The 60,948-nt window shown below is 37.9% G+C and overlaps 2 protein-coding genes and 4 pseudogenes across 4 annotated transcripts in view; 4 read left to right on the plus strand and 2 right to left on the minus strand.

The window, feature by feature from the left end:
* The window catches only part of LOC124839573 (histidinol-phosphate aminotransferase, chloroplastic-like), an 18,998-nt gene extending 15,743 nt beyond the window's left edge, over window positions 1-3,255 (plus strand). For both annotated transcript variants that reach the window (XM_088101805.1, XM_088101806.1), the window contains exons 8-10: window positions 1,640-1,782; window positions 2,000-2,140; window positions 3,009-3,255. In XM_088101805.1, the coding sequence (XP_087957931.1) occupies window positions 1,640-1,782; window positions 2,000-2,140; window positions 3,009-3,140 (416 nt within the window). In that variant the 3' untranslated portion in view covers window positions 3,141-3,255. The remainder of the gene's footprint in view (window positions 1-1,639; window positions 1,783-1,999; window positions 2,141-3,008) is intronic.
* Window positions 3,256-28,945: 25,690 nt separating this feature from the next.
* Window positions 28,946-32,020, plus strand: LOC124829098 (uncharacterized). Its single transcript, XM_088102292.1, has 3 exons — window positions 28,946-29,628; window positions 29,724-31,418; window positions 31,530-32,020. The coding sequence occupies exons 1-3, from the start codon at window positions 29,154-29,156 to the stop codon at window positions 31,910-31,912; spliced, it is 2,553 nt and encodes an 850-aa protein (XP_087958418.1). The 5' UTR covers window positions 28,946-29,153; the 3' UTR covers window positions 31,913-32,020.
* Window positions 32,021-34,568: 2,548 nt separating this feature from the next.
* On the plus strand, window positions 34,569-35,860 carry LOC124829099 (uncharacterized; annotated as a pseudogene).
* Window positions 35,861-41,608: 5,748 nt separating this feature from the next.
* Window positions 41,609-41,927, minus strand: LOC148191088 (nuclear transcription factor Y subunit C-1-like; annotated as a pseudogene).
* Window positions 41,928-45,460: 3,533 nt separating this feature from the next.
* On the plus strand, window positions 45,461-46,201 carry LOC148191089 (acid beta-fructofuranosidase 1, vacuolar pseudogene; annotated as a pseudogene).
* A 9,335-nt stretch (window positions 46,202-55,536) lies between these two features.
* On the minus strand, window positions 55,537-58,803 carry LOC148191090 (uncharacterized; annotated as a pseudogene). The gene is made up of 7 exons (XR_015782947.1): window positions 57,864-58,803; window positions 57,043-57,122; window positions 56,894-56,964; window positions 56,448-56,615; window positions 56,329-56,367; window positions 55,642-55,725; window positions 55,537-55,554 (listed from the first exon to the last, which is right to left on the minus strand). The product of XR_015782947.1 is annotated as an uncharacterized LOC148191090 (transcript).
* Between the last annotated feature and the right edge of the window lie 2,145 nt (window positions 58,804-60,948).

Consider the following 60,948-nt stretch of genomic DNA (forward strand, 5'->3'; position numbering starts at 1 on the left):
AGGGCTAGGGTTGATTCCTCCAAAATCCCACACTGCACGATTGGAACCAAAGAGGGTAAGGTCGACAAGGAGAGAGAATAAAAGGTACCAAACTGTGGCAAAAAAACATGACAAATGGGTCACAAGCCAGAAATTGACAAACCATGTGTAGATTTGGGACAGGAAGGCTGCACAAATCTGGCAATGGAGAGATCAGCTGAAGCATAGCCATGGTATACTGCTGCACATGGCAAATACTGCTGCTGAGTATTGTTTATGTGTGAACTCTGCTTTGGCTGGCCTGATAGGACCAGCCTAGACCTGACAGGGGATGGTTGGAAATGTAGCCGAAAATAGTGACTAGCGAACAGTGGCAAGAGATGTTGAAAAAGGTCACAGATGGCAAAATAAATGTTTGAACTTTGTCAGATTGATGAGATGGTAGTCAGCGATTGGTAACAGTGTTCACAAACTACTTGGAACACATTGGATTGAATCACAGATGGAAATTATCTTAAAACATGTTTTTTGTTGAAGATCTTGAAATCAAAGAAGATTGGATAGAAGCTCTTTATGACACTGGTTGGAGTGAAGAAGGGCCAAAGTAGTTGTATTTAGTCTATGTAGTAGGATATATGATTGGAACGGGAAGCAGAATGTTTATGATGGACCTGGATGACTTTCAGTTAGTAAATGTTTTGTAGACCTCAATTCTTAGGAGCAAAGCTGAATAACCAACAGCACCTGTTAGGGGTTAGAAGGTATATGAAAGGAAAAGGTATAGGAGAGGAGGAGAAGACCGAACGGTGGGGGAGAAAGACCAAGCCGAACGGTGGAAAGGGGGGAGAGGACAGACCGAACGGGGACAGGAGGAAGACCTGATCGAACTGGGGCAGGAGGAAGACCTGATCGAACTGGGGCAGGAGTAAGACCAGACCGAACGGGGAAAGGAGGAAGACCAGAGCCGATCAGTTGAAGGGCGACTACCCTAACTGGGACAGCAGTTAGGGTAGGCGGGAAATATTTAGTAATTATAGTAAATAAAGTTATATCCTAGGGAAATATTGTTAATTACGGTAATTAGAGCAATATCCTAGGGAAATATTGTTAATTACGGTAACTAGAGCAATATCCCAGGAAAATATTAATTATAGTAACTAAAGCAGTATCCTAGAGAAATATTCAATATAAGCTTATTACAGTAATTAGAAATATATCCTAGGAAAATAATAGTATAAATAAAGCACTGATGCTATGGGTTAGGGCATGCTTTTGATTATTGAGTTTTGTAAAGGAGGTTATGCTCCCTAGTGACTGAAGGAGGTTATGCTCTCAGTTATTGTTTGCTTTCTCTGATTGAATTATTTCTATCAATAAAGGAGATTTATTCATCCATTATCTATTGTCCATTGTTCTTTGCGTGTGAGGGTGTGTAAGGTGTGTTCTGGTTATGATTCCCACTTGGATACGTAACAGCACCACTCTACAAATCAAATTTTCTTTCTAAATTTTCAGTTTATGGATTCGATACTGAGTTTTTATATGTTTGTTGAATTAATATGTGCAAAATCCTGTTACTGATGGTTAGTTACTTTTTAACTTGGGGTCCTGGTACTAATGATGTAAACCTTTAAAATTCTTAATTTTCAAATTGTCTCAGGTTTAGCTGGACTTCGAGTAGGATACGGAGCTTTTCCTTTGAGTATAATTGAGTATCTTTGGAGAGCAAAGCAGCCATATAATGTATCTGTTGCTGCTGAAATTTCTGCCTGTGCAGCACTGCAAAATCCTACCTATCTAGAGGTTTTTCTTTTGTACCTATCCACTAGTTCATTTGGGCTATTTAAAGTTGTTATAGGAGTTTAATAGTCCTTAACACAATTGTGTCCAGCACTATCCCATGTATAAGCATACTGGGTGCAATTCCACGATATGCAAAATACTATAGTACCTGCATCTTTTATTACATGTTATTATCCTCAAGACAAATGAAAGCTAACGTGTCAGTCTTAACATACAGAACGTAAAAAATGCTTTGCTAATAGAAAGAGGGAGGCTTTATGACCTTTTGAAGGAAGTTCCATTCCTTCGGCCATTTCCAAGCCATTCTAATTTCATTCTTTGTGAGGTTACATCTGGAAAGGACGCAAAAAAGCTAAAGGTAATCTTCCTTTCCTTATCTCTGTACATATAAACTTTTCCTTTGTTTATTTATTTTTTTTCTTGTAAATGTTTGGTACAATTTTTGTTTGGTGCATATTTTGATACTTCATGTCAGTTTTGTATTTTGATTTGAAAGAATAGTTATTTTACTTATGATTTTTGCTACCTGTGGTTTTCTGATGTTGATGAAATAACCCTTCTTCCTGTGTAATTGGCATGCTTTTTATTGTGTTTATTCGTTCTATCATGAGAAGTGGCATCCAAAAGACAATTTTAGAAATACGCTCCATGCAGTGAAGCAGATGTCACTAAGAATGTAATAATCCTGAAAAATCTACATTTTAGCAGACGAATCAGAAATCTGTTTACTGAGATCAAAAGCTAGTTGAAACAACTTCTCGTAAAATCAACTATTTCTTTTAAGAATGTTTTTGTGATTGTAAACAAACAGTGAATAAACTTCTCTGCTTTTTTTAAGAAGAAACTAGCCCCTAAATTTATCTTATACTAAAATGACTATTTTAATCTTAAACAAACATCTAGGACCTGTTTGGACCCATGTTTGCATAACCACTTTTAGGAAGAAAGTTTAGAAAAAAACTAAATGTCTCAAGAAACTAAAGTTAACTCATGCACAAGTTAAAAACAAAATTTAGCTTCAAATGATGTTAAGATTTTCTTGTTATTCTTTTCTTGTAGTGTTGATAGAGAATCTTGTCTAAACATAAAGAGACTAGGTTGAGACTGTAGTTATTTAACAAGAATTTCAACCCATATTGAAGAATGTAAAAACCTTTTGTTTCAACTTTTTCCAAACACCAATTGCAAATTTGTTGCCAACTGAGACATTATTTTTATGTACATAGGAGGACCTCGCACAAATGGGTGTGATGATTCGTCACTACGACAAGAAAGAGCTGAAAGGGTACGTTCGTGTAACTGTTGGTAAGCCTGAACAAACAAATGCACTTATGAAATGTCTCCAGAAATTGTCGTAGGAGCAAAGTTTTAATGAAATAAACACTGTAACATTTTAGAATCACCATTAATGTTCTAAACACAGGGTGGATTACTTATTTTGTTAATTTATAGCAACTTTATATTATTTCAGAACTCAATTTTCAAAATATGTGCAAGTTACATTCTGGATTTGGCAACGCAAAGCATCAATTCATATTTGTAAGTCGAAAATTATGGTGGTGTTGAATGTTTTAATATGAAATATTAATACAGGAAAATTAAATGGCAATCTATTTTCATGATACAACTTTTCATAATTGTTTAGCGAAACTTGAATTGTAATGAGTGAAGAACAAAATATCAAGAGAGAAAAGAGAGAAAAAAAAAGATAACAAATATTCTAACTCAATTTATATGCCAACTGATTTATAAAAGTCCTTTTATAAGTTTTTTTAATTTAAAATTTGCTAATTTTATCTTATGAAGAAGTCAAATTTATTTATTTTTCCTAATTTACTTTTCTAGGACTCAACATTCTGAATTAATTGTTTAGAAAAAAAGTTACCCTGTGGATTCCAAAAATGATCAAAACGCTTCCCAAAACATAATTCAATGTTCAAAATGTAAAAAGTAAAATGTTAAAAATAAGGACTAAACAATTAGTAGGATGAAAAAACAATGTCAGAAAACTTTGTTATTAATTTCATAATTATGTAATACTCTTATGTCTAATATAGATGCCGTATTGACTAGGTTTATAAAATTAATTTAAAATGTATCTAATCTTTTAAATTTTTTAATAAAATAATTTATCTTTTTTAATACAAAATTTAGTAATATTAATTATTTTAAGTGTTTCTTTTACCAATGTTAATGCATTAAATGTTAAAAACTAAATTGATTAAGGTATGTAATCCTGAAAAATTAATTAGGTCTAAAATATTTTTTCACTTCCTCTTAAATATACAAAATTCATTTTTAGACCTCAAATTTTGAAATGTAGTACATCTAATTCTTTAAATTGAAAGAGACAAAAGTATTAAATAATGCTAAAAGGACCAAAAATACTGTATTTTTTTTAAATTAGAGAGACAAAAATTAAAGTTTACATGTCAGACTGAGAACAATATGATTAGTTAATTAATTAATTGAGATTCATGAAAAGAATTATTGGAAGGATGTACTAGTATTAAATGAGTGAGTGATGGAAGCATTGTTGCCAACATGAGATTCTATCATGATATTAATATTACAATAATTTTTTCTATCTAATTTTAGGTTTTGTCTTCAAAATAGATAAATATAGTTCCACCAATAAATTAAATCCCTAAATGAATGAAATTTGGATTTTATTGCAATATTCCAAAATATAGTAAAATATTATATAATAGTCATACCATGTTATAGTAAAATATAATATAATTATGATAGATGAGTTATTAACTATAAAAGTGAAGGAAAATGATACTTAGACAACAAATTTTGACAACATTTGGACACAGCACACGTGTCAGCGTTTGAGAGGGCCACGTTTTGAGGGAAAAAAGCTGCTGCGTTCTGAGCATTTCTGATGAAGCCTGCTTCAAATTTGACGTGGCGAGGACGGGCACGGGCAGTGTTGGGTGTGCGTTTCAGAAATTAAAATGAAAATGAAATATCACTTGGAAAGGGAGCGGTCAGGGGTATTTGTTTGGCGTTTGAAATTTGAATTTCATTTTTGAACAATTTTAGAGAGAAGTGAAGGTTGAGAGAGAGAGTCTAACCTAGAGAGAGCCCGAGAGAGTTGGAGAAAGGGAGTTCGAGAGAGAGAGGTCCGACGGAGTGCTTGCCGGAATGCCGCCGGACAACGTTGAAGGCCGTGTCGGAGCTATTCAACCCCTCCAGCCGGTTCCGATTCACGGTCGCCGCAGCTCCGACGTTGGCCAACGAAACGAAGGCGGCATCGTCTTCCCTCCAACCCAGCGAACTAGGGGCGCGTTCTGAGTCTCGATTCGTCCCACCTGCTTCCCTCCCTGTGCCAGACCTTTGCATTCACCGCCGGAGCATCGCTGGAGTGTCGACTGTTCGGTGGACGAAAAAGAGGGGTTTAGGTTTAGGTTTCTTTCCCATTTGGGGAGGTTTAGGGTTTGGTTTCTTTCCCATTTTCATGTATTGAACTGAGTCTCTTTGAAATTTTCTAGTTGAATCTGTTTCTCCACTCAAGTTTCTTATTCATTTTACGCTTTAACTGTTCATTGTGCTGTAAGTTTTACTGTTCATCATCTCTTTCACGCTGCCATGGTAGGATTTTATTGTTCATGCTTGCTTTCAGTCGCTGGTTCCATTCAAGTTTGTGTTTCTGGGTTTGCGTTTTATGCTTAAGTTTAATTTGTGCATGAACGTAAGGTCATACTACGCGTTTTATGGTTCCATTCAAATTTTGATGTTTCAGCCTAAGCGTTTGGTTTTGGTGTTTTAGACTGAGCGTTCGGTTTTGATGTTTTAGACTGAGCGTTCGCTACCGAAAACGAACGACCGTTCACATTACACGACCGAACGCGGTTAGTGTTAGACACCACTACTTTTTGGACGCTCGGGCAATACGGAAAACGCTACGAAAACGAACGACCGTTCACATTACACGACCGAACGCTCTAACACTCACTAACACACAGACCGAACGTTCAAAAGGTACACTCCGATCCAGGTCGAACGCAAACAATCACTAATACATGCCAAGATCGAACGCTAACGCTCGTTACCTGAGAACACAAAACCGGACCCTTAAAATTCAAACGCTCACAAGCATTAAAACAGAACCAAGATCGAAAGTTAAAGCTCTGACATAACTAGGACGAACGTTTAGAGTCTTGGTCGAACACATAGCGTTCTTCACGATCGTCTAGAATCATGGTCGAATGGTCAAAACTTAACACATGACCGACCAAGTATTTTGATGATTTTATTTTGGTTTATGCAGTTGAGTGTTCGTCACTCTTTTTCGACAAAGTATATATGTACTTTGAACGAACGCTTGACAGACGAGCATCGGTCATTGATTGCGTGCCTTAGAGGAACAAGAATTTCTAATTGAAGAACTTAAAAGGAGGGTTGGAAGTTTGGAGGCACAATTGGCTGAAGAGAAGGCAAGAAGGCAAAATAAAGATGACGTTCGACAAAGTGTGCCTCGTACAGAACCACCTGTGAACACTGGTTTTGTATCCCCTACTGACATTGACGGAAATGAACAACCTTTGAAGACGTATGTTAGGGTTCGATCACGAAGGCGTTACAAGGGAAGAGCACTTAGGACTCCATACACCGGAACCGTAGTGCTTAGAATAAAAAATGAGTGATTTGTGTATTTAGTTGATGGAAAATGTTATTTGGAAAGTAATGATAATTGTAATCATTGTAAATAGATTAAGAAAACAATGTTTAATGTATCCGATTTAGTTCAATGAAATAAAATTTGAGTTTTGGTTTTGAATTGGTCTCATATTTTATTTATTCAATACCATTGTTATTATGAGTTGTGGGTTTGTGGATTTCAGAATGTGGTCATTTTTTGTGTCTCCTAAGTTGCAGGGTTGTTTGTAAGATGTTCGTGTTTGAGTGGTCTTTCTGGGTAACATGGGTGACGAATGTCAAAACCAGTTTAATTGAAGGACAATTTGAGTGGGGGTGATGTGATGTGAGGCCAAGGAGTGTGGGGTGACCCCTCATCAGTTGGAGGAGCAAGGTATGCAAGGGATGAGTGAGGATGTTGAAAAAAGGGTCTGGTAATCGTTTACAGCATCCCTGTAAACGATTACCCGAGAGGAAATTGGATTTTGTACAAAAAGTCCAACACAGGTACTCAGTCAGGTGAACAAGGGTCACCATTAAAAAAAAGGTGACTTTTATGCAATTCTGCACCTGTCTGAGGCTGGTCCAGGTGTTTCAGTGGTGGGAGAGGGTGGTTGGTGATGTGATGTGAGGCCAAGGAGTGTGGGGTGACCCATCATCAGTTGGAGGAGCAAGGTGTGCAAGGGATGAATGAGGGTGTTCAAAAAAGGGTCTGGTAATCGTTTACAGCATCCCTGTAAACGATTACCCGAGAGGAAATTGGATTTTGTACAGAAAGTCCAACACAGGTACTCAGTCAGGTGAACAGGGGTCACCATTGGAAAAAAGGTGACTTTTAGGCACTTCTGCACCTATCTGAGGCTGGTCCAGGTGTTTGAGTGCTGGGATAGGGTGGTTGGTGATGTGATGTGAGGCCAAGGAGTGTGGGGTGACCCCTCATCAGTTGGAGGAGCAAGGTGTGCAAGGGATGAGTGAGGGTGTTGAAAAAAGGGTCTGGTAATCGTTTACACCATTCCTGTAAACGATTACCCGAGAGAAAATTGGAATTTGTACAGAAAGTCCAACACAGGTACTCAGTCAGGTGAACAAGGGTCACCATTGGAAAAAGAAGTGACTTTTAGGCACTTTTGCACTTGTCTTAGGCTATTCCATGTGTTTCAGTGGTGGGAGAGGGAGGTTAGTGATGTGATTATGTCCCAATGATGGAGGAAAGTGATGTTTTGGCACCCCATGATGGAGGGAAAAAACAATGTTTATGAGATGAGCAACTTGGGTGAGATGACATGCTGTCAACTTTGACCTTTGTTGGCTATTTTACTGATAACTTTTCCCACCGACCTCCAAATGATGTGATTCTTTTTTTATTAGAAACTAGACTCAAAACTCTTTCCAATGACTACTAATTTGTAATTTTTGGACATCTGAGTTGGTACAGTTTATTGTTTCAAGTTAGCGTTTCATATATTTTTGCCAACTCTGACCTTTGCTTGTTCTTTTGCTCATAGCTTTCTCCACCGAACTCCAAATGAGTTGATTCTTGTTTTGTTGGAATCTATACTCAAAGACCTTTCAAATTATGCCTTAGAAATCAAGTTTACACCTTCTTTGACACTGTAATCGATTACAAGGACACTGTAAACGATTACCCGAGAGAAAATTGGATTTTGTACAGAAAGTCCAACAGAGGTAGTCAGTCAGGTTAACATGGGTGACCATTGTCAAAATAAGTGAGTTTTAAGCACTTTTGATCTTGTCTTAGGCTGGTCCTGGTGTTTTAGTGGTGGGAAGTGATGTTTTGGCACCCCATGATGGAGGAAAAAAACAATGTTTATGAGGTGAGCAACTTGGGTGAGATAACATGCTCTCAATGTTATTACAGCTCGGTTTTTACTTCTGTGCAATTTATACTTCAACCTTTCGTTCTGTGCTTTGGACCGTTCGGTCTTTTGTCAATTGTTTTTAACTTTCAACTTTTAATTAATTTATTTTTCCTTGCAAAACAATCCAAAAAAAACCCCCCCTTTTTTTCGTGTGTCATCTATGACTGAACCGCAATACTTCCTACTCTATACTGCATTAATTCAAATCATCAATAACTCGTTAAATGGATTTAGAATCTTAAACAAAAGATGAACATTGGGGCACCTATTGCTGCACCAAATTCAATAAACTAGCCGTAAAAGGTTATCATATGACGCTACAAAAGCGTACATTAACATAATTACAATTTGCTTCTTAGGAGGACCACGAAAGTCACTATTGACTCGGTGTTCAAGAATCCATATAACAATTCCAATCACAAAAAATGAGACAGTCGTAGCACACCACATATCTGCTGTAAATGGTTGATAGGACGAGCGTCCTCTGCGCGCTGGACGAGCCTCCTCTCTGCGCGCTGGACGAGCGTCCCCTCTGGGCGACAAGCGTCTGGACGAGCGTCCTCGGCCAGGTCGGCCAGCGTTCTCCGCTAGCTGGGCGAGCGATCTCCGCTCTCTGGACGAGCGTCCACTTGCTGGACGAGCGTCCACTTGCTGGACGAGCGTCCACTTGCTGGACGAGCCTCCTCTGCGCGCTTGACGAGCGTCCGCTGCGCGCTGGATGAGCGTCCCCTCTGGACGACAAGCGTCTGTGCGAGATTTTAGATACCGTACGGTTAAGTGAGATTTTAGATACCGTTCGATCAAGCTTTGATTTATGCGGTTAAGTGTTGATGCAGTATTGGTCGGTCATGTGTTAAGTTTTGACCATTCGACCATGATTCTAGACGATCGTGAAGAACGCTATGTGTTCGACCAAGACTCTAAAAGTTCGTCCTAGTTGTGTCAGAGCTTTAACTTTCGATCTTGGTTCTGTTTTAATGCTTGTGAGCGTTTGAATTTTAAGGGTCCGGTTTTGTGTTCTCAGGTAACGAGCGTTAGCGTTCGATCTTGGCATGTATTAGTGATTGTTTGCGTTCGACCTGGATCGGAGTGTACCTTTTGAACGTTCGGTCTGTGTGTTAGTGAGTGTTAGAGCGTTCGGTCGTGTAATGTGAACGGTCGTTCGTTTTCGTAGCGTTTTCCGTATAGCCCGAGCGTCCAAAAAGTAGTGGTGTCTAACACTAACCGCGTTCGGTCGTGTAATGTGAACGGTCGTTCGTTTTCGGTAGCGAACGCTCAGTCTAAAACATCAAAACCGAACGCTCAGTCTAAAACACCAAAACCAAACGCTTAGGCTGAAACATCAAAATTTGAATGGAACCATAAAACGCGTAGTATGACCTTACGTTCATGCACAAATTAAACTTAAGCATAAAACGCAAACCCAGAAACACAAACTTGAATGGAACCAGCGACTGAAAGCAAGCATGAACAATAAAATCCTACCATGGCAGCGTGAAAGAGATGATGAACAGTAAAACTTACAGCACAATGAACAGTTAAAGCGTAAAATGAATAAGAAACTTGAGTGGAGAAACAGATTCAACTAGAAAATTTCAAAGAGACTCAGTTCAATACATGAAAATGGGAAAGAAACCAAACCCTAAACCTCCCCAAATGGGAAAGAAACCTAAACCTAAACCCCTCTTTTTCGTCCACCGAACAGTCGACACTCCGGCGATGCTCCGGCGGTGAATGCAAAGGTCCGGCACAGGGAGGGAAGCAGGTGGGACGAATCGAGACTCAGAACGCGCCCCTAGTTCGCTGGGTTGGAGGGAAGACGATGCCGCCTTCGTTTCGTTGGCCAACGTCGGAGCTGCGGCGACCGTGAATCGGAACCGGCTGGAGGGGTTGAATAGCTCCGACACGGCCTTCAACGTTGTCCGGCGACATTCCGGCAAGCACTCCGTCGGACCTCTCTCTCTCGAACTCCCTTTCTCCAACTCTCTCGGGCTCTCTCTAGGTTAGACTCTCTCTCTCAACCTTCACTTCTCTCTAAAATTGTTCAAAAATGAAATTCAAATTTCAAACGCCAAACAAATACCCCTGACCGCTCCCTTTCCAAGTGATATTTCATTTTCATTTTAATTTCTGAAACGCACACCCAACACTGCCCGTGCCCGTCCTCGCCACGTCAAATTTGAAGCAGGCTTGATCAGAAATGCTCAGAACGCAGCAGCTTTTTTCCCTCAAAACGTGGCCCTCTCAAACGCTGACACGTGTGCTGTGTCCAAATGTTGTCAAAATTTGTTGTCTAAGTATCATTTTCCAAAAGTGAAACATACATTTATTTAAAAATAACTATAGATTTTAACTTTATATACAAGCGCTGGATAAGCAAAACTATCTACAAAGCTAACATAAAACAAATATACTCAACATCATTTTCGCCATCAAGAGTTTGCTCCACTATAACCTCTTCACCCTCTACTCACACCCACATGATGATCATAGCCAAACAAAAAACATAACCACATACAAACACAAATGCAAATAAAAGGGTAAGTTAGATATAAAAGAATCATATATTGATATAATATACAAAACACCCTTAATCATGCACACAGAAAAACTAACTTCAAACATCCTAAACATGTTATGACTTAGACTTGACTGTCTGGACTTACAATGATTGTCGAGTTATGGTGGCCTCTATTGCTTTGCAAAGCCATTGCCAACGGGTTTCACCCTACCACACTCACAAGGTAAGTTTGTTTCACGTCTTGGAGTATACTAGAAGCCCCCAAGACTAAGACCTCTTGCTACTCTTCACTACAAGTGTCAGTCCTCTCTACTTGAGAATGAAAGATCATTAGAGTTCATGATAACCCCCAAGATTGAGCTCCTTGCATTCATTCTAAAGATACTTGAACCTCACCAAGAGATTTCACTTTGAAACCTACTTACATAACTTTGAAACCATACTTTCACTTTGAATCTCAACTCATGAATTTGATTCACATATAAACACATACATAATCATAACTCATTCCCAGATGAATCAAAACATCACACGAATCAATTTAAGAACAAAGAAGACAAGTATAGCATAAGACTTGGACTAGTTGCTCAACGACCACTCTCGCTGGGCGACCACAGAGTTCTCTCGCTCAACGACCTAGCTCGCTGTACGAATACACAGACAATGCGACCCCAAACCTCAAGCTTAGCAACTCAGATCGTTGTGCGAATAAAACAACATTAATCCCAGACCCCAACCTCTTGCTCAACGACCCAAGTCGCTAGGCGATTACAAAGACAATGGTCTAGACCCTCAGCCCTTTCTCTCAACGGCCCTACTCGCTACGCGAGAACAGAAACAGTGGTCCATACCCTTCAACCATTCACCCAGCGACCCCACTCGCTAGGCGAATCCAGAGACAGTGTGCCAAACCCTATAATCACTCGCTGAGCGACCTCACTCGCTCAACGAGTCTGCATAATTTTACAACACAAAATTGTAGAATTATGCAACCTACACCAAAATGACCGAATTGAAATATTTTTTCCAACTTCTAATCCTCCTAGATCGTGTTATATACTTAATTGAACTTGAACAATTGTATCTAAACCATCCTAACCTCATTCTAAAGTGTGTAATAACCAAATTAAACTTCAAAATCTAATAAACCTCAACCTATAGACCCAATTTGCATTCTAACACTTTTGGCAGAATTTTAAGAAACTTAGGAACTCTAACAAGTCCTAAATGACTTACCTAGTCTATCCCAATGGTCCAATTGAACACCTAACTCCTAATTCAAATTTTCACTACTCCACTTCCTCCAAACTAGCTCTAAACAAAGACAATTTGCATATACTCATAACCAACCAATGTTATCACAAATTTCTAACATTTTATACATCCAAATACAGCCCAAACATCATTCCATACAGTCAATAGTGACAGTTCATCAATTCACACTAAAAAATAATCCAATTGCATATAATACAACTACCCTAAAACAACAATTTAGTTCAACCAGTTCAAGGCTCTTATACTCACCAAACATACACAAGTAACTACTAATTAAGGAAATTCTAGCTTCCCTAACCTCAAAGAAATCTGCATAGCTCAAATAAAACCCCGACTGTTGCTTATACCGCAAGGAAACTCTAGAAAAACTTACAAATCACCGATTGATGATAGGAAACCAACCTTAGAACCTAAATGGAGCTAAGAATAAAAAAGAGAGACTCTACTCACATGCAAAGGCAGATTCTTTGCATGATCACAAATTAAGGGAAAACTAAGAAAAGGGAACGAAACTTACTTGCTCAACTCAACAAATTGATCGGTCAGATAGGTAGCTCTCGTCGTAAGGATCACCTAAACACCTTCTTATCGTCGAACAGATGATCCTAGAGTGAGAAAGTTTAGAGAGATAATAAAGAGGTTAAAAGAATAGTGTTTTAGAGAGATAGACAATATTTTAGATAATGAAACGAATTTAGAAAATTTTATTCATATTATAAAATTATTTTATAATAAAATACTCGGTTTCATTATTTTTAATCCACCTATTTATTCTAATACTCAATTTTATAAGTTCTTACAGTTACACTCAAAGAGTGATTTTTAAAAGTTCAAAAGTAATGAGGTTTACTTTTAAGCTTTGATAAGAGGAAAGAAAGTAATTTATTCAACTATGTATTTAACTTCACTTGTTTAAAGAAAAAAAGCAAAGACATTAGTTACTTATTAGGTATTTTATAAGCAAGTTTTCGCAACACAAAAGCAATTTATAAGATGAATTGTGTACATATATGTTGTGAAGCTTTTTATAATTTAATAATATTAATTATTTATTTATAATTTAATAATATTAATTATTTAAAGTGTTGAACTTAGTGATATATTATAATTTATTATTATTGTTTATCTTCTCTTTTGTTGTCTATCTGTTTATGTTTAAACTTCTTTTTTATTGAACTTTTTCATTGTATTTCTTTGTAATTTGTTATTTTGTATTTCCTCTTGATGAATTATACGCGACGAATATTACTAATTAGATTCGATTCGTCCAATTAAATCTACAATTTGAATTACAAAACAATTCACTAAACCATATGTACGATGGAGAAAGTCTTTTGAAACAAAATCATGATTTAATTAAATCATCTGATTTTTACAATTCTAATTACACAGCTTAAAATAAATCATTTTAGACGTTTCAAGGCACATATTATTTAATGGGTTAAATATGTTTTTAGTCCCTGAACTATCAAGCGATTTTGGTTTTAGTCCCTACTCAGAACTTTGATGGTTTTTAGTCCTTATTGTTTTAAAACTCTGAGTAATAGTCCTTAAAATTGGACGGTGTTAAGTTTCAGTGGATGTGGCAAACGGCGTTGCCACGTGATCACTGATTTGCTCTATTCTCTGTCTGCCACGTTGGATGTTTAAGTATTTGAACTGAGATTAAGTTGATTAATTAAGTTGTTCTAGGGTTCATAATTTGTGAAATTAAATTTTTGAATTGGGGGATTTAATTGTGCCAAACCTCGACAAGCTGGACATGCTGGACCGCCATTTTCGTCGTTTACATGTGTCTTCTATGGTACGCCAGCACTCACCACCCCGATCCCCACCTACCGGCCAAGCACGTCTCCGACGCCGGCCTCTCCCCCTCGCAGCTCCAAAAGCTTCCCTCCATCACCGGAAAAGACCTTCTCATGGGCTCCGAATGCGCCGTCTGCCTCGGCCACCGACCAACCCGCTCGACTCGTTCCCGGTTGCAACCACGCCTTCCATGTGGAATGCGCTGACCCCGCCGTCCCAAACTCCGCTGCTGGCAGAGCGTTTTACTCTGACCCCATCAGATTCCGGCAACAAGGGTCCCCTTCTCTGGCGAGCTTCTCCACTTTCTTCTCCTTTTCTGTCACTAACCTCAATCCATCCTTCGTCGGCGGTGGCCTCACCTTCGTCGTCTCGCTGGACTCCACCGCTGTCGGTGATTCCACCGTTGTGTGGGTCTCGTACTCGATTGTGAGGCCGAAAGATCCGATTTTGAAGGTGGATCTCGATGTCGGTATGTATCTTAATGATTTCATGTATGTGGGGTTTTCTTGGAACGGTACTGTGGGGGCTGTTGCTGGGGTTGTGACTGTTGCTGGGGTTGTGACTGCTGGTGCTTTTCATCTTGCGCTCTTTGCTGGTGCATTCATTTGGGTGTATTCTAAGAAGGTGAAGCGAATGAAGAAATTTGATCAATCTATTGAGTCGGAGATTATTAGAATGCTAAAGGAGTTTAGCTAAAGAAGCTGAAATTTGCCACTAAGGGGTTCAGTGCTAATAGGGTCATTGGTCATGGTGCTTTTGGGACCCTGTACAAGGGTGTGCTGCCTGAGAGTGGTGACACTGTTGCGGTGAAGAGGTGTAATCATAGTGGTCAAGGTAAGAGTGAGTTTTTGTCCGAGTTGTCTATAATTGGGAGTCTCAGGCATCCGAGTTTTTGTCCGAGTTGTCTATGATTGCAAGATAATGATGCAGAAGCCTTACAGAGAAGAAATTATGAGTGAAGCCGAGAGAAAACGACGCGTCGCTGCCAACTCCAACCTTCAGAACGTAATTAACAGACTTAATCTCAGTTCAAATACTTAAACATCCAACGTGGCAGACATAGAATAGAGCAAATCAGTGATCACGTGGCAACGCCGTCTGCCACATCCACTGAAACTTAACACCGTCCAATTTTAAGGACTATTACTCAGAGTTTTAAAACAATAAGGACTAAAAACCATCAAAGTTCTGAGTAGGGACTAAAACCAAAATCGCTTGATAGTTCAGGGACTAAAAACATATTTAACCCTTATTTAATTGATTTTTACTTTCTAATAACTTATATACTTTTCTTTCATTATTGTCTCTTATATTTTAATATATTTTAATAGTTAAATAGTTTTTTCCGAAATTATTTTTAAACATTATATTTTATTTTTAAACTAGATATATATCTATTTCTTTTCTATACTATGCCAAAATTATTTAAAACATTTTTTTTCAATAAATATAAAGTGTTTATCTTATAACGAGTTATAATATAATATTTATGTGTCACTGAAACTGATATTTTAGCTTACTTTTATAAATTGAAAGGACAAAATAGATATATAATTTGATTCAAAGTTAAAATCAAATTTTTTACAATGATTTGAAAAAAAAAGTTAACCCTACTTTTTGTTTTTATTTTTAATTATTTTATATAATTATAAATTTTTTGTAAAAATAATAATTTAAATTCAGAGATAAAAAAGTTTAAATTTCTTAAAACAAATAACAATTCAATTTAATTAAAAAAATATTTGACCAATTAAAAATATATGTAACTTTAAACAAACAAATAAAAGCACTAAATTTTTGATAAAAAATTTAATATATTATTTTAGAAAACCTAAAATTATAATTACATAATAATATAGTTTAATATATAAAGCATAAATTTTATTTATATAATAAAGTCTCCATTATTTTATATTTATGAAGTCTATCAAATAATTCTATTAAATATTTTTAATACAATAAATTATTATTTATGCGCTACTAACTAATTTATCTTATAGATTTGCTAAACACCCAATTTATCATATGGAAAATTTGTGGCTGTGAATGGTTGCTGTTTTAATTTTTTTACTTGATGTGGTCTTTTACTTTATTAACTTTAGAATATATCAAAATCAATGAATTATGAAGAAGTGGAATATGGCCACTATCTAAAATGTTGTATTTCTATTAACCATTTTATTGAAAAAGTTAATTACCTTCTTTCATACATATATTTTCTAAACAGTTATGGTGTTCACTTTCCAGGAAATATTCTAAACGGTTACGGTGTTCACTTTAGATGATTGACTTGGGAAGAGTGAGATGATGAATTTGAGGGGATTTGAGAGTGAATTAATTGTTAGTTTTTTCAAAAAAATTTAGAGGTGAGTAACAATGGATTTGAAAGTAAAAAGAAAAGTATATGAAAATTACCGTAAGATTTGACCGATATCACAGATCAAAAAAATTGTTTAGTTAGTAGAAATTAAAGATTACCAAAATACCTATAATTATAAAAATAATATAAAATGATAATTGTTAATGTTATATATAATTGTAAAAATATTTATAAGGAGAAAAAAAAATTAATTTTTAAAATCTTAAAAATATGGTAATTTAGTAAATTAAAATATTATTATTGTTATTAATGTAACACCCCTTACAGGATTTATTGTAAAAAAATAATAATAATCTTGGAACATTAATTTTATGAAACAATTTTTTTATAACAATACATCACATAAACAAACCATACACACATCTTAAGTTGATACATTACAACAAACCAAATCTTACATGTTCCTGAAAATGACGAAATCAAACCCACATAAATAAGAAAACATTATAAAAACCCCAACAAGTTTTATTTCTCATCTCTCTCAAAGAGCTATTCCAGTCCAACTTTATTTACAATACTATCTACTCTAGTACAAGTACGATCATTGTAGATGGAACCACAACCACAACATGCAAGGGTGAGTAACCGGAAATATCATATAATAACACATCATAAACACATTACACATAAACTGTAACAAATCCATGACCCAATATATACCAACGCAAAACATGCATCTCAGACAAACCTTTCATAAACTAATGTCATTTTCGTGTAATTCGTCGTCATAACTTGTTCTCAATAACAGGCGACTCGAGCCATCTTCCATCGCGACTTCAGACTTATCTCCCCGACTCCTCAAGGACTAATGAGTAAATACATCGATACTACACACAACGATGCACTATACTCAACACGAGCTGAAGTCATTGGGCGAGACATTCACCTCCTCACGCAGAAGGAGGTGACACTCGAATCTCAGTCTCATGCGAGACTCACATTTATTATAGTATTGAAATGCTCACAAGACCGCAAAATTACAAGTAAGTAGCATAGTCTGCGTAGACGACATCAAACAAAATAACCGTACTCAATCACGAATTCATACATATTCTCAACCAATAATAGACCAAGAAAAATAACCAATAATTCTAAAAATATCCACAGATCCGAAAGTCAAACCAAAACATATAGCCCGCTTTATACTATATGCACACCCTATTTTACTGCATACCCATATAGAACAAAGTCCATCCATCTTTTATAATTGGACCCCACCTTATATTAAAGACTCTTTCCATTTTACTACCTTACCTAAACCACTTCTCACACCATCCAACTTTTCTTTTCTTTTTCTTTAAAATAATATTCCATCTACCAACCCCATGGTCCCACCTTTTGTCTTTTCTACCTATAATATTATTCATCATTTCATACTACATTAAGTCCACTCTTTCCCATTTCACGTTAATGCTTAACAATTTAACACCAACGCTCTTTTTTCCAACAATAAATTGGCATCTCTCTATCCATCATTTAATATTGGTATAATACCTATTTTGGTCCCAATTTTGGTTGGTGTTCAATGTTGTCCTAAAAAACGTAATTTATGTTCAATTTACTCCTTTTTGCAGACGGCGTTTAAATCGTTAATGATAGAATGTCCAGATGTTCAATAAATGACACATCATCCTTGACACGTCATCATCATCTCCTACCTCCAAAAACCCTAATTTCCCCTACATAGAAACCCTAGCCACCACCTAACCCTAACCGCCGCCGCCACGGTCACGACCAACCACCATCTTCGCACCTCCATCATCTTCTCCACCACCTAAGCCCTAATTGTTGAAAATGTATTTCTGATTAGGGTCTCAGCTCGCCAGACCACCATCTTTGCGCATCATCTTCCTCGCCAACACCACTACGTAGCAAAGCCCATTTCAGGTCGTCGCCACCTTAACAATCGTGCCACTCAACGTGAGAACCTGCAACCACCACATCTCCATTCACGACGCCATCAAACATGCAGCAAATCACGAGTCTTCCTCCTCTAGCACCAACTTAAATCGCGAGTTTCGTACAACATTCATAGCCAACAACGGAATCTCCATGGCCACCGCTACTACTACCACTCTCCCTTCTTCAACGCGCCGCCGCGGCACATACCTACATCATCCTCGCCAACCCCAAACCTACAAACCATAAGAACTAGAAATCCGTCGCGGCAAACACCTCCATCACCTCCACCGTTCGGTAGCCTCACCCCTTCAGCCGTTCGGTTCCCTTCTTCTTCTCCCTCACTACTCGGCCTCTTCTTGCCTTCCAACTCACAACGTCGCAAAGGACTCCACGTAAGCCAATACATGACATTTCACTATGTAATTGCACATCTGGACATCTGGCCGTTACGATTTAAACGGCGTTTGCAAAAAGGACAAAATTGAACACAAATTACATTATTTAGGACTACATATATTTTGTTTTGTGTAATTTTGAAATACTCTATTGTATTTAAAGTTTAAATTTTATAGTCATTTTTGGATGACTGGAAGATTAACTCTTTATCTGCAAGTATTAACTGTTCTATTATATTATAATGTGGACTACTCTTTTATATATAGTTATACTATATATTTTGGGATGTTACAACACCGTTTTAACATAACCACATAAAAAAAATTGTATAATCAAGGTTGAAATAAGAAGTAAAATACCTAAATTTTATAAATATAGAAAAGCCAAACAATTACGAAAAAAAATAAATAAGATATATATATATATATATATATATATATATATATATATATATATATATATATATATATATAAAAGGTTATCTAATAACTATTTTAATAATTTAAATGAGAATGAAATGTATTGACAATGGGTATAAGAAAGGAGATGAGGAGGTATATGTCCATTCTCGTCTCTGTACCAAATTGAAAAATCAAATATTATTCATATCAACATCCGTGCTATTTTTTTTTTAAATTCAATATAAGGCATTAACTTGCAAGATTTTATACTTGCTCATTAATTTATCAAATTGAATTGCTATATTATTAAAATAGTGTAAAATTATACGAGTAAAAGTTTATCATACTATTTTAATTATGAGCATACAAGTTTTGTAAATGATTCTAAAGTTGCCTAAATATATGTATTCCCATTTTGGTTACAGTAAAATCATTGATGAGAACTTTTATGAGGAATTATAATTTGGACTATTTTTTTAACAGTTTAAATATAATAAAAAATTAATTAAACTTTAAATATATCATAAATTTATATTTTTTAATCAAGTTTTTATTTAAAGAATTGAGTATTTAAAATATTTTTTATTTTATCTAAGGATCCTATTATTTAATTTTTGTGGTCAACACCACCGAATTTTCATCTCTAACAATGTGGAACTCGTTAATTTCTTAAATCTTGGATCCACTTGTTCTATCCTCTAAGTGCATATGTTCATTGATGAGTTAGAGAAATAAAACAAAATAAAAATCATATTATCCAATTGACAGAAAAATGAAATAATAAAAAACTTATATAAAAGAATATATTTTACATTGGTGAATAGAGATGTTCAAAGGGCAACGCTTTGATCAAGTCATGAAATGAACTTGCAGGAAGGGGAGAAAGTCTGAGTCAGCACTGCACTTTCTCATACAGATTCCACTTGCAATGCATACCACACACTTTTTCTTTTATCTTCCACAAATTTGGACCCTCTTCAACCAATTCTATCATTATCATAATTCTTCTGCCAATGAGAAAAGAGTGAAAGAAAGAGGTGACGTAGGGTGCATGATGTTTTATATATACACCATCAAAGACTGTAAACACAAAAAAAAAAAAAAACACGTCCAAAATTGATTCATAGTTAATTGATTAATGGAATCAAACCACTTCTGAATTAAGAGAAACTTGAATGTCTATAATTTGTGTTCATGGGTCGAGTCACCTAAATTCGTAAGCTTTCAGTTATGTCCGTCCAGTCTCTTCACGATTTTTCTTTCTGCTTGTTCTCGTCTGTCTATCCTGTATGCTTGGGAGAGCCCCTCTCAAAGGTGCTCTGATGTTAAGTCAGTAAAGGTTTAATCGGTTGTTTAAGTATTACAATAAATGTGCAATTAATCAATCTACCTACCTTTTACCTTTGACCTGAATTTATAGTTTTGGTCGTGAGCCCAAGGTTAGAAGAGCCCTAATCACGGCCCAATCTAGAGCCCAATCTTCTAATCAGTGTTTTTATCTTAATCATTTCTGCAAAACTACCTGTCATGCCCGTCCGGTCTGAATGCTCGAGTCATGCCAAACGTCCCATATGTTTTGTCTAGGACCGTCTGGGGATCATCTGGGGATCATCTGGTACATCAAGCCCCCCAAGCCTTAGACAACTAATTGTCGTTGGGTTTTATAGTAACAAATGATTGGTCGGTTCTTTTTTGAATTTGATTTTGAGCGGGAAAACACGTGTCATGTTGTCATAGGCTGGCTGTCTCGAATAATGGGATCGTCGCTTGATCTGAGTCGTTGATCGTGCCAGATTTGGACGGTGGATGTGGATCAGCAGTTTCAAAGTTTTCACTATAAATAGGAGCGCGGGGCTCAGTCACTTTCACACATTCTTTTTCTTCTGTTGCTGTCGTTCGTTTGAAAATTCTTTTTCCAAGGTAATTAATAAATGTCTACGTTTTGCGGTTCTTCTTCCGATTTGTCAACGGGCAAGGGAGGTGGGCAGTCATCTGACAGGAGCAGGTCGCCATTTCCCAGCTCGGTGTCTTCGTCTCATCTTGAAAAGCCCGAGCAGGAGGGGGAATCGGGGCCAAAGTCTCCCGTGGGTGGTGGCGATAGGGTTATAAATGGGATATCGCTCTTCCTTCTTCAGGGAGGAGTCGTCTTAGACGTTGAACAGGAGGAACCGGCCGGCGAGTGGCCCGTGATCGGGGGATACGACTGGGCATCTCACGAAGTGGGATCCTATGAGTCTGACTTTTCCACTCGGGAGGAACTGCGGTTGTGGGCGGAACAATCGTACATAGCGAGAGATGGAGAAGACGCCCGTTTGATCCGCCTCGGCGTTAGTCATCCTAACGAGCGAGTCTTTCATGGAAAGGGGGCTCATACCGAATACTTTTTCTTTGTATATACATATTTGTTTAATCATATGCTCGTTCGGGTGCCGTTTACCGCATTCCAATTGGTCGTTCTTCAAAGGCTGAACGTTGCTCCCTCTCAATTACATCCAAACGGCTAGGCCTGTATTCAAGCGTTCGTGGCAATGTGTTCAGCGCTAGCGATTACTCCCATCGTTTCCGTCTTTCTCCACTACTTTAACGTCCGGCCGATTGCCAAGCGGGGTTGGGTTTCTCTAACTTCCGTCCACGACTGTTGTTTTTTCAAGCTGTATTCGGAGTCCTTCAAAAATTTCAAACACTGCTACTTCAAAGTAATAATTAAAGAAAGCGACCGCTCCTAGTTTCACACCGAAGCGAGCGGTCCCTTGTTCCCCTTTTACTGGACAAGGGATCCTATCAAGATAAATGTTTTGTCGGTCGGCGATATGACCTTCGTTGAGATAGAGGAGGTTAAGACCATTGATGCCTTATCCCACCGTCTCCCTGCCCGAAATCTAGTTGAATGCCTCGGGCATGAGGATTTACCAAATGGCGTTCGGTACGACATTTGCCACTATCTGCTTGTTATTTTCCTATTAACTTAGCTAAATTTATGTTTCCTTTTCATATATCATGTCTCTCCCACCGCCCCGCAAGACTAGTTATGTTCCGCCTTCTCAGAAGAGGGATCCCCGGTCGGCCGGGTCAAGCCATGCACAAACGGGCTCTCAATCGAGGGCAGTGCCGCAGCCGGAGCCTCCCGTGACAATCGTCGCTCAACCGCCTCCCGCGGTAAACGTGGAGACTTATGAGGCAGTCTTCATTCGTGTTGCTACCCCTTTGGATAAGAAGAGGAAGTCCAAGGAGGGAGAGAAATCATCCTCGAAGAGGAATCGCTGGGAGGGTAGCACGTCTAATCCCCTACCCCAACGGTCTCTTCGATCCGGTGTTCCATATGAGTGGTCGCGTGAGCTTTCATATGAGCTCGTCGCAGCGAGCGGTGGTGGAGCCTATGTCAAAAAAAGACATCATTGAGGCCGCCTTGGAGTTCGCGATCCGGGGGGCTATGTTGACATGGTATCTGCATGAGTTTGTTGACCGCAAGAACGCTGAAGACGTTCTAGCGGAGCTGGTCGCCGAGAAGAAGACCGTGGAGGATCTTCGGGCTCAGCTAGAAGCTCTCACACTTGAACATCAAGAGTGTGAGAAGAATCAGTCGGTGTTCCAACAGAGGTTGGACGATGCGCGTCGTGAGCTGGGCATGACCGTCCAACAGCTGAAGGATACCCGCACCCGGAGCGATCAGATAGTGGAGGAAGTCGGGCGGCTGAAGCTGGAGACGAAGAGGCTGACCGCAAGCGAAAAGGAATTGCAGGAACAAGTAGACCGTCTGACCAGGGAGTTTGTAAAGGCTAATGAGGCTATTGCCACTCTGAACAGGAATGTTCAGATTGAGCATGAAGAAGGCTTCAACAAGGCTTTCTGTCAGGCCGCCCTTCTGTTGGAAGCGGATCTTTTGGTCGCCGATTTCGACATCGGTCAAGATGTTTATGATGGCAAGATGATGCTTCGCAGGTAGGGGAGGAGGGAGCCCGCTGAAGAGAAAGTGTTTTTTTTGTTTTTTGGCTAGATATAGTAAATGGAGATACTTTTTTGTTGGTTGGCCGATGATCGTTTCATCATTGTACTTAACTTTTTATGAATGAATTTAAAGTTGACTTTCCTATCTTTCGTCTGTTCGTTTTACTGTCCGCTTAAGGTTCTTCACTCGTGCGCTATTTATATAATTTACTAAGAGTCCTTGTTAGGTTTGACCGCCCGGTTGGGGACATCATTTCGTGAACTTTGCTTATTTTTCTTAAACGCGATGATTTTAACCATTGAAGTTCCCTTTTTTCCAATGACTACTTTATCAGTCTTGGAGTCGGGCGGCAGTAGTTCTCTTTAGGAACTCGTCATTTTCCACCCGGTCGGACGATTAGCATTTGAATCGGGTGGTAGTGATTCTATTTATGAACTCGTCATTCACCACCCGCTCGTCTAGATAACATTTGAACCGGGTGGTAGTGGTTCTATTTATGAACTCGTCATTCACCACCCGTTCCGTTTATTTAGCTTTTGGGAGGCAGTGGTTCTACTTGCGAACTCGCCATTCATCACTTGTTCGTTTTATTGGCTTTTGGGTGGCAGTGGTTCTATCCATGAACTTACCCTTTTCCACCCAATTACCCTTATTCGTGTTGGACGGCTCAGATTCTTTTAGGAACCGCCCGATTTCTGATTAATGCACCAGTAATTAAGTAGAGTAGTGGAAACATGTCGCCTTGTATTATATATATGAAACGAAAAAAAAATATTACAAAGATGATTTCAACTGAAATAAAATTTCAAGTGCGAAGCGTTCCGCGTATTAGGGACGGTTTGGCCGTTCGGATGGGAGAGACAGTATGCTCCATTTTGAAGGTCTTCAATTACTCTAAAGGGCCCCTCCCACTTTGCCACGAATTTGCCTTGGGTGAGGGTTTTTCGTGCGTCTCCCATCTTCTTCCAAACTAGGTCTCCTTCTTTAAAGCTTCGGGGTCGTACCTTGGTGTTGTACATCCTCTCCACCATTCTTCTGCAAGCTTTTACCCTGAGAACTGCACGGTCGCGGCGTTCATCTAGAGTATCCAACTCCACCCTGAGTTCTTCGTCGTTGAGAAGAGGGTCTTGTGGCTATCGCCGCAAGGAGAGTTCCCCACACTCTACCGATAGTATGGCGTCAGAGTCGTAAGTAAGGGCGAACGGGGTGTCACCGGTTGTTCCGTGTGGGGTGCATCGATATGCCCACAAGACTTCAGGGAGTTCGTCCACCCATTCGCCCTTCTTCTCTCGCAATCTCTTTTTAAGTTCGGCCACTATAACTTTGTTCACAAATTTGCATGATCATTCGTCTAGGGATGTTCCACCGAACTCGTGACATGTTTGATCCCCAGACTCTGATAGAACGACCCTAGTTTTTTGTCAATGGATTGCCTGTCGTTGTCAGTCATAGTCGTCTGGGAGGCCGAATCGGCATACTGTCTTCCATACAAACTTCTGAACCTACTGGGTTGTTATTCTTGCGAGAGCCTCGGCCTCCATCCACTTGGTGAAATAGTCGATGGCGGCCAAGATGAATTTTTTTTGTGCTTGTCCAGGCGGGAAGGGTCCTACTATGTCCATTCCCCATTAGCCGAACGACCATGGTGAGACCAGAGCATGTAATTTGGTTGAGGGAGCCTGCGGAATATTAGCATGGGCTTGGCATTCTCTACACTTCTGAACAAAGTCCCTAGCATCTTCCTCCATCGTCGTCCAATAGTAACCAGCCAGGACGGTGCGCGCCTTCAGTGCGCGCCCGCCGGTGTGGAAACCGCATATACCATTGTGAAGCTTGTCCAACATGTACTGTGCCTCCGACCGAGCCAGACATTTGAGAAGAGGGGTTGAAAATCCCATCTTGTAGAGGTCGTCTCCTATGATGACATATCTTGACATTTTATGGGCGTTCGCTGGTTGGATCGGGCGTTCGTTGTCCTGATCTTGCATCAATTTACGAATTTCGCTACGCCAATCCTCCCCGCTGCCTGTGCCGATAGCTAGGCACTCAACCGAAGGCTCTGACAGTACTTGCCAGATTATAGTCGTTAACGACCCTTTTCCTTCCTGCTACTGAGCTTTGACAACATGTCCGCTCGGACGTTATCCTCCCATGGGATATGTTTAATATCTACCTTCTCAAACCTTTCAAGCAAAGCCTGGGCTTTATGGAAGTACTTGAGGAGGTGTTCGTCCTTCACCTCAAATTCGCCCTTCATTTGTCCGACGACGAGCTGGGAGTCCATACAACAGGTAAGTCGGCGTGCCCTCGTATCGTGAGCCAGGGCAAGACCAACTATCAGGGCCTCATGTTCGGCCTGGTTATTAGACGCCTTAAACTTGAATATAAGGGAGTGTTCCAGCAGAAAGTCGTCCGGCCCTTCCAAGACTACGTCTGCGCCCTATACTGCCCTTCTGGAAGCCCCATCGACATATAAATTCCACTCGCCCAGATCGGGAGTTTGTGGCAACTCTACAGCGAAGTCGGCCAGGTGTTGACCCCTGACCGATCCTCGGGGTTTGTACCTTAACCCAAACTCTGACAACTCTATCGCCAATTGACCATTTGTCCGGCTAGATCAAGCATCCTCAGAATCTTGGATATGGGATGGTCCGTTCGAACGACCACCTGATGACTTTGGAAGTAAGGACAAAGTCTTCTGGCCACGTTGAGGAGGGCCAGTGCCACCTTTTCCACTTGTTGATAGCGCGTTTCAGCGTCTTGTAGTACCTAGTTGACAAAGCAGATGAGTCGGGGCTCCGGCTTTTCCTGCACCAGCGCGACGCTAATTACGGTTGGCGACACACCTAGGTAAATTTGCAGTTCCTCCCGCGGCCATGGTTTGTTCATGACCGGAGGATGGGTCAGGACCTCCTTGACCTCCAAAGATGCCTATTCACACTCGGTATCCCAAGCCTTTGCGTTAGCTCCTTTCTTCATTCTTCTAACGATCGGTCTTATACGTTCGGCCAGTTTGGGAATGAACCTAAACAAGGAAGTTAGTCTACCCACCAATCTCTGAATTTCCTTGAGACTGATGGGGCTTCTCATCTCCAGGACAACCGCACACATGTTTGGATTAGCCTCTATACCGCGAGCAGTCAGCATGAAACCCATGAATCTTATTGTAGCTGGAGTAGGCGTCCAGAAAGTTGAGCATATGATGACCGGACGCCCCGTCGACCAAATCATCGATACTTGGAAGCGGGTGAGAGTCCTTGGGGCATGCCTTGTTCAGATCGGTGTAGTCTGTACACATTCGTCATTTTCTACTAGCCTTATTGACCATAACGACGTTTGTCAGCCAGGTGGTGTAGGTCACCTCTCGTATGAAATCGGCCTCCCTCAACTTTTGCACCTCCTCACTGACAGTCGTGTTCTTCTCTCTGCCTTGCCTCCTCTTCTTCTGGGCGATCGGTTTGGCCTCTATAAATAGAGCGAGTTTGTGCGACATCACTGAGGGGTGAATGCCCGATATGTCAGATGCGGCCTAAGCGAATAGGTCGCGATTACGCCAAAGGACCGCCTGTAACTCCTGTTCTACTCCCGGGTCCAATCCCCCCGCAATGTGGGTAGTCTGTTCTTCATTACGCCCTATCTTCACTTCGCAGTTCCCCAATCGGTTCAATCTGATCATCCGTGTTTGTATGTGGTCAAGGTCCGTCATTGCCACCTCAGAACTGTTCGTCCGTCGCCGTATCACCCGGGGGTGGAGCTTTAATCCTGCTGCATAACATTCTTGGGCTGTCTTTTGGGCGGCCCTGACGGTGTAGATGGTTCCCCTCTCTGAAGGGTACTTCATAGTCAAATGGGGAGTGGACACTATTGCTCCAAACACGTTTAGGCACGGTCGGCCTACGAGGACATTGTACGACGTGTTAGCGTCTACCAGCAAATATCACACCTTCTTCTCGTCGCCTTCCCGCCCGGTTCCTAAACGAGTGCAGAGGTCAACATAACCACACGTGTTCACCCGCTCTCCCGCAAACCCCACTATCTGTTCATTGTAAGGCACAATCAGGTCTTCCGACAGGTCCATGCACTGAAAAGTCTTCCAGTACAAGATGTTGGCGGAGCTTCCCTGATCAATCAACACCTTACTCACCCCGTACTGAGTGATCTCCACCGTGATCACTATGGGGTCGTTCTGTTCCAAGTCTAGAGCATGGAAGTCGTCATCCGTGAAAGTGATGGCCGACATGGATCTCTTAGCTCTCTACACTGCATTGACCGAGCGAAGGGCCTTGATATGGCGTTTTCGTGTCGATGAGGACGATCCTCCCCCAGCGAACCCTCCTGAGATGGTATTGATATGACCACGCAGTGGACGATCATTGCGCCTCTCCTACCGGGAACGGTTATTTCCGTAATTCCGCGATCTTCCCCCGCCATCTTGTCTCGACGGACTCCTGCGAGGACTACGTGGCCGTGTTGACGGGCCGATGTGTCGTTCGGTACGATCGATCTTGACATATTTCTTCAACTGTCTAGCCCGGATCAGCTCCTCGATCCGATCCTTGAGAGTTACATACTCCTCCGTGGTGTGACCCAAGTTCTGATGCCATAGATAGTGCTTGTTCCCGTCGGCGCCAGGCGGTGTTGGGTGCCTTTTAGGCACCTGTATGAGTTCAGTGCTCAAAGCTTCTTGCAATATTTTCGCCCGGGGGGCGTTCAATGGGGTGTACTGTTGGAAACGCGGGCCCCTGGGGGGCTCCTTCGGCCTGAACCCCCCGACCTTTCCCGACGGTCCTGCATGGCTCTTACCCTCTAACTTCTCCTTCGCTTCCTAGGCCTCCCTTCGGTAGGACTGCTTCATTTCCTCCACCCTTATTTCATCTGTCGCCCTTTCACGCAACTCCTCCAAAGTCTTTGGTGCCCGCTAGCAGACGCTATCTTTGAACAGTCCTGGCTTGAGTGCAGGTAAGACATATTGAAGGGCCAGCTCAGAGTTTAGACCCTTTACCCGTCGAACCATATTTTGGTAGCGGTCCATGAATGCTTTAAGTGTTTCGTCTTTGTCTTGCCTTAGGGCAGACAATTCAAAGATGGTTACATCCTGAGAATGGCAGCTGACAAACTACCGCCCGAACATGGCCTTAAGGCCGTTAAAACTTTCTATAGAATTGGGGGGCAGAGAGTTGAACCATTCTAGGGCTTCTCCTTCTAAGGATAAAGAAAACGCTCGGCACCAGATTGCACGGTCCCTTGCCCGGTCCCTTGTCCGGAACGCCATCCGGGTAGTAAATGCCTTCACATGATCGTCAGGGTCGGTTGTCCCATCGTAAATGATGAGCTACGGTGGGACGAAGTGCTCGGATATGTGGATGTCCATGATAGCTTGGACGAATGGTAGGTTTTAGAGATATCTTCAACTTTCACCGCTAGCTGTTTGTTCAGGGCCGCACTCTCCTCCTGGTCGGCCTTAACCTTACTTCCCTCGACCTCCGACCCGGACAGTTTCCAGGTAGGATCAGGCATGCTACTATGCTCCGAAACACCTTCTTGAGCTGCCTTGCCACACTCCTCTTCGGTTTTCTCTCCCGCCCCGGATCTTCTCTCCTGTGCTGTGCGAGCTGAGCACTCGGCTCGCATGACTGCCATCTCTGCCTCATGTCGTTGTTGCAACTCCTCCATCTGCTGTTGTAACATTCTTCTAACCTGTGTTTTACCTTAATCATTTATGCAAACCTACCTGCCATGCCCGTCCGGTTTGAATCCTCGAGTCATGCCGAACGTCCCATATATTATTTTGTTTGGGACCGTCAGGGGTCATCTGGTACAATTTGAATACTAAAGCAACTGAAGAGAAAAGTAAAACGATAACAAATCAATAAAAACAAAAAATTAACAAAATTTACGAGCAATGTGGATCCTACCCATACGTCGTCGTCATGTTGAACCAAAATCCATAGTAAAAGATATCAAACAGAGAGTCCACTCCACATTGGTGAATTGATATGCAAAGGGCAATGTTATGATGAAGGCATGGAATGAACTTGGAGGAAGGGGCACAAATTCTATCAGTCAGCACTGCACTTTCCACAAATAGGATCCCCTTCAACCAATCCTCTCATAATTCTTCTGGAAAAACCGCGTCTTTGGACTTCCATTTTTTCGCTGAATAAAGGGTTGAGAAGAATTTAGAAAGGAAGTTTCCGTTGGCCAACCAAGAAATCTGATGGCCAATTTCACTATATATTATATAACACATTCAGTTGATGAGTCAGCACTGCACTTTCTCATACTGAATCAATCAAGTATGGCAAACTGTATTTACAGCTTATTGCTTATAGCCTTCTATATGATGGGTGAGGTATCATCTGTCATTGGTGGCGCCATGCCTTCTTCTTCCATCAATGAAGAACGACAGGCTTTGCTCCACAGCGGTTGGTGGAATGATGACAGTAATATCTCTGACCATTGTGATTGGGAGGGTATCTCTTGCAATGAAGCTGGGAGTATTACTGCTATTGAAAGATGGAAGATTCCTTCATCAAAAGAATTGCTTTGGATTGAGAAGTTCAACGTCACTGCCTTCCCCAACTTAGTCTATCTGCGTCTATATGGAATGGGTCTTAGAGGAACTATCCCTAAAGAAATAGGCTCACTTACAAACCTTACCACCCTAGTCCTCACCAACAATCATCTCCAAGGTAAGTAATTGCACTTCTCTTGATTGCATTACCAATGTAAATTCTGTCAATGGAAGAATTAATCTAATTATCTCTTTCTTGCTCTAATTCAACAGGTTCAATACCACCACAACTTGGAAACTTGACACAATTGAAGATGTTATCTGTCTCTCAGAATTCTTTATCAGGTTTAATTCCATTTACACTTGGTCAACTCATCAATTTGCAATTTCTCTATCTTGAATCAAACAAACTTGAAGGTAGGATTCCGACAGAATTGGGGAATTTGATAAAATTACAGACATTACATCTATCACGTAATTTATTCACAGGTTCAATTCCTCATACATTGGGTCAATTAGAGAACTTGATGGATTTCTTCTTTGAATCTAACCAAATTACTGGTCCTATACCTATAGAATTTGGAAATTTAAAAAGTTTACAAAGATTACATCTCTCAAATAATTCCCTCAACGGTTCAATCCCTCCTACTTTAGGTCAATTGGAGAATTTGGTACATCTCTACCTTAATTATAATGAAATAGAAGGTCAGATACCTGAAGAATTAGGAAATTTGTCCAAGTTGGAAATTTTGCAACTTTCTCATAATAGGATTTCAGGTTTACTACCTCCAAAACTCTTGCAAATGGACAAAGTATTCTGTTTACATCTCTCGTCAAATCAGTTATACGGTTCAATACCATTAGAAACTATGAAATGTCCCCATACTGTTGATTTAAGCTTCAACTTCTTTAATGGAAGCATAACCTCTCGAATTGGTTGTGTGAGTGACCTCAATCTTAGTCACAATTTCCTTGTTGGTGAGATTTCACCTCTTTTGAAAATGAGTTTTGTTCTTAGTCGATTGGATCTTAGCTATAATAATCTTTCGGGTAAAGTACACAAGGAACTTGCTAGTCTATCATATATAAACCTTTCATACAATTCCTTTGACTTTTCACAAGACCTTGACTCAAAATTGGAGGTACCAGATTACTGTTTTTTTCAGGAAGACTCATTAATTGATGATCACCACATGCCCAATTTTACATACTGCAACTTGCTCAATGAGACAAATCCTCAAAGTAGAAAAAATAAGCCCATCATTTTGTTAATTGTTCTTCCAGTCATTTTCTTCAGTGTTGTAATACTCCTTCTAATATTATATTTCTCAAGATGTATTCCTAAGAAAAAATGTGAAGGAATATCAACAAAGAATGGAGACTTGTTTTCTATATGGAACTATGATGGTAAAATTGCATTTGAGGATATCATTGAAGCAACCGAAGACTTTGACCTTAAGTATTGCATTGGGACAGGCGCATATGGTTGTGTTTATAGAGCACAACTACCCAGCGGCAATATTGTTGCATTAAAAAAACTCCATTGTGTGGAATCCCAAAATCCATCTTTTGACAAAAGTTTCCGTAATGAGGTGAAGATGTTAACAAAAATCCATCATAAAAATATTGTAAAGCTTCATGGTTTTTGCCTCCACAATCGGTGTAAGTTTTTGGTCTATCAATACATGGAAAGAGGTAGTTTATTTTATACTTTGAGTAATGAAGTGGAAGCTAAGGAGTTGAATTGGAGTAAGAGGGTGAATGTTATTAAAGGAATGGCAGAGGCTTTATCATACATGCATCATGATTGTAGCCCACCAATTGTTCATCGAGATGTAACAAGTAGCAATGTTCTGTTAAACTCAAAATTAGAGGCTTATATCTCAGACTTTGGCACAGCTAGACTCCTTCAACCTGATACATCAAATCAAACCTTGGTAGTTGGCACTCGTGGCTACATTGCTCCAGGTGAATGTTATTTTCTATTACAAAACTACAATATTTTTGTCAATATCTAGAATTGATGTAATAATTTATTTTTATAATTTGAGTTTCCTTTCTTTATTTTTTTTATAACAGAGCTTGCTTATACATTAAGCGTGACAAAAAAATGCGATGTTTATAGTTTTGGAGTGGTGACTTTGGAAACATTAATGGGAAAACATCCTGGAGATCTAATCTTGTCATTATCAAACCCAAGAACTGAAAATATGTTCGTGAAAGATCTTTTGGATTCACGTCTTCCTCTGCCTCTCTGGAGAGAAGCTCAAGATATCATTCTCGTGATAACACTAGCATTATCATGTTTGTGCTCCAAACCAAACTTAAGACCATCAATGCAACAAGTGGCTGAGAAACTCTCAAGTTTCAAACTAGTATTATCTTTGCCTTTTCATGAAATTTTGATTCGTGAATTAATGAGTCAAGACATATTTCATCTTTCTTTGAAGTGTCAAGGATGAACTCTATTAAGCCAAAGTTGAGAAAAGTAATAATGCTTTGCATGTTAAAAACAAGAAAATTTCGTTGATTGAATATAATAGATACATGTTATTGTTGTTTGTTTTTTAGTTTACATTAATAACTTTACCATTTTGATTTACCTTTTCTCTATGTGTCGTGACTTTTTTCTTTATCTCGTGTAAAGTGCAAATATCAATCTCCATAAATAATTGTTTGTACAGACTAAGCTGAATTGAAATTATTCACTACACAAACTCAATGTTTATACATATATTTTGATTAAAAATTGACGTAGAGCAATTTATAAATTATGACAAAGATGATGATTATTTTTTCCATTTTTCATTAGTAAATTGAAAATAATATTTTTTGAAGATGATTAACATTGCATCTTAACAAACATTCCACAATTTTTTATTTGTTTAAATATATATATATATATATATATATATATATATATATATATATATATATATATATATTCATTAATTTGAAAATTGTTTTCACCTTTTTTCTTCTAAGTCTTTCCTTAAAATAACAAAAACTTGGATTGAAAACCACTACAAAGGTTATTGTGTTAACTTAAAAGTATTAGTCGACCTATAATTATTTAAAACTAACACATACAAAAGAATGAAGAAAACTTATTTGAGTTAGAATTTAAAAAAAAACACCTTTTTTAATTTGAAATAATTTAAAGATTAAAGTGGGTTCTTATTATGATTTTTGTTCTTACCAAAATATGAACGTAATCATGCAAGTACTTGAATTTTAGAATGCTGTCAAAACTGCCTAGGGCTCGAGCGCCACCATGATAGTGCTGAGCGGTGGAAAATGGCATTGAGTAGTGTAATTCTAGAGAGCAGGGCATTGAGGACCACATTCTGGCGTTTTGCAGTGGCGACGCTGACATGTCAAAATGGGTTATTTAAGCGTGGTTCTCGTCAAGTTTTGGGATTCTTTTCCTCCTACTCTTCATTCTTCACTTAAGGCGACTAAAAGAGGCCCTTTGAGGCTGTTTGGGGTATTGGGAAGATCTCCCACTCCTCCTTGGGTCTTCAAGCTTCATTAATAGTGATTTTGTTCCTTTTGGTTTGAGGAAGAAAATGAGTCACGAATTGGAGATGGAAATGCGAAGGGGAAGCATAATTGGAAAGGTTGTGCATCTTCTCTTTAGTTCCAATTTCTTCCCTATCTCTCTAATTTTGTAGAACCCTAAGTTCTCCACCATGGATAGCTTGTCCTATTTATTGAGATTAATTGTAAGACATGAAATTCTTATGTATTTTGTGATGTTAATGATATATGTTTTTCCAATTCATGTTAGTATTCAATTTCTATGCTTAATGTTTGTTTTGGTTTGGCCACCCATGCTTGATTTGTGATTCTTGATATATTGTGAAATATGATTTGAACCTAGAACTGAAATTAAACACTTGATGGATAGAATTGAGATGTTTGTGAATGCATGAGAATGAAGTGGATGAATTCTAGTCTTAACAAATTATAAATACTCTATGTTAAATTTCTTGCACACCAATTGTTTGATAAAAATACCAAAAAGATTGTGTTCTTGTGCACTTTGATGTCTAATTAAGTTATGAAAGGAAAAAGTTGTTATGTGTTGCACAAGTCTCTTGGGAGAAAATGATATTTATCACTTGCTACTCTACGACCGGTGCACTTGCTGTTGGTTTTGCAGACACACAGATGAGGAGTTGTCTTTGGATCAGATGTTAGGTGGCGGTGATGGAGCAAATGACCAACCTTATGAAGTACCTGAAAAACATTAGAACGAGAGTTGAATATTCTTTTCGCAACCCTTCCGATATAACATGTCGAGATTTGAATTTTTCTATTAAATGCTTTAGATGCTAAACCTAATAAATGTTTATAAATGATAATAACTTTTATGTGTTATTCAGAATGTACACTGTTGTAGGTTTTTATAAGAGAAGTGTTTTGGCAAAAGAAAGGGTAATTGCACATATATTTTTTTATTAGTTCACTTCAACTCGCAGAGGGTTCAACTGTAATCTTCATAAGATTACAATTGAGTACTCACACCACTCCTATTTTCCTCAGTTAGCGAATAACCTCCTATTATCCTAGACTTGGGTGAGTATTCACACCACTACTGGAACTAAGCAACATTGCCTAGATTTCCTTAACTCAGTTGAGTTCAACAAGTATTTACCTTAATCATGGTTTTAATGACCTAGAAAACCTACCGGCCGGTTTAGTATAACTGTCCGATTAGATTGATTCAGCATTGCCTTCTTTGGACCGTCCGATCAGTATGGTACATATAGAAATTTATTTTTTTAACACTTTCATAAATATAATTTTGATATTAAGAGAAAATTGGGAGTCGGATGACTAAACGTTGGAAGTGCATGAAAAGGTCCCCTCATTGAGAGGATATCACTTAAAATGAGTGTGTAAGTGTTAATAATTATTTCAAATTTAAATAAATTGTAGAATTTAATGGTAATTAAAAAATTATTATCCCAATAAAAGTGTAAAATAAAATTAAAATTCATTAAATTTAATAATATTGTCCAAACAAAAGATTTAAAGCATACAAGTTAAGCTTTTTTAAATGGAAGAAAACTAAATTTGAAGAATTCTATACTATTGTTGTTTGCAGCAAAGATGTGGCTCTCAAGAAGTGTTAGGTTTTCTCTTCTTCCTTCCATTGCCAGTTTCCTCCTTTTCTTCCAATGCACAATTCCTTCTTTTGCTCTCACTCTCACTCTCAAACTTCCTTACACGACGACGCCGTCTCACAATTCAATCGCTTGCTTCATCAGCGTCATGTTCCTCCCATCTTCGAATTTGGAAAGATTTTGGGATTTCTTGTGAGGATGAAGCGGTACCCTACTGCTATTTCTCTCATTAAGCAAATGGAGCTCAAGGGAATTCACAATAACCTTGCTAATCTCAACCTCCTCATCAATTGTTTCTGTCACTTAAACCAATTGGCCTTTGCTTTCTCTGTATTTGCCAAGATTCTCAAACGGGGTTATCATGCAGATGCCATAACCTTAACTACACTCATCAGAGGTCTCTGTGATAAGGGTGAGGTCAAGGAAGCCCTCAACCTTCACGACAAAGTAGTAGCACTAGGATTTCGGCTCGACAAAATTACTTACGGCACTCTGATCAATGGATTGAGCAAAATAGGAGAAACTGAAGCCGGGATCAAATTGCTCAGAACGATTCAAGGTCGATCAACAGTAATGTATAACATTATTATTGACTCTTTATTAAAAGAGAAACATTCAAAAGAAGCTTATGATTTGTATTCTGAGATGGTTATCAAGGAAATTTCTCCTGATGTTGTTACTTATAGTACTCTAATTTATGGCTTTTGCTTAGTAGGACAGGTAGAAGTAGGATTTGGTTTCCTAAATGAAATGCTATCAAATAGCATCAGGCCAGATGTTTATACCTATAATATATTGATTGATGCATTGTGTAAGGAAAGAAAGCTAAGAGAAGCGAAGAATGTGTTAGGTGTGATGGTGAAAGCTTATGTGAAACCTGATGTTGTTAGCTTTAGTGCTCTAATGTGAGGGTATTACGCAGTTAATAAAGTAAAGAATGCAAAACAAGTGTTATGTGCAATGACCCACATGGGAGTGAGTCCTAGTGTTAGGACTTACAATATCATGATAAATGGACTCATAAGGAACAAAAGGGTGGATAAGGCCATAAATCTCTTTCAGGAAATGCACAACAGGAATATAGTTCCAAATACTGTGACATACAATACTCTTATTTATGGTTTATGCAAGACTGGAAGAATCTCTCATGCTTGGGATCTTTTTCATGAGATGTGTGGTAGAAATCAACAAGCAGACGTAATCACTTATAGTTCCATGATTGATGTTTTATGTAAAATGAGAGAAAATGTAGTTCAGCCCGATATGTACATTGATTAGTGGTCTTTGTAATAAAGAATTATTGGACCATAGGGTAATAATCATAAGTGCAAAGAAAGTGTTATGTGTAATAAAGTAAAGAATGCAAAACAGTGTACTTATGATTAGTGGTCTTTGTAAGGAGGGTTTGCTTGATGAGGCATTGACCCTATGGTCCAAAATGGAAGACAGTGGTTGTTTATCTAATGTTATAACTTTTGAAATAATCATCTCTGCTCTCTTTAAGAATGACGAGACTGAAAAGGCATAGAAATTTTTTCACGAAATGATGAGACTTGTTGAAATGATGAAAGGTGACACTGTATTTGAATACCAATGTGTTTGTCATAGGATGCGCATGAATGGTGTTAGATGTTAAGTTGTGTGTTTCTGTTAATTGGGCTTAGCCCATTCTGTATTTAGGGTTTAACCCTTATCTTACATTATAAATAAACTACCCTATGTGTATGCTAAACACATAAGGGAGATTTCTCCTAATCCTCTTCACTATATTTAATATGGTATCTAGAGCACAGGAATAGTTCCAGTCAACTCCACGGTCTCCGGCACCATCACTGCCGCTGTTGTCGCAATCGCCGCCGCTGCCGTCGCCACCGTCGCCGTCGCCGTCGCCGCCGCCGCCGCCGGAGTTCCAGAATCGACCGGCGACCACACCATCGAAAGCGTCTCGGCCGGGCGACCACCGTCGTACGAAGATCGCGGCGAACGGACCTCTCACGCGCCCCCACGCGCCGCCGCAAGAGTCGCCGCTGCCGCCGCGCGTGCCGGCGCGTCGCCGGAGATTTCTGCCGCCGATCAGCACCGCCGTGATCGCCTCCTCGCCCTCTTTCTGGATCTGTGGTCGTTGCGTCAATCGGAGCATTTTGAATTTTTAGGGTTTCTCCCTCTCCATGGCTGTCCACCTTGATGATCGGAGTCGGTCTCGCCAACCAGGTAAAGGACGTCCAAAATGTGACCACTGTGGCAAGCTAGGCCACAAAATTGATAGATGTTATGCACTTCATGGACGTCCTCTTCGACCTATAGCAATGGCTAATTCTGATCCACCTCCCCGATCACCGTCTGCAGACCATCCTACTTCATCAAATACCATGAATAACCCTTTACTCTTTCAGGAATTTCTCAGATGGTATGAGGACCGTCAGCACTCTAGTTCCACTACATCTGCTTCTGTTACACGCATAGGTACTCCTTTTGTCGGTCTGACTCACTCTCTCGGATCTTGGGTCCTTGACTCAGGTGCCACCGATCATATCACTGGTAACAAGTCCTTGTTTTCTTCCTTGTCATGTCCGGTTAATTTACCTTCGGTAACGATGGCTGATGGGTCTCGAGTCTCATCTCATGGTATTGGTACTGTTCATATTTTTCCGTCCATATCCATTGATAATGTACTTTATGTCCCTGGGTCTCCTTTTAACTTATTGTCCGTAAGTCGTCTAACTCGTTCCCTTAATTGTGTTATTTCATTTACCAAAGATTCTGTTTGGTTGCAGGACCGGAGTTCGAAACACATGATTGGCACAGGATGTGAGTCTCATGGCCTATATCATCTCAGCCCTTCTCCACATGCTGGCGTAATCATGGAGTCACCATCCCTTCTTCATGCTCAGTTAGGTCATCCCAGTCTTGCCAAACTGCAGCAACTTGTTCCGAGTCTGTCCAAATTATCAAGTTTGTCGTGTGAGTCTTGTCAGTTAGGTAAACATACTCGTAGTTCCTTTCCTCGTAGTGTTTCACAACGAGCGTCATCCCCCTTTTCATTGGTTCATTCTGATATTTGGGGACCTAGTCGTGTTAAGTCAACTTTAGGATTTCAGTATTTTGTTACCTTCATTGATGACTATTCCAGATGTACTTGGTTGTTTCTCATGAAGAATCGTTCTGAGTTGTTTTCTATTTTTCAAACTTTTTTCAATGAAATAAAAACTCAGTTTGGGGTTTCTATTCGCACTTTACGTAGTGATAATGGCCGTGAATACCTTTCTCAACAGTTTAAACATTTTATGGCTTCTCATGGCATTCTTCACCAAACCTCATGTGCTTATACCCCTCAACAAAATGGGGTGGCTGAGCGCAAGAATAGACACCTTATTGAAACAACTCGTACCCTTCTCATTCATGGTCAAGTACCCTCACGTTTTTGGGGTGATGCTGTTCTCACGGCATGTTATCTTATCAACCGCATGCCATCTTCCGTCCTAGCAAACAAAATCCCTCATTCTATATTATTTCCTCAAGACCCTCTACATCCATTACCTCTTAGAGTTTTTGGGTCTACATGTTTTGTTCATGATTTTAGTCCTGGTCTTGATAAGTTATCTCCTAGGTCTCACAAATGTGTCTTCTTAGGATTTCCACGGTCACAAAAGGGCTATAAGTGTTTTTCCCCTTCCCTCAATCGTCATTTTATATCTGCTGATGTCACTTTTGATGAATCTTCTTTTTACTTTACACATTTATCTTCTAGTTCTGTACCTCTCCCTGTTACTGTTGATATTCCTATTATCTGTGATCCTCCTGGTGATGCTCCACCCATTTTGTCTCCTTCTTTAGACTCTCATTCACCACAGGATCGTCCTTCACCACCACCCCTTCAGGTTTATCGTCGCCGCAATTGTCTCCCTCATGACTCACTTCCAGTGCCGCCTCCTGTGTCTCCTCCGGCTCCAGCAAATGAGTCTGACTTGCCTATTGCCTTCCGTAAAGGTATACGCTCTACCCGTAACCCTTCCCCCCATTATACTGTTCTTAGTTACCACAGATTATCTCCATCTTTTTACACTTGTCTCTCATCCATTTCTTCTGTGTCAATTCCTAAATCTGTGGGTGATGCCTTAAGTCATCCTGGCTGGCGTCAAGCTATGCTGGATGAATTAAGTGCTTTACAGAAAAGTGGAACTTGGGAGCTTGTCCAATTACCATCTGGAAAGTCTGTTGTTGGTTGCAGGTGGGTGTATGCTATCAAGGTTGGCCCTGATGGCACAATTGATCGTCTGAAAGCTCGACTGGTTGCCAAAGGCTACACACATATTTTTGGTTTGGATTATGGTGATACTTTTTCTCCAGTGGCAAAAATGACCTCTGTTCGCCTATTCATTGCCATGGCCGCTCTTCGACAATGGCCTCTTTACCAACTTGATGTCAAAAATGCTTTCCTAAATGGTGATTTGCATGAAGAAATTTATATGGAGCAACCGCCTGGCTTTGTTGCTCAGGGGGAGTCATCTGGATTGGTATGTCGTCTTCGCAAATCCTTATATGGCCTAAAACAATCTCCTCGGGCCTGGTTTGGTAAATTCAGCTTTGTTGTTCAACAATTTGGTATGTCTCGCAGTGAAGCGGATCATTCAGTGTTCTATCGCCACTCAAGTGCTGGATGTATTTACTTAATAGTGTATGTTGATGATATTGTTCTCACAGGAAGTGACTATCTCGGCATCTCTCAGATGAAACAACACCTTTGTCATCATTTTCAAACCAAAGATCTTGGCAAACTCCGGTACTTTTTGGGTATTGAAGTAGCACAATCCAATGATGGTATTGTCATATCTCAGAGGAAGTATGCGTTAGACATCTTGGAGGAAACAGGGTTAATGAACTGTAAATCTGTTGAGACACCTATGGACCCTAACATCAAACTCTTACCAAATCAGGGAGAGCCTTTCTCAGATCCTGAACGGTACAGAAGATTAGTTGGTAAATTAAACTATCTTACTGTTACGCGTCCTGACATTTCCTTCGCAGTTAGTGTGGTGAGTCAATTTCTAAACTCCCCATGTGAAGACCATTGGGATGCAGTTGTTCGCATACTGAAGTATATTAAAAGATCACCTGGAAAAGGTTTGCTATATGGCCCTAACAACGATACAAAAATCGTTTGCTATTCAGATGCTGATTGGGCTGGTTCCCCTTCTGATAGGAGGTCTACTTCTGGATATTGTGTCTCTATTGGTGGCAACCTGATATCTTGGAAAAGTAAGAAGCAAAGTGTTGTGGCAAGGTCCAGCGCAGAAGCAGAATATAGAGCTATGGCATCTGCTACTTGCGAGCTTGTGTGGCTTAAACAATTACTTAATGAATTGAAATTTGGAGATGCCACTCACATGACACTTATATGTGATAATCAAGCTGCTCTTCATATTAGCTCTAACCCTGTCTTCCATGAGAGAACCAAGCACATTGAAGTTGATTGTCATTTTATTAGAGAAAAAATCATATCCGGAGATATCAAGACTGAGTTCGTTAACTCAAGCAACCAGTTGGCAGACATATTCACCAAGTCCTTACGAGGACCTAGAATTGACTATCTTTGTAACAAGCTTGGAACATATGATTTATATGCTCCAGCTTGAGGGGGAGTGTTAGATGTTAAGTTGTGTGTTTCTGTTAATTGGGCTTAGCCCATTCTGTATTTAGGGTTTAACCCTTATCTTACATTATAAATAAACTACCCTATGTGTATGCTAAACACATAAGGGAGATTTCTCCTAATCCTCTTCACTATATTTAATAAATGGTTTGTAAATTTTGTATTAGATGAGTTGGTTTAGGTTGTTGCTGATGTTTTCCTGGTCAAGGGTTGATACATTTTTATTTTCTACTCTGCATTTTGGATTGCTATCAAACTTCTGTTTCCTTTGACATTACATTTCATTTGTAGAATTTGTATAACTGATTATTACAAAGGTTGAAATCAATGATTTTATTGTCTTTCAAGACCAAAACTGTGACCTCCCTCCCTATGTCTAAAATCTTGATGATTTTTTTATTTCCAACTGTTTGATATTTTCCTTTGATGTTTGTCAGAAACTAAATATGTTTTGTCTTTAGGGCCTTCAGTGTTGCACTTTAGGTTACCATTCCCAAAGAATAAGCACACTTACGAAGCTTAGGGATCTTAACCTTGGCAATAATCATCTTCATGATATGCCTATGGCTAAAGAACTTTTAAGTCTTTCTGAATTCTTTCAATAGCAGAATCTCACGTGTCTATTTCTTACCCTCACTGGATTAATTGCAGGTTCAATATTTAGCACAATTGGATACATTGTCCCTCTATAATATTTGCCTTACTGGTTCAATCCATTCTACATTAGGTCTATTGAAGAATGAGGTCAGATTTCATTTTGATTCAAAACAATATGCAGATATATAACTGGGAAATTTGACACAATTAATGGAATTACATCTATCATATAATTTACTCACAAATTCGATCCCTTCTGCATTGTGCCAATAAGAGAAGTATATTATTTTCTACTTTCAAATCAGCAAAATTTCTGGTCATATACCAGTAGAATTCCGAAATCTGAAAAAGATATTTGCTAGATGAGTGTGCCACTTTTATTTTTTTTTGTTCATAGGATTTGAATTATTTCTCCATGTTGTTCTGACAAGAGTTATTTGGAAAATTTCCTGGTTTGTTTTTATTTCCCATATAATTTGATTTCTTCCTCCTTAAAACCTTCGCTGTAGGAACATTATGCAGCCTATTATCTCACATCATAACATGGAGATGATCAAGCTGAAGTCTAAAAGAACTAGAGATATACCACTTCTTGTGTGTATGAAGGATCATGGCACAACTTCCTTTCATTCAAATATGGTTATACATAACCAGCTGATAAAGTTCTTACTTAGTTATAGATGTAGAAATTACATAATTACAATGATAAAATTCTTAGATTAATTACATAGCCATATATAGAACTCAAATATTGTATTTTGAGTTAAGGTTGTTGAAGACTAATCTATAGTTTCAACCTCCTTGACAACGGTGGTGGCACCAAGTGCATGGCTGACAGAGTTGGAAACCAAAGTAATCAAAAAGTCAAATAGATCAGTGGCAATAACTGTTGAGGTTAAGTTCTCTTTGTGCAAAGTCTTCAACGAAGAGCTAACAAGCCTTGGAGAAATTAATTGGAGCGTTCCCTGATATCATTTTAACATCCTCCCCTGATTTCTTCATGATCTTCTTTATCCTTGCCAAGGGCAGAGGGTGGAGCCCTGTCCTTCCAGATATCCATCCACACAGTAACCCTGAATATGCACCAGCTTGTTTCATATCTGTTCTACTTCACTACTGTGTGTTTGTGAGTTAATTTCAGTTTTAATGGTCTCTGAGATACTCTTAGTTGTAGCATCAGTGTCAAGTTTCAGTGTTATATATACCATTTTCATTGAATCTTTCAGTTTCATTCCAATAACATTGCTGGCCAAGATTACTTTGGCTGGCTAAGTGGATCTATAATAAATAATTATGAATCTTTAACTCATAACATTGTTATTCTATTTATATATTTGTTGCTTGTGTCTAGAAACATTAGGGATCGAGAAGTGTAAAATGATTATTTAATGATTTGACTTATTTCTTGGTAAAGCATTATCAACAATGACAAGGGTTCTTCTCTACAAGTATTTAGCTATTTGAAAGGATTGCTTAATCAAAGAAATATTTTAGGCACAGATATAGTTTTTGGAGTCATGATCTGCAACAATCAGTTGTGTAAAATTAGACCTGTCATTTTATTTTTGGGTCCCAAGGCCAGCCCTGGCCTTTTCTAGACTTAGGCCCATTTTCTTGGCCCCACAGCCCTATGAAATGGATTGCCATTCCACTAGGGCTGGGGCAACCTTCAAATGCACATTTTCTTCTACACAAACATTTCTTCACTGCTGGAGCTCGACAGCAATATCGGCGGCAGCACAGTGAAGTTTGACAGCAACACTGACGGCAGCAACGGTGGAGCTCGACTGCAGCTCTTGACGGCAGCTCTCAAGAGTAGGACATGGTGGGTATCTTAAGGTCTCAAACTTCTCGTGGGCTTTCTTAACCCTTTGATACTTTTCTTTAGCTTCTTTGATTGTTTGAACTTGTATGTCTTTCAACTTGTCCAAAGTCTCTTGGCATGATTTTAGAGCTGTGATTGCCATCAAATTTCTTGCATTGTTGTCTTCTATCACTGTCCCAACACCAAAATCATCTTGCAACATTAAGTTAGTGTGAAAAAGGAAAACAAGATTGATGAAATGTGAAGTATATTAAAATTGAGATTACCCTTTTGTGCTTTGATCTTTATTAAGCGTGAGATTATACCCAGTTCATACCTATTTCCCTCTTAAGCCTAGTGGAGTCTAGTTTAGAATATCTTTGTTTTAGTTGATGTAGTTATTTTAACAATTTTTGTTTTACAATTTCCAGCAAATAGTTTTGTTTTTCCTCTAGAATGAGTTAGTATAGGTACCATGTTTTGATTCTTCTTAGGAAATAGGTAGGTTAGTTTACATACAGCTCTATATATTGATGAAATGAATTTGCTTAGTCTAGTTTAATTGAGAGTTTTGCTACTGTTCTTTGTATTGTTTGATTGCAAGAATAATACAGTCTTGTTTCCAGTAATCTGGGTGTGTGAGAGTGTTGTTTTTGTGAGAGATTGATTTCTTACCTAAAGAAATCTATCAAATTATGAGCAAACCTTTAAATATTTTTAATGTTCATAACATAGGTTAGTTCTAAACTCTATTTATAACGTCGCAGACATGTTTGCTAGTGTTTTTTCAAACTCTTTTTTAACTAGTATGTCTCTATTGTCAATGCAATAATCTTTTATTATTTATTTGCAGTGTTACTGTTTGTTCTCTATCTCTCTTAATCATGTAAATTATTTTATCATATATTTCATTCTCTTCTGTACAACTTTTATAAAAGGTTATGTAAATATGATTCCTCATTGTTGGAAGTTCCAACTAGAGATAAGGTTAATTTATAGAGTATATAAGTGGGTACAAACCTCATCTTACAAGTCGGTTTTGTGGGGTTGAGTTAGGTTTAAAGTCCACTTCTTAATACTCATTTTAACTGCTAGTATATAGTTGACATTTTGGCCTGATTCTACTAATTCAAAAGTAAATGTAATTGTAAGTACCATTATAGAAGATCATATAAAACCTAGATTTTTCAATATGTTTACTTAGTTAAATATCACCTTTAACTTAAAATCCAAAACATTCTAAAATTAAATTTACAGCTATAAACAGAAAACTGTGTAAATGACATATATATCTATCTAGCGAGAGTTAACATAAAAGTTATTTTGACTCTATTATAACTGAAATTTTAATCTACTATTTTCTAAGCAATTACTCTGGCATTGCATCCTGGTATAATTTGACAAGGTGCAATGCTACAAAGAAGCTGCTAACAAGCAAAGTCAGTTAAGTATCTGTGACACGCTTTAGAATAATAATATATATTAGATTTTGATGTATCCAAGTATCTGACACACTTATTGGATATTGATGTCTCTGTCATAATTGTATAGGCAAAAGCTACGATGTATCATGTCAACCATTTACTGTGTATCATGTCAACCATTCACTGTATCTTTGGTTTTTAGCTCAAGTAAAACCTAGCCGAATGTAACACAAATCCAAAATAAAATGTTTCACATTGTTAAGAGTTTCGTGTTCAATGGCAAGTTACTTCTTATTCTATAGTTTGCCTCTGTTTTTACTCATTTTTCCAGATTTGCACATTTTCCCTTCTTGCTAGCTTAACTCAGTTTTACATTATTTTGCCTCTGTTAATCTTCAGAAAGTTGTTCAATAGTTTTTGGCGTCTCGAAGGATAAGTGCCAAGTTTGAATGAATAAGCTACTCATGCTTTAAGTGTTCAACTGTGCTAGTTTGGCTGATTTCATGGTCTCATCAATGAAAGTTTCTGATCACCAAAGGTATCTTAGATGTTTGCAACAAGTGAAGCAAGAGCCTTGTCAAGAATAAGCTTGAAACACTGTTCAGGGTATTAACCAGAGGAAAAACTAAAAAAATTGAATATCCTTCTAATTATATTCTGGATTTGTAATTTATATTTCTTTTATGAATTATTGATGCAGCTTGAGCAACAGATTATGACAGTTGGTGGGTCAATCCCTACGAAACTGAGTTTCAGTGGGTGACTGGGTGGGTTTGTAGAGATGCTTGTGTTATGATTCTCATCTTTGTTAAAGATTATCTTTTATCTTATGTCCATGGTGAATGTACGGTTTTTGTGAAGATAGCATCCATCCATTGCATAATTTATAATCTATTGCAGGCTTTAATGAAGGATGATAGCATCATCAAATGATCTTTGTCTCTTGTATTTCTCTTTCAAACAAGGGTTGGATATATTTTTTATTCTTTAGGTATGATGTTTTTTGTTTTAGGATTTGATCACAAACATAAGCCTTCAATTGCCACATGTTTCTTTGCAGAGGTGTTTTTATTATGCAGTTCAAGTTGGGTTTGGGTTTGTTGTTGTGGAAGATATATGTTGATTTTGGGGAGGGAAAGATGTCATTTTCTAGATGACATACATAAGTAGCAAGGCATGTATTTTTGATTCTGAGTGCAGTTGTTTAGGTCGGGACCGAATTATATTATAGCCTAGAGGATAAATTTATTTTCAAACGCTGATATATCCCAAGCAATTAAATCATGGCTTCAATCTCATACATTTATTGCATAGCAGTATCCATATGGAATAAAGAGTTGGGGTAATTAATTTGAATTAATAATTTTAGTATGTTTTTCTCAGAATAAGACTGTCCTGTCGTGATGTTTGATCATCATTTGGGTTCTCATAATAGCACTAATTCAGATTGTAGAGATTTGGAAGGTAGGGTTACATAACTAACAAACTCTTGATTTATTTATTTTGTTTGTGGCATTTGCACTGTAAAAATTTTGGTAGATGTGGATTGGTCGATCGGGTTACTATATTCTTATATTTGGTTGCCTTCTAAATATTAATGCTTGAAAAAGTGGGGTTGGGTACTGCATGTGGTATTTGACAATAAAACTAGAGCCCGGTTGCTTCAGTGGCTAGCGGAAGAAATAGAGAGCTTAAGGGTTAGCAGTTACGAATTTGAAGAAATTGTGGTTAAGAATGGCTCTGTTGTGCCACTGGACATAGGTTCTGCCACACAGGTTTTCTAGTACCATTATGCTAATCACTTGGTTTTTCTGCATAATAAATTGTGAATATGTATTTAACCAATGCAAATTTTGTTGAAAATTTTTCAGTTGGACATATCTGCTGAATTTGAAATCGAATATTTAGCATCGAAAGAGACCGAGAAGAAGGAAAACGTAGGGTGTGGAAATGGAGCTTTTGATAGGAGTAGTCTAGAACCATTTGGCATTGCCGATGACCAACTTTCTGAGCTAACACCAATTTATTTCCATCTTTCTAGTACTACCACCAGTTTAACATCTTCCTTCTATGTTGATGTCATTTTGGAAATGATTATGATTTCTTTGATATATTTTGAAGAATATTTTACAGATTTGAAATAGTTTATGTAAAAAATTCTTAACTTTGAGGTTTTGATGAACGATGTTATTCAGTATAACTTATTGTGTAGAAAGGCTAAATATATTAATAAACTGTTGTTTTTTTTATTTAATTAATATAATCGTGTCTTTATGCACAAAATATTTATTGTCTTTGTGTATTTTAAGTACTGATTTCATAATAAGTATTAATAATAGTAAAATAAATAAATTCTTTACATGTTATTTTGTCATTTAAAAATAATATAAAAATAAAAATTATACATTTTTTAAAATTTACTGTAATTTTTTTTTGAAATGTTTTAATTCGAAAAATAAAAAATTACTTACAAATTTAATTTTCACAAATAAAATTATTTGTGAATTTTTTTTGCAAGAAATTACTTTTAAATTTAAAACATGCAAGAAAATTATTTGTGAAATTTAAATTTGCAAGGAAAAGTATACGTTGTTTTTGAATTGATTTTTTGTAACGAAAAATTGTTGTAAATCGTTTTTGGAGGAAAATTTGCTGCCAATATTTATCATAAAAAGTTTGCAAGAAATTTCTTGTGAATTTTTAAATTTCAAGATAATTAATTATCTATGAAGTTATTACTTATCGATTAAAATTCATAGGAAAAACAACAAAAAAGAACACTTTTCTTTCAAAAAAATTTCAAATTTTTGTAAGAAATCTTCAAGAAAATGTCTATGAAATGAGGAAAGTAGTAATAAAATTCAAATGCAAACAAGAAACTTGAAATACAAGGTTAATTATGTTTTAACTGCAAAATTAATATGCATTTTCAATTCATTTTTCCTCTTAGTATTGTTAGTGTATGTAATGTTTTAGATACTAAATTCACTTCGTTAACCCATAATTCAAGCTAAATCTCTTCTAAAATATTTATTATAATCGTTTTTATTAATGTTTTAAAGAATTAATTTATTTAAATTTTATATATTAATGTAATAAGTCATAATAAAAATGACTATTATCATACATTGAATGTAGACCATGACTAATTCGAATCTTCATTGTTATCGGTAATATAATAGTACATATATTCTAAAATAACATATTTATTTAGTGTTTCAAAAATATACTATGAAAAGAAAAATACATATATCATATTTGTTATAGAGTTTTTTTTATCAACAACGTACTATTGAACATAAGCATATTGAAGAACTTCATTATAAGTTGGTAGTATACTTTTTAAGATATTAAAACTTAATGGTGCTTATCGTTTAGTCTATCTTATATATGATCTTTAATCTTGAGTTTTGTGTAGTGATTATGATTAATTGAATTTTAATTTAGATGTAAAGTAGTTGTAGACAAATTTATTTGTTAAATGTCAGTAATTATTATTTTAAATAAATATTTCAGTATAGTCGTCGGGATCGAGATATGAACCTGATGGACGACGTCTGAACCTTCTCACGTTATTGTTGTCCTTGTTCCTACTTCTTGCACAGTGTTCTTCGAGGAGAATGGAGGGGGTATCTGCGAAGGCACTCCGACGCTCAAGTTAGAAGTGAATGATAGAATCTTTTTGTTCCGTAATAAAATCAATATTTTTCTCTCCCTTTGGAATCATTAAAACGTACCTTTTACCTTTTAGGTTTTTCGTATTTAACCTACAAGTAAGATAAACCGTTTACCTAAAATCCGGTTAGTTGGAAAATCCAGCCGCTTGGTCGTGATCCTCGTCTTTGATACTTGGTTAGTTAGTTCCGTAACTTGCGCTATCATAGTTAGATATTTTTCACTGCTTCTTCCTTGGTTTATTCGGATTAACTGATCCAGCCTGAATAAACATAACCGAGAGTCTGTTGACTCTAGTTTGACTGGGTTGATTTGGCATTGTATTGTATTTGACCCTTGTTGGTCGTCTTATTTAGTTGGTGGATGATCGCTGTTAAAGGCGACATTGACGAGCGTATAATGTAACCGATCGTCTCGTTAGTATTATCTTCAGTGATATGGCGATCGTTTGGTCTAGGTGGTTGACGATTGTTCGCAAGTTGAGTTGGTTTTATCTGATCGTTCACTTGCGAGTGGTTGTTATAATTACCAAACTGACCGTTCGGCGAAGCGATCGTTTGACTATTTTTTGATATCTGCTCGGTTCACTATTGGTAACCGTTCGGGTTGAAGCGACCGTTTAGTTGCTCGTTCGGTTCATTGTTGATAACCGCTCGGCTCAGATATCCTACTATACATAATTTATTTAGTTGTATTCATAATGTTTAGATCTTTTCAACCGTGGAAATGAAAAAAGTAAAATAAAAGTAATATTAGAAAAAAAATGCTTAATTAATTGCTTACTTGTATCCAAATTTAATGGTTAGTATGTACTCGCTTTTAAACACGTTTCTATTATGTCCTGATGTGGTTTAATTATGTAAGACCCGTAAAAAATATTTTTTTTCATTATTATATTTGTGATGCTAAATAATTAATTATGATGTGAAGAAAGTCTTAAGAAAAAATTAATTAATATTAGTTTTCATTTTAATTTTGGAAAATGCATAAAATAAGAGTTGGGTAGTGTTGTTTACATTATATTATCATCGAAAAGGGCGCTTGAGACCTTGAGTTCGATTCCTTTCATAAACACTGCCTTAGTTCCTTTGTTTCTTCTAATTGTGTTAAATTTCTATGTGCACGTGCAGAAGAGAAGTTAAATTTTTTTTTATGCCTTGGTTACTTAAGGGAGGTAATAGTTATTTGTTTTATTGCTTCTTATTTTTCTTGTTGCTTGGTGCATTTTTGGTTGGTATTGGATATTAAGTCTTTGGCCAAGACTTTTGGGTCTCTTGAGAGGGGCTCACTTGTCTCGTAAATTCAATTAGCCATCCTAGGATATTCATTCTACCCTTTAAAACATCACTACACCCATGAAAGTTTGAGGAGCAAGTCTTGCTGTGTTTCAAAACTCTGATCAATCTGCACATTTTGGGTGTTTACCGTGTGATTAGGATTTGCAATCTTTTGAAGATTGGCTTGGTTTACCTGTTGTGATTATAGGAAGAAGAACGGTGGTGTTCTTGACTTTGACGGTTCCTCAAAGGGTTAAACAGTAGAAGAGGGTGTTCTTGCTGCTGGTCTTGTTGTTTACTGTCTATATTAGATTAGAGGGTTAGAGAGGTGTTTTATATTTTTGACGTGAAGTCTCTATAAAAACCTTGTTGTAAAAACCTTGATCTTTATAGTGCATTTGATTTGTGTGGTTGGAAGGACACTAAATGTAGGCTTGGCCGAACCAGTATAAAAACACAACGGTTGAATTTTCTGATCCCTACTCTCTTTTATTCATTCTGTTTTATTCATTCGATTAAGTTCTTTGCATATTCGATTAAGTTTCAGCTAGATTGTTAATCATTTACCTTGAGATTCAAGAACAGTGTAAAGACATCACATTTTGTGAAAATGGTTTTAAAAGCTTTTATTTTTACACTTCATCAATCCTCTTGGTGTGAGAAATTGAGCCAATCTATTTGAACAAGGTCAAACACGTAGTGAGGGGGGGGGGGGGGGGTTTGGTGAAGAGTTTTGTGATGAGAAATGAACTAAATTAGAACACATATTTAAAACAGTTGGTCATTAACTCAATTACAATGCTTCAAATCACATATTGACAACAATTAAAGGCTACTCTAACCTATAATCCAATACAATCTAACCATCTAAGCGAAGATTAACCATGTTTTCATAATCACGAACTAAGCGAACACAACACACCTATTCCATCCAATGTATTCCACACATATTGATCAACTAAGCGGAGATACAATCACCAATTGGGCAAATAAGCGTATACGCATTGCAAGAACACAACCAGATTTAATAGAATGCTAAGCCAGAGTAGCAGAAACACAATTACAACCCAAAAATCTCAAAGAAACGATGCAATCTCACTAATGACCAACCAAGCACGCTTAAGCTAACATTAAAACGAAATTGACACAACTAATCAGAGTTAAAAACATGAAAATAAATGAAGAAAACATTAAAGCCGAACGATATTGAAGTTGACCGAACGATCCTAGCAACAAAGTGCGTCAGGAACCGAATGGTACAAAACAGTTAAGCTGGACAGAGGGAGCAGACATAAGCCGAACAGTGCTACATAAGAGTATATGACTGAATATATTAAAATGCAGAAACTTAGAAAACGTTGCGGAATACAGAAACGAAATGCAGACTAGAAAACACAAATCTAGACGTGAATATAAAACTCTAGTGAACTCAAAATGGCAAACGAGATATGAAAATGAGATTGGAAATGAAATTGTAGTGCGTGAATGAAATTGAAGATTCAACAACATTAAATGAAAGTGCTATAAAACATAAAAGCAAGAACACAAAACGAAAATTGCAATTAAAATGGAAATTACATGAAGAGTAAAGGAAGGCAAACCTAAAACCTAAACCCCCAAAGGGGGCGGCTCGAAGAAGATGTACCAAGCTCCAAAACATAAAAGAGAAGAAACGTGAATGAGAGCGGGGGGAGGGGCGGTTTATAAAATCCAAAAGACCAAAATGCCCTTCCTCATGGGCTTCTCCTAAAAGTAGACCAAAAATGGGCCCAAAGTCATAAAGTTTGACCCAATTACATTATAAAAACGAAATTAAACTATAATATTGACGTGACCACCCTCTTGAAGTCCCAGAATATGTTTCCAACACTGTCCTATTTTCTTTCTCTGGTCACTTCATCTGACCATTCGATTCAGTAGTGTTATGTCGTTCATTCTTAGACCATTCGGTGCAGCTATGCTCTACAGGTTCGCTTTGTGACCGTTTGGTGCAACAAAGCTCAGACCGTTCGGTGCAGCTATGCTCTACAGGTTCGCTTTGTGACCATTTGGTGCAACAAAGCTGAGATCGTTCGGTGCAATAAAGCTAAGACCATTCGGTTCAGCAATGCTTTGTAGGTTTGTTTGTTCAAGCGTCTAGTGTAGGCATTACAAGACTGTTCGACATAGGCATTTACAGATCATTCAACGTAGTCCTTCACAGACCGTTCGACATAGTCCTTTACAAACCTTTTGGTGTTGTACAATAGGTTCAGACCTTTTTTCTCTACCTTTCTAATAGTGATTGTTCTGCAATTAATGATTGGAATAATTAGTCCCAGATAATTCAAATTAATTAAAATAAGAATTAACAGTCTAATTAATCCCAAATAGTAAAAATGAGACAATAATGAAGAATTAAACACAATTCACTAACACAATTCGGTGCGGAAAACTGATAATGGTTGATTTAACCATTATTTGAGAGTAAATAAGAGAGTTGAGGTTGCTTGTTTGACTTAGAAGCTTTCTTGTTGTCTTGTTTTTAGCTTATTTCGGTGAATAAGAGAGTTGAGGTTATACTTGAAGATTTTATCACTAAATTCCCTTCATTTTGTTGGAAACTAGGATGAATTGGAAGAGGAGTTAAATGTTAAGAAGTTAGAACTCAGAAAGGACAGAAAGAGCAAAAGAAGAGAAGGCTGCTAAAGGTCGCAGGACGCTTGGGTGCCCTCCTCTAGGCCCTCCGTGCAGGAGTCTCGCATTCACGCTTGAGCGCCCTTTCAGGGACGCTGAGCGCCAGTCTTCAAGTAATGTTTCACGCTTGGGCGCCCTTCCTGGGGCGCTGAGCTCCATGCTCTCCCAAGCTCGCCTGGGCGCCCTAAGTAGGGGCGATGAGCGGTGTCAACGTTGGCCGATGATCCAATTCAGCCCTATTTAAGGATTTGCACGACCTATAAGGGGTAGCTTTTGACAGACTTGACACAAAATTCAAAATTTCCAACTCTCTAGAGGCAAAAGTGGATGTGGAAGCTATCCTCTTCAGCTTTTACGGTTTATCTTTCATTCTCATTCCATTGTTCATTTAGTTTCTCTATGACAAGGCGAAACTAAATTCAATTTTTTATTGGGGGATGATGTAACCTTATTAACTAATATATTTTGAATTGATTCCAATTTATTTATGCTTCTTTCATTTTAGAGTTATTCTTCTTTTCTCTATGCTTGTTATGTTTAACTCATTCATGACATGATCATTGGTTTTCGTGATATGGACACATACGGAAAAACCTAGATCTGGAGAATTTTCTCCCAAAAGCAGTATTGCCTAGACATAGGGATATGAGTTTTGGTTATCTTAAGCTTCTAATCGTAATGCAGAATTAATTACTAGTGATACAAGACATCATGATCTAGTAATTAGGGATAGACTTTCTTCATCGAGACATCGGGTTTTAAGTAATTTAGAAAGTGATATTAACATTAATGAAGAAGATGAATTCATATATGCATGAGAGTAAACTAGGTGAAATCTAAACCCCGAACAACATATTCATATCATATTTTCAATATCATCCATTCATCTTTGTTTTTTCTTCAATGGATAAAAAATGCATTCATATTTACTTTCTTGTTTTTGCTTCAAAACCCTAAAATTGTTCTTCAAAGTTTTAATTAGTTAAGTAATTACATGACTGTTTAGTCCCGTGAGTCTCTTGGGAAACGATACTTGGTCTTACCATTTATTATTACTTGATATGATCCGGTACTTTTATGTGATTCTTAACCGATTAGACTTTATCTTTAATTTTATCTTTTTATCTTTTTATCTTTTATTTTTTATCTTTCTATCTTTTTATCTTTTTATCTTTTTATCTTTTTATCTTTAATTTTTTATCTTTTTATCTTTTATTTTAATTTTATCTTTTTTATCTGTTAGTTCTAATTGGGTGCTCTAGTGTTTTGTTCTCTAGTGTATGCAGGGTACAAATCAGACTAGAAGCACAAAAGTCTCTGAACCTCTTCTTATAGGTCTGAACAACAGTAGAAGAAAAAGGAGAAACAGGACGTCAAGAGAACTTGTCCCTTCTCTTGAGACTCTTTTATAGCCTTCACCTTAATGATCTGACCAGGGAACAAAAATTATGGCTGAAGAGCAGAATGGTAGACTAACCCGGAAGATTATGAAATAGTCATTGGTCCTCATCATTTTAATAGCATTGCAACGCCAAGGGTTAATGCTGTAAATATATAGATGAAGCCTGCTTTGATTCAATTGGTGAAGAGCAACCAATTCAATGGATTATCACATGAAAATCCATATGAGCATCTGACCACATTCAATGAGATATGAAATATTGTGAAGATCAATGGCGTGCCAGATGAAGCTATTAAACTTTACTGAGTGGGAAGCTATGGTTGCAAAGTTTCTGAACAAATACTTCCCACAATCAAAGGTAAACAAAGGAAAGCAGGAAATCTCTTCTTTCAGGCATGGCATGGATGAAACATTAGGTCAAGCATGGGACCGATTTAAAGGCTTGTTGAGAAAGATGCCCACTCATGGTTTTGATGAACATACAGTAGTCATTATATTCCTTGGAGGTCTAAGCTCACAAACTACATTGATGCTAGATGCCTCAGTAGGAGGTAATATCAAGTGCAAGACTCCAGAGGAAGCTTATGATTTGATTGAAAATATGACTACAAATGATAATGAGATGCATAGTGAAAGAACTCGACTTCAACAAAAAGGAGTTCTACAACTACAATCTCAAGGTGCTCTGCTGGCTTAGAATAAGATTATGACTCAACAGTTGGAGACTCTAATGAAGAAAATCTCTCAATTGCCAAGGTAGTTGCAGAACGTTTCTCAATGTTCAACCACAACTTTGTGAGTTGTGTGGTGGAGATCATATTAATGATCAATGTGTTATGCCGGAAGTTACCCAAGAGGAAGTCAACTTTATGGGTCAATGTAATCAATTTCGTCCAGGTAATTATAACCAAGGATGGAAACCTCACCCAAGTATGGGTCAAGGACAAGCTGGGCAATTCAACAGATCACAACAACAATGGCAACAACAACCCTCATTATATGAAAGAACTACAAAGTTAGAAGAGACACTCCAACAGTTCATGCAAGTGTCTATATCCAATCATAAGAGCACTAAAGCTGCTATTAGGAATTTGGAGATAAAGGTTGGCCAACTAGCTAAAAAGTTGGAGGAGAATTCTGAAAAGTAGTTTGGGGCTAATACTGAAGTTAACCCTAATAAGGAGTGTAATTCTATCATAATAATTAGTAGTGAGAGGTTGGAAGAGACAAAAATAGAGAGAAAAGAAAAAGATGTGTTGAGAGAAAAAAATTGAGCTTCATATTCTGCCTGGTTGTTGGAAGCTTTGAATTTGAACTCCAGGGAGTGCTCCAACAAGAACCACTACTACAGAAAAGTGCATAGATAGCGCTTTTTTTTATCATAGATAGCGCCTTTTAAGCGCTATCTATGACAGCGCTATCTATTAATAGATAGCGCTTCTATAAAAAGCGCTATCTATTAGTGTCTGACAATAGATAGCGCTTTTTTAAATAAGCGCTATCTATTGCTGTCAGACAATAGATAGCGCTTGTTTAAACCAGCGCTATCTATTGTCTGACAGCAATAGATAGCGCTTAGTTAAAAAAGCGCTATCTATTGGTCTAATTTTTTAAAAAAAAAATAATAATTTTTAATAAAATATTTAAAAAATTAAAAAATATAAAATATTGATTTTATTATGTACAAACATGTGCTATCTATTGGTTTTATTATATAAAAAAATATAAAAATATTAAAAAAAAACATTTTTATTAAATGGTTGAGACAACACCTGTAACACTTTCCTAGTCGAACTTGCTCAGCCCTACCAGCTCTTTATCTAGTAGAGGCCCTAGATATTGGAGTCACAGCCAGATTTTCAATATCAGAAATCTATTACAAAGCGTGAAAGAAAATTACACTTGAAGACATCTAAGAAATCAACGTAAGGTGGAAAAAAAAGTGAAGGGAACAATTCTAAAAATAAAATTACTAGGAAGGCAGCTAGAATCAACCACAATGACTAGGAAAATTCTAATAAACTAAAATAATAAAGAAAATACATAATTAATGTTAATTTAAAATTCATAGAGTACCATGACTAGGAAACTATCAACCCAATAAATATTGAAAATTCTAATGTTTTAAATCCTTCATAAACCAACAACAACTTGTATAAAATTTAAAAGAGGACAATAAGTGACATAAAAATTGATGAAACTTCTCTAACATTTTGAGAAAATACAAGTGCCCGTGTAGAAAATGAGAATAATGCCTTATGTAGTGGAACAATGTTAGCTAAAAACTAGAAAGCAAAAAGAAACTTGAATAGAAGTAAAGATAGACCAAATGTTACATTTATAAATCAAACAAGAAATAATCATTACAGGGCTCATTCCTGTATCTCTTCAATAGAAATAACAAAATGATTAACGGATTGTAGAACCGCTGTTTACAAAACCCATTGTCAACAACATAGACAATTCCCTGCATGATTAAAAAAATAAGAAATAAGGAGGAGGATTCATCTCTAACCCGTAGAGATAATCAAACTTATTGTGAATGGGATATTACCTCTAATGTGAGTGATGTTTCTGCTATATTAGTAGAAATTTCTACTTTCCTCCTTCCACGAGGAGATGGAGAAAACACTAACTCCTGAGAGAATGTAAAAACAAATATTAACACATTAACATTAAAATAAATATACAATAAAACACACTTATGTATTTCTAACCTGATCAATTATGCACTCTTATTTCACATTATTAAGTATTCAATTTTTTACATAGTATCGTATCTCTACTCCATAAATAAAAGTACCTTGTTGTGTATAGAGATCCCACAATTACCAACAATATTCTCTATATGGTATCAGATTTTTTGTGCTATTTCCTTTCCTTTTATCTTTACTTTACGTAACACATATTCAATTCAACAAAGTCACAAGCATAGTGTGTTGCACAGTACACGTTCACATAATATTACTCATACACATGTTCAGAAACGTCAACTATATAAATCAGAGAAAGTGTCTGAAACTCTGTAATGTTACTAATATAAATTAATAATTTAGTATTAATTTAGTTAGTTTAAATAAAATATCTAATAATCCTAATGTTACTAACATACTATATATTATTATCTTATAACTTACTTGAATGCTACGACCTCCACAAACTCTAATTATCTCAGAGAATGATAAACATGAGGTAGGTGGAACCAACTAAGAAGGTCCAGACACGAGAAAAAGAAAAGTACCTGGCCAACTGCAGAGAGTATCCTTCTCAACTTATGCTCCTGAAAAATATTGCAAGATTCCACATGAATACTCATACAACAATACCATGCCATATATAAACAAAAGCTAGATAACTAACCAGTTGCTATGTGAACTAAAAACTGCTTTGTGGGATCCAACCCTATCCATAGCGGCCAGGTTTCTTGGTTTTGTCTTTCCCACCAGAAGCTACTGACTCTGAAAGTCCACTCACAGGAGCAGAGCAGAGCATAGCAGTAACATCCGTAACAAGATAACCACTGACAACCTGCAGAAAATCAACACATCCATGAAGAACAATATTATTTAGATCACAGAGTTCACAGGCCAGGGAGGGAGGGATATTCCACCAAAATGTCTTTAGCAGTTAGGTGATGAGAAATAGCCCGAATTGCACTTGCTGTACCAACATCCTCAGGAGTGTATACACTGTTTATTTTTCTCGACTCATGATTCATATCATAATTACACATAACAAAATGACCAAGTAAACTAATTAAGCCAGAAAAAGACACCAAAAGAAAGAGAGTTATAGGGAATCCTTACCACCATTGACCCTATAGAAATCATCTTCACAGTCTGAGTCTAACCAGAGCTTGGAATCAAAAAAACTCTACCTGTTCAGGAAAATAATGGTTTATGAATGGAAAACATTGATATGATACACTCATCATTTAGGCATCATAGAATTGCACCAGATTCTTGTAATAAAATTCAAAGGTTTGTATCCTCCTTGAATGATACGCTCAAAAGCTTTGTCTTTTGCTACCTCTACCTAGGTAATTACAAAAATCATTATTCCTCAAAGGTGAAGCATAGCTCGGAGTGAAGGCATTCAAAAGCACTGGTTAAGACTATAAATAACTAATAACAGTAAAGGTCATAGCTTAAGCTCATGAGAACCCAGCGATCATACAACGTTAATAATTCATATTCGATATCCAGTGGAATAAAACATAGTCATATACCATACATACCACGACCAGCCCCAATACTTATATCTAAAACTTCAAACAAATATTTTCTTAATAGAAAATTTATATTACATTCACATGTATTACACAACACTGATCTTCCTTCTCTTGATTGGCAGTAAGTGAGAAAATTATATAGGAATTACATAGCACATCATTTAAAATCCAAAACATCCTGCATACTAGTGGTGTTTGTCTATATTATAAATATGTAGACCATTAATTCATCGTTAAAACATACAATAGAGCATTTGATTATAGATTACTATGCAGCCAACACTCCTACAAAAGGAAAGAATTAACATCAATCAGCAATGCCAGTACCAATATTTTCCTTTCTCCTTTCCTATCAAAATTAATGGTTATGAATTCCTTATCCAAGGGAACATTTCTTCTTCTTCTTACAAGATAAAGAAAATGCATCATTAACATATAAGACAAATTAGCAACACCAAAAGAAGAAACAAAGAAAATAAAAATAACCAACTTGATATTCGATGATAATTCGAGCAAACAGAGAAAGAATTTGAATAAGCGCATACCCTAGCAGGAGCAGCACAGAGAACGGACTTGGAGCATTCCAATTCGAAAAATATGCGTTCATCCTCAGTCTGTTGGACAAAACCCTTCTCCTTCGCGGCCACAAAAAAGTGGTCGCCGGTCACATTGGAATTGACCAGAGTAGCTTCCTTGTCGAGGTTGACGACGGCCGCTGACAAGGTTGACGATGGTGAGGCAGTTGTCAGGGCAACAGTGAGGGCGCGCTCACCGGACGGGTGCAAGGCAAGGTCGTTGATAGCGGCATTGCAGTGGACGGAGAGCGTGGTAAGATGGACGAAGCCGTCTACGTCAAAAATGGTGAGGGAGCGGCGTCGGCGGAGATGCGGTTGCGGGGAAGGGGAGATTGGGAGGGGCGTAGAAGGAGAGGGCGGTGACAGAGGCAAAGTTTTGGTGGAGGGAATCGAGGGAGGATGCAGCGGCGAGGTCGTAGAGGTGGATGGTGTCGTCGTCGCCGCCGGAAGCAACGACGGAGCCTGAGACGGTGATAGTTTTGATAGAGGAGAGATGGGAAGGGTAGGAGAAAAGAGGGGTTAGGGATTGAGATTGGGGCTTTAGGGTGAGACCCAGATGAATTTCTCGTACGAACCTGCAACCAAACTCATTCTTTTCCTCCACACACTCGTCGCTCTTCTTCCTAAAACCCTAGGGTTTTCTAACCATTAATGGTGGCAGGGAGTGAGGGAGTAAAAACTAATGGGAGTGATACGCAAATGGAATCACGAGAAGAAGAAGGGAAAATGAGAACAAAAGAGAAATGAGAAACTTCGAGGACAAATGAAAACGAAGGTGATTGCTTCGTGCAGGGAAAATAAGAACGAAAATCAGAAAAAACGAAGAGGAAATGAGCACTAGCCTTTGAGCCACAAGAAGCCTATCTATTGTGTGCAAATAAACACCACTTCATTAAAAAAACGCATAATAGATAGCGTCGTTTTAAAAAACCGTTATCTTTTTTTTTATTTCAAATTATACAGTAAAAAAAGTAATATAAATTATTTATAGATAGCGCTGTTCTAAGAAAACGCTATCTATTGTCATGTATATAGACAGCGCTTTTTCAAATAAGCGCTATCTATTGTTCCGCACACTTATAGATAGCGCTTATTTAAAAAAGCGCTATCTATTTAGCGCTATCTATGTCCAATTCTGTAGTAGTGAACCCGTTGGGGCCTTGTAAGACTATGTCAACACATCCGCCCGCTCGTCCGGACGCTCCATTGTTAACACTCCGGCAAATGTACCGAATCATATCAAGTAATAATAAATGGTAAGACCAAGTATCGTTTCCCTAGAGACTCACGACCTAAACAGTTATGTGATTTCTTGATTAAATAAGACTTATAAACGAAATCATTGTGTTTATATTGTGGAAAATAAACATGAATGCAAGTGTTGATCAATTGGATTGAAAGATGCAAAAGTGATTGATGTAAAATATGGAATGGTTATGTTGTTGGGGTTTCCGACTTATCCTATCCACTCTCATGTATTTATGAATTCATCTTCTTCATTAATATTAATGCCACTTTCTAATTTACCTTAAACCCGATGTCTCGGTGAAGAAAGCCTAATCCTAATTACTAGTTCATAATGTCTTGTCTCCCTAGCAATTAATCATGCATTACATTCGCACAGAAGCTTAAAGGCAATCGATCCTCCTATTCCTATGTAATATTGCTTCCGGGAGAATTTCCCCAGTTCTAGATTTACCTATATGTGTCCATATCGATAACATCAATGATCATGCAACTGAATGAGTTAAACAAAGCATGATAGAGTATAGAGGAAAAACCCTAACAATTAATGAAGTAAAGCATATATAATCAAGAATCAATTCAATACATGAGAGTTTCAAAGGACTACATCGTTTCCCCAACAAAAATGGAGGTTTAGTTCACCATAGACATGGTGAAAGTAGATGAAAATAATGAAAAGAATGAAAGATAGAACCCTAAAAGTTGAAGATCGGAGCTTCTGCATCCAAAATCCGCCTCCGAGGGGTGAAAGGAGTGTGTTTTCGCCTCTTTTTGTCCAAAGATATCAATCCTAGGTCGACTAAACCCTTATATAGTTTATAAAAATAACAGAAAACTAGCCCAGGCCCAAGTTGACAACGCTTAGCGGTAGGAATTGCGCTTAGCGGTAAGTGCGACACTGAGAATGACGCTCAGCGATGGCGCCTAGTTGTGAAACAGTGAACTTAACAGCAGACTCTGGCGCTCAGCGGTAGAAATGCCACTCAGCGGTGACTGCGATACTTGGATTAGCCCTCAGCGATGGTGCTTAAGCGTCAGACAGAGAACTCAACAGCAAGCTTGGCGCTCAGTGGTGAAAACGACGCTCAGCGATGGCTGCGATTCTTCTTTTGTGCAATTTTCCTTCCTTTCCTGAGTCCATCTCTTTACTACTTCAACTTCTTCATCCAATTCATCTTAATTCCTGACAAAACAAGGAAAAACAAGCATAAAACCCATCCAACTCTCTTATTTCCACAACTTAAGCAAAAACATGATTTTAAGCTAGTTTCTAAGTCATAAAGGGTGTTTTTAATGTCAAAGTTAAGTATAAAAATAACGGTTTTCCAACTGTTATCACCCATCCACGTACAAGCTCCACTCGACATCGAGAGTCGTTTAGGCAATTACACTGCAAAGTTTACTAGGTGCGGCCCTTTGACAGACCCCCTTGGTTCATAACATAAGTTGAACTCTAACAGCTCCACCGCCTAACCTACCATCCTTCCCGCTAGATCGGGCTTCCTGAGGATCTTTGAAATTGGATGATCCGTTCGGATGACCACTTGATAGCTTTGGAAGTATGGGTAGAGTCTCCTAGCTGTGTTGAGATGCGCCAATGCAATCTTTTCCACCTGCTGTTAGTGGGTTTCGACATCCTGAAGAGTAGGAGTTGGCTTCAGTAACAATTGCTCATTCTCTCTATTTTCCTCTTCTTTCTTATTTTCTTCTTCTCTTCTCTCTTTCTCGTCTTTCTTCTTCTTCTCTCCCTCTCTTTTCTTTTTCTCTTCTCTCTTCTTCTTTTCTTTCTTCTTCTTCTATTCTCTCTTTT

The sequence above is a fragment of the Vigna umbellata genome, chromosome 11 (assembly GCF_029865625.1).
Source record: "Vigna umbellata cultivar VRB3 chromosome 11, Vumbellata_1.0, whole genome shotgun sequence".
In the NCBI taxonomy this organism is placed as follows: domain Eukaryota; kingdom Viridiplantae; phylum Streptophyta; class Magnoliopsida; order Fabales; family Fabaceae; genus Vigna; species Vigna umbellata.

Excerpts from the sequence above, each read along its gene's own strand:
- LOC124829098 (XM_088102292.1), top strand. The coding sequence starts at position 29,154 with ATGGCCAATTTCACTATATATTATATAACACATTCAGTTGATGAGTCA. Across the intron at positions 29,629-29,723 it reads CACCAACAATCATCTCCAAG|GTTCAATACCACCACAACTT; the intron begins GTAAGTAATTGC and ends CTAATTCAACAG. Across the intron at positions 31,419-31,529 it reads TCGTGGCTACATTGCTCCAG|AGCTTGCTTATACATTAAGC; the intron begins GTGAATGTTATT and ends TTTTTATAACAG.